The sequence below is a fragment of the Ixodes scapularis genome, unplaced genomic scaffold (assembly GCF_016920785.2).
Source record: "Ixodes scapularis isolate PalLabHiFi unplaced genomic scaffold, ASM1692078v2 ptg000925l_1__unscaffolded, whole genome shotgun sequence".
Classification (NCBI taxonomy): Eukaryota; Metazoa; Arthropoda; class Arachnida; order Ixodida; family Ixodidae; genus Ixodes; species Ixodes scapularis.
Window position 1 is genome coordinate 159,389 of NW_024610070.1, and position 72,089 is coordinate 231,477.

Consider the following 72,089-nt stretch of genomic DNA (forward strand, 5'->3'; position numbering starts at 1 on the left):
CCGACGTCGGGCTGCCCATGTAGTAGAGTTTTAGTATTGCGTATAAGAGCAAACACAGACACTGCGCGTTTGCGTTAACGTTTCGAGCTCGACGAATGCGTGTGCGCCAAATACATTAAATGCAGGGAGGTATGCGCATGTAGGCCGGCTTTCGATTTTTACGTCTGTGCGCAGCAGCACCATGACAGAACAGCACACGACATAACAGCACGTGACAAAACAGCACGGTCAAAACAGCACGCGTCAAAACAGCACAGCGCCAAAACAGCACGGCGACAAAGCAGCACGCGTCAAAATAGCACGCGACAAAACAGCACAGCGTCAAAACGGCACAGCGACAGAACAGCACGTGCCAAAACAGCACGGCGTCAAAACAGCTCGCGTCAAAATAGCACGCGACAAAACAGCACAGCGTCAAAACAGCACAGCAACAAACCAGCGCAGCGTCAAAACATGACATTGACAATATAGCTAGGGTTCGGCGTCTTCGGTTTGTATTATTTGAAATTCCGCGCACTTTTCTCGGTTTTTATTCCAAACAAATGTTTTCGGTTTATTACGGTGAATACTTGTAGACTCATAAACGTCTTAGTTATATTAGGTTTATTGACGAAAACCTGTATACTAACCGAAATGCAATAATTAAAAGCGTTTGTGTAAAATGTCTATGGAGTACCAGGTACTGGTCTTCTTATTTGTTGCCATTTTTGGAAGCCGACACGACCTCTTCTGTATGACGCACTGGAGCCTTATCGTGGTCTGACATTATCGTCGTGTGCTCGTATTTGTAGACAGACGAGCATGAGCTTCAGTACCACTTCGGTCTGAGAGGCAAATATCAAAAGGGAGAAATTAGCAAGCATTGTACTCGGTGCGTTTTCCCCCATTTTCACGATTGCGAGAGGTGACAAATTCGCGCCGACGACAGAAACGACAATAAAATACTCGTATTTATGCCCTCCTCTAGTAGACGGAAGCTAGGGGTGTTAAACAATGCGCGGCATTTACGGACGCTCTTCATTTCCGTTGTTTGATTTCACGATTAAACTCTCTTCTTTTAACAAAGAAATCGGTACAAATTCCTTTTAGGTGAAAAACCTAGATTTCGTCTTTGAAGACCCCTGCGCCCCAGGAGCTTTTGTTGAAAGTTGAACCGATCTCGCAGACAAGCTGAAAACTGCGAAAGGAAGTACTCATATGGTCAGTAATGAGTAGGGTCCCGTGTTTTCGGAGTTTACTTTTCGTCAAGTTCAGAGGGTGTCTTTCTGAGTTTATTTTTCGCCGACAATTCAGAGTTTATCGGAGTTTATTTTTGCTTGACTCCGAATTTTCCGAAATTCGGAGCTCAATTTCGCAGTGTTTTTTATTAAAAATAAACAAATAATATCCAAATGTAAACGTATGCTGGACAAAAAAGAAAAAAAAAAACGCGATTGTAACAATTAATATTTTCTTCAGTTGGATTTGGCGTTGGTGCCATTACTACTGGCAATAGCAACTTGTCCTAGAACAAGAGTGGCACACAAGTGTTATTTCGATAAATGTCGATACCTTAAAATCAATAATCTACTGGAGATAGTCGCTGCGAAGCCTGTATTCATTCCATGCTATTCCATCAACCTACCGCGCGGCCGCAAGAGGTAGAGTGGAAAAGGATGGAACAGAGAAGTTTCAACTGTCCTCTTCCCCACTTTATGTAATTTTTATGGTCCATAGCTTTCACGGTTACAAAAACACAACCTCTCCTTCCTCTCAGGCACAAATTGTATGACCCAAACCGGAAACATAAACAGTGACTTTTGTCTTGACCCGACAGTACAGTGACCTGCTGCCATGGCCGAAATTGGAAAGATATACGTGGTGGCATTTTCCTCGGACCATTTACTCTACGCGCTGATTAAACCATTAATTGTAAAATATAATTGTGTGTGCGTGTGTATGTGGGGGGGGGGGGGGGGGGGGATTGGCACATCGAAATTCAGAGTTTATCAGATAAATCCGAACAGACGAAACTTTTACCGGCGGGTGTTTTTTGAATTTATACGAAACCACGAAACCCTAATTAGAGTCACATCCCCCCCCCCCACACACAAACACACGCCACTCCAAACGCCCTCGAAAATACTGAACTTTTTCAGTTAAGACCGAATTTGAAAAAAGGAATTCGGCGTACTTTTACCGGTTAGATTCGGGCTACCCCGAAAACGCTGAACCATAAATATAGCATTTGAAGTTAAAAAATGCACGTCTCAAATAAGGCACTGTAAAGGAACTGAGATTATAGGCCAATTCGTCGAAAGCCAACTCGTCGACGGCCAATTTTTTTAATCTGTCCTTTTGGAAGCAAGTTCGGACTGGAGAGTATACTCGATGGGCGCATGACGGTTCCCTGGGCACTACCGAAGCCACCGCTGGTGCGTATTCTGGCTATTTTGTAGCGTGAGCTACACTGGCCGAGGTTGAGCAGTTTCGCGTGGCTTGCCTAATGAGCCGTGCTCCGTGCTGCGCATGCGCGAGAGGCAGTGACGTCACACGGCGCACAGCTGGGACGCCGGAGCTCACGACGCCGCGCGCTCCGCCAACGCCGCGCCCACCTCGCCGGTCTGCGCATTCCAGAGGAGTGACGTCATAGCCGCGGCAGACGCACTGGTGCCGCCGCGTGCCCAGCTGTGCGCCTCCGTTGCGCAGTAGACAAGTATGAGGCTGCACCGGAGCCGCTTGATAGCGCCTCTTATTTTGTAAGCATAAGCTCATGCTGCGCATATCCTGGCATAGCCGAGCTAAGCCACCGCAATATTTTCGAACAGTTTTGCTCATTTTGACGCGCAGGTTTGCTGGTGATATCGTCGACAATAAATAATTCAATCACACGGCAATGTACTGTCGTTAGTTGTTAAAAGAAAAAAAAAACGAAAGTGTGTGCGGCCACGGTGTGTTTAACCCATGCTGCAGTGTAAGGCTACTGCATTGAGGCTGCTGCATGTTACTGCTTCACCGGTTTCCACTCGATCAAGGCCCTTCGTCGGCAATAATCTGTGAACTTAACTCAAAACGTACAACTTCTCGCCTGCAAGCTCCAGCCGCGTGTTTCCATGAGATTTTATTCACGGCGAATGAACCCCGCAGAATCGGTGCCCATGATACACCTTGAATACGCTCCCCATTAAAGTCATCTTATCTTACCGGTTCTATCAATGCATCTGTAATCGGCGCATCTCCCGCTTTCTTTTTTTTTTTTGGAGGGGGGGGGGGGGGACGTTTTACGCTTAGGTGATAATTACCAAACGGCGAGTATTGCGGAACCTCACCGGACCGCCACAAACCAGGCAGTTCATAACTTTAACCTATGAATACCTTTTTCCCAATAACTTTTCCTCTTTCCCTGATACTTCAAAAAAGACCACACAACGCAGCCAACATCGGCGCGAAGGTATACCCTCTAACTGCCCAATCTCTTCAGAGATTAGCGTAGTTAAGTTGTAGTAACTACTGCTAACTTTATTTCTTTTTAGCAATCACACAACACCAGCAGCACTCGGGATTGGTTCTCCACTCGCTGTTAAATAATGTCATGCAATGTCCAACCCTTTTTCTTTATGTTCTATTTTGTTTTCATAAAACGCTACCTATTACAGCCTTTTTACATGCGTGCTGTTTTGACGCCGTGCTGTTTTGGCACGTGCTCTTCTGTCGCTGTGCCGTTTTGACGCCGTGCAGTTTTGTCGCGTGCTATTTTGACACCTGCTGTTTTGTCTCTGTGCTGTTTTGACGCTGTGCTGCTTTGACGCGTGCTGTTTTGACCGTGCTGTTTTGTCGCGTGCCGTTTTGTCGTGTGCTGTTCTGTCGCGTTCCCGTGCGCAGCGGCCCTCGCGTGACCTTTGTGGAAACCACGCGGATCCCCGCATGCCTGACTAGGCCTAGCGGAGGCAGGCCGTGGGGCGTCGCCATGTCGGGGCGCGTCTTGCATGCGGGGCGAGGCCGTATACCAGGCTCTCCCTGGCCCTTCTCGGATGAGTTTTCTACAGGCACACCTTTCGAGACCTTTATACTTTGACGCGTCTGCCCCTTCGGGGAGCAAACATACCTCCGACCACCCCGGGTGCATCCAATTCCGCAGCCTGCATGACTGTTTTGACCTTTCCCTCTGCAGCCCACATCACTATCTGACGATGATGTAAATAAAATTGATTGATTGATTGATTGATTGATTGATTGAGACGGCCAAATTAAGCCAACAGTCATGGGGGACTCTCGCTGGGGGAGGCTTTGCTCGAGGAGCTCTGCTTTATTGTCATAACCCTTCCCCTTCCCTGATCCTGCCATTAGAGGCAGCGGGGACTCCGAGTGGTGATACTTACAATTGAGGTAGCAACGTTATCTGGGACATTGTTGGCCTTTGGGCAAACGTGTTGGCGTATTCGTCAATGGACACATCATTATACGGATCCAAAGAATTGGCGGTCGTGTTTGCAATATTTTTGCATGTAAATCTGAGAAGTCAGTGTAACGACAATACTATTTACAGTTACATTCGAAAAATAATTACTCTGTTGCAGTTACAAGTTATTTTCACTAAGGAGTAACGAGTTACAGTTGCAAGTTAATAAAAAAGTAACTAGTTTCCGGCAACGGGTTACTAGAAACTAGTTACTGCCCAAGACTGGAGAACCGTCCGGGTGAATGGGGTGCCCACCTGAACATGGCAGGCTGGCTCGCCAAGAACCGAATGGTGTTTCGAAAACCACACACAGAAATACAAGCGAGAATGGCACGATTTTTTTATGTCTTTGACGACCACCGTGTTAGCGGTGCTTTAACACCGACCGCCGTGCGATCTCTCCCTTGACAAACTGTGTCGCCTGCTAAGGCCTCCTCTTTCCTTGGGAATTCGGATACTTTATTCCCTCAGCTTGCTACATCCGTAGGCCGCGCCTCGTTTAAAGAAGGGCTTTCGTCTCGCGGAGACCATCTCCCCGCCTAGCGCTTCAGCAATCCCCACGGAAGCAATTGCACGACCCTCGTGGTTACTCAGACCGCCAAAAAAACAACTACAAAAAACGCGCAGCCCCAAAACAACGACAAAGAAAAAACCTACAAGAAGTTTTTGAGTTTTTTGGGAGACGTCAATGCTCAAAATATAAGCAAAACGAAGCCGGCTGGTTGGGTTGACATAAACTGCGCTGCGCGTTCCCCCGCATGGCCAAACCGCGAGAGACGTATGGGAAGACCCCAGGAAAATGACCGACGACGGGAAAAGAAGAGGTCTCCCTGACTGCTATAAAAACCGAAGGCGCCGGCTTTTTTTTTCTTTTCTCCATTTTGTTTTTAGGTACCGCGTTGTTTGCGGTTTGCTGGCACTTTGTTTTACTTCGTAATTTTTGCTGGAATTTCGTGGGCGAAGGTTTAGCCGTGATTTCGTGGGCGAAGGTTTAGCCGTGATTTCGTGAATAACCAGCCATCGAAAAAAACAAAACAAAAAAACAGCCACGTGGAGCTAAGCAACAACGGGAACACAGAGGGGCAGGGGTGCAGGCATTGCTCAGTAGGCCTTGAGCCAAACGCACAGGGGCTCAGCATACTGTCCAGCACCCCTGGAAAATGTCTGCGGGTGCTCAAGCCCCCGTTGCCCCCCCGGTTCCGGGGACCCTGGCGAAGTCGCGTTGCGAGGATAGAGTATACCCGAAATATGTGCACGTGAAAGTGCAAGACAGCGAACATTGCCGGATAACAAAATAGCAATGTGTATATTTTTTTTCATCAGAATTGCTTACTTACACCTAATATGAAGATATAGCGTGTTTGCTTTTAATTGGAATTTTGTTTTCTTTTCTGGGGTTGAGAAATAGACAAGATTTGTCGTCACCAAGTATTTATCAGGCTCGGTTGACATTAGATGAGCGGATAATCGTCATGGTAAGGTGACTGATTAACTAAATTTTATCAATTAACATACTTTTTGGTTGTAGGTGTCATGCTAGATTTACAGTATTGATGGTAAATACTATCAAAGGCCAGACCAATTTAATGAATTTTAGAAAATTTAATGGTTTATGATTAATTAGTCTATGGCATTTCGCGCTTCTTTCGCCCGATTTAAACATTGGGCTCGAAAGACCGTTGTCCACAGTGAAACGTTGGAAGAGTTATGTCGTCGTTTCCCTCATTTAGTCCCTATCTCGGCGCGTGTCCTTGGAGGGTGCGCTTCAACGTACTCAGCTTAAAGCTAGGGCGCCTTAATGATAGCGCCACTTCCAAGGTAGAGACACCCGTTGACCCTCGTAATTGGGCCAATCTGACATGGAAGGGCCACATCGGGTACTCATTCTTTTAGAGTGTGTGGATATAATTTGTTGGCGGAATAGTTGTTTTAGCGTAATTTGGACTACATTCACTGAAGATACCGCCGACAAGAGCAGCTGAAACTCTCACCCAAAACGGCTGCTGCCCCCACCCTGAACTTGATGCTGGTATTTAGGCACCCTAGGTTTAATTACGCATGATGCGCTCTTTTTGGCGCGCTAGCTTTAAATCTCACGAAAAATAGCGAAAATTGATCCAGTGATATCTCAAAGACCAAAACCTTCTCGCAATATTTTCTTCTCAAATTCTTCTGGCCTCGAATAATAATTGCCTAGAATACTGCGTTTCCACTTTTTTTGCAAAACCATCAATTAAAAAGTTGATGAACAATTCTCAGTTCATTAATCAACTTATCGTAAAAATTGTCGTCCGCGTGTAAACCTCTGTCGCGCTCGGGACCCTCGCAGCGAGCCTCCACAACCACTGGAACATGATCCGAGTCCTCCGCCTTTGTGGCCTGCGCCCGAGACTCGAGTCCTCGCGGTACTTCGTCCAGTTTACGAAACGGTTTGTCCCTTGACGAGTGCACTTAGAAGTTATGCTGGCTGTGTAGGTCTGTGTGTTTGCATGCAACGGCCCTTGGATTAGGGGGAAGACTTGCGGGCAATCACCCGCCGTGGGAAAGCCACAACCTCGCTGTTGGTGGAAATAATATAGGTTCAACACGTACCGTAACACATAAACAAATTTTTAAATCAAAACATCATCTCGACGGCGCGCAAAAATGGGACCAACTCTACACTCCCGAAACGCGGAAAGAGTCACAGATGACACCACCGGTGTCTTCAGTTCTGGATTCCGGACGTTTCCGTATGACCGGATTCCGGGTTGGATTGGACAACCCTTAAAGCACTCAACTATTTTGGTTGTTGAAGCCAAGACTTACACAAATACCTTAAAATAAAGTGGTTAAAAGCCAAAAAAAAAGGTATACGGGAACAAAAATGCCAGCACGGTTGTCGTTTGACAGCATATACACCAACTCATGTTTTGAAACAAACCGGAGCGCCCCCAGCGGACGCCACCGGCGCCGCGCATGAGCGATGGGGGTGTGGGCACGAAGCTCGCCGTCGCCCATAAACAAACCATTCGCATGTGATGTTGTCGGCGTCGATGTGAGTCCCCCTGCCCTTTTTCGCCTTCGAATTGTTGATTCTACGCCTTCCTGGCAATGACTGACTACTTCAGTGGCCCCAGCAAAATTACTGAGACTAGTTACACCTCAAAACGTCGCGTGAATAAAGTGACACGCGGCGATTCATTCCGCATGGACGCCGCAGAATGTACAGTCTCCGGCAATATGAAAGACCCACTGGGAGCGCGTGGCCGAGGCGGTGGCTGGCGGGGGCGCTGCGAGCGCTCCGGGCAATTCCATTCTGCTTCGAGGAAAGGACGCTCACTCGGGCTCAGCTAAAGCGAAACGCGCTTATCAGTTTGTGCCGAGCCCCGAGTGAGCGTCCTTCCCTCGAAGCAGAATGGAATTGCCCGGAGCGCTCGCAGAGCCCCCGCCAGCCACCGCCTCGGCCACGCGTTCCCAGTGGGTCTTTCATATCGCCGGAGACTGTACGCTAAAGCCTGATTTGCATGATGAGATTACGCTCGCAATTTTCAGTCGCGACGTCGCTTGGGCTGCAAAACCATGAACCGTAGCTGAGATGGTCGGCGTCGATAATAAAAATTGCAAGCAGAATCGGACCAAGTGAATCAGGCATAACAAGTCCGTGATGGCCACTGGTAACAATGACCAACATCTCCTTCTATCGACTGTTTACGTCGAGCCTGCTTATCTACCTTCAAACTTAAGTCTTTTGAGGCCTGCACTTACTTCTTATCGCAAGTACGGGGCCAACATTTGGTTACGGGCCGGTGTCGTCTAAAAGAGCAGACGACAAGCAGAAACGTCTGAAAGAGCACACGACAATTCGAACGATCAGGCGGCCGTTCGAACTTGAAGACGCACTGAACGTAGTCCGCAGGTGGTCTGTACAACTTGACGATTTTCCGGCGTTCATGTTGGAACAAAACAAATAAATCTGATGACCACAAGTATCCGTGAATTCAACCCAAAGTGCTTCCTGCCCTAGCCATCGTGGTCCGACGGCGTCTGGTTTTAAATTTTCATGGCACATATCCACATTGTCGGACGAACCGAGCACATGAAAACTGATCTTCAAACCTTTCTCGACTTTTTTGGTACATCCCCAGTCGCGGTGTTTTGACGAGAAGGCAGGTTTTTGTCAGGTTCCTTAAAAAAAAACGCAGGAATACACGTCTCACATGGAGATTTCCGCCCACAGCCCCAAACCGGAAGTGCGCCCGAAGCGCCACCACCGCGCCTTGACGTAACAGAGATGAGTTCGTGTGTATAACTATATAACGAAAACTTACTAAATGCAATCTTAATAAGGGCAAACAAACATATATGGTTCTAAATAGAATCTGGCTGAAACATAAAGAGACTGTTAAATCAACTATTTTAGAAATGTGTAAAGTACGTACAACATTTTACGGTGTGAAAAAAAAAAACGGTCAGTTAGGGAATGGTTTGGTTTCCATTACCTATTGGAGCATGCCATGTCGTCTGTTCTCTGACCCCCCCTCCCAATATGTGGCCGAGGCAGTCAAAGCGAGCGAAACACCTTCGATAAACTTCCGTTCGTGCTACGAGAAAGGCGAGCGGTATTGCGGCTCGCCTCGGGCACATGGCGACAGGGCCGCTGGCGGAAAAATGTGCTCCGATAGGAGACCGTTCCTTATGGTGAATTCCACTGGTAGATGCGGAGCGCCTTCCAGAATCTGCGAGGGAGGCAAAATTTCGCTCCGTGGGTGCCGCTCCGAATCGACGAGCGGAAGATGGACTCGCGTTTTTTGGGCGACCCAGCGACCCGGTCGTCCGGTCAAAATGGCCGCTGCTCGAACTTGACAAGTCGACCAACGCCTCAGCCGACTGATCTTTCTGACGACCAGTGACAACTGTCACTTCTTAGCTGCACAAATAACACGCGACAAAGGCCGGGCGAAAATGTACGTACGACGGAGCCTGTGTCACAAATAACGAGGAAAACGCCTGCGTTCGCCACCGTCACATACCTTTCGGCACGGCACACCCAGCGATTGCCATCGGTGGAGTTCAAATTGCTGGTGCAGCTTTAATAAACACAAAGAGTTAACAAACCATCACTTGCACGGTCGTTGCCGAACCTGTTCTTGATTTATTGCACGAGAAAACGCTAGCAGCATGCAGTTAAAAGGTGAACAATCAATGGCGGCCAACTGAACAGGCATAACCTCGCATATGCCTTCTTCCTGTTTTCGGTCGTTTCTTTGTTTTCTCGTTCTTCCTTTTACGATAATAGATGTCAGCGCTTACGATTTACCATGTTCCAGTCCTGAGCTTGCATCCCTTATCGACGCGAGGTAGAAGCGTTCGAGCCGCTCCCAATCCCGCGTAAACAACCAACGCATCTGAACAGATCCGGCAACTCGGTGGCGCGGCCCGTCCGGCACCTCGTCGCGCATGGGCAGCACCCGAGTCAAAGGAATCGACATGGCGCGCTCTGTCAACCTCCACCAAAATCTCTGAAATCCCGCGGGTTAGTTCTGCAGGGTTAGAGGCGCTGCACGAAGCGGTTGCTGCTAGAGATCTACGAGCGGAAGATGACCAACTCCAGCCAGATCTGCGAGCGGAATATGCGCGCTTCAAATGGACCGCTTTTGAAGCGCTCAGTATCTTTGAGCGGAATTCACCATAAGAACGCGTCCTAATTTAGCGTTTTTTGAGACGCCATGGAATGCTCAATGTGTTTTATACCTTCATATATTGAGATGATTCACCTTTTTGCTTACTTCTTTTGTAATCCTCATCAAGGTTCTAAAAGGAACCTTACGTTTAGTTTCGCTAATTGAAACCTTAACGAGTAAGCCTTAGCTAATTCCACAGCTAAATAATAGTGAGGTAGGACATTTTCTACACGAGCAAACGAAAGCACTGTGCGTTTGTGTATGCTTTGCTTCTTTCGCACTGCGTCTTAAGTTTTAGTATGGCGACAACGGGCATGCGCAGGCTGGAGCACGCAAAGATGCCGCAAACGTACGTGTTTATGTTTACTCCTATACGCAATAGTAAAACTCTCTAATATATTGTTTTGCAATCACTCACCCCGGCCGTGGTCGGCAGTTGGTTGCCCAGAGGAGTTAACTTATTTATCATCAGCGCTATTCTAGGAAGTTTTGATGGTCTCCGTTGAACCTCCCCCCCCTCTCACCCTCCCCCACCCTTTTCCGGTGTATTGGAAATGGTAGCAGTGCATGCAGAGCTTTTGTCAGCAAGATAAAGACATCAAGCCAACGGTACGTCGCAGGTGTCATGAGATGGTGCTGCAATGCAAGAGGCTACTGGAAGTCTCCGAGCCCCAACACTGCCCAGTGCGTCCAGCCGTCCATACTGCAACTCAGAAGCAAGGTGAGCTCTGTTCATGTCATGTTCAGCTTGAGCAGTGAGTCTAAAGTATTAAGGTGGGCTAGTTGGCTCCAACATACTGAATAGAGTACAAAAAAGTAGCGAAAGCTCGGGCTGCAGAGCCTGCAGGGATCCTGGGTTCAATCCCCACCCCTGTCCGTTTCGATCTGGATGAGCATCGTACCGGCGTAAGGTCGTCTAGAGCTGCAGGCGATATAAAGGTGAACGCCGGACCGTAGACCGGTCCGTGCTTTTCAGCGCCATGACAAGGCTGCCGTGGCGGCTCGCTTTCTTATCGCGCGCTTCACCGAGAGTAAGTGCCTGGATTGAGCGCTGTTCTCAGCTATGCTGCTACTCCCTGCTTAAAGCGTGGAAGTTTGTTTCGATTTCGGCATCTCTTTTTATGGTCGCCGTGCCCACGTCATTGCCGGCAAATGATTTGCACATTGCACGTGAACAAGAGGGGACGTTGTTTGGCAAGGCTTATACGTGGTTCAACCGCTTTCTTTATTCATGAGCGATCGCTAATAACTGCAACAAATGTGAAAAGGGCCGATCAAGCAACGCTCAGTCACGGGCTTCTAGAAGATTCGTGTACATTCTCGCACCAGGCGCAACTTTCCCTCTAATTTTTTGTTCTCGAAAGTGCCAGGTCATCCTCGCGTCGCGAGCGCGCGACGCTCGAACTTTCTTTGCCGAACTCTCGAGAAACGGACGCACTGTAGATAAGCAACTGCTCGCGACCTTGTCAAGTCAGTCTCGCTCTCGCTCTCTGTTACACCGCCGAATCGCCACCTGCTTTTCTGCTGCCTCGACGCTCTTTCTTTACTTATTTTCTATTGGGACAAGTTCGCCTTTTAAACCTTCATTTTCCAGTTCACTGTTTGTCTTCGACCGCTTTAGCATAAATGGCGCCGCGAGTTTCAAGGAATGAGCGCGCCCAGACCGTTGTCCTTGCTCAGGAAGGACTTTCACGGCAACAAATATCGCGCAGATTTGGAAGGCCCGTCACAACCGTCCAAAGGATTATTGCAGCATTTCGGGATGACGATGGACGCTTGGACGATGCCCCCCACCGTCGCCGTCCCCGCGCAACTAAGGCAACAGAGGATTGTCACATCTTCGAGGCAGCCTTGGGCGACGCTTTCCGCGCTGCCAGGGATATCAGGGACGCATTGGAACTCGAGATCAGCGACACTACTGTTCGGAGACGCCTCTACGATGTTGGCCTACACAGCCGCGTAGCTTGCCAGTCGCCGCTGCTGACGGAAAAGCACAAGCTAGAGCACTGCACGGGCCGGAATTTCTAGGCCCGGCCCGACCCGGCCCGGTAGGGACACGGCCCGGGCCCGGCCCGAGCCCGACCGAATTTTTAATTTCTAGGCCCGGCCCGACCCGGCCCGGAAGAGACACGGCCCGGGCCCGGCCCGAGCCCGACAGAATTGTTAATTTCTAGGCCCCGCCCGACCCGGCCCAATGGCTGTAGCCCGAAACAACCTATTCCCGTTTGAACCCGTCCTGTTTGGACCCGATCCCGAAACGAGCTTCCCATTTGAACCCGTCCTGTTTCGACCCACTTTTTAAACACCCTTCCCATATGAACCCGTCCCGTTTCGACCAGTTCCCTCAACGCCCTTCTCGTTTGAATTTGTCCTGTCTCGACCCATTCCCTAAACGCGCTTCTTATTTGAACCAGTTTCCGAAACACCCTTTGCGTTTGAACGCGTCCCGTTTCAACCTACTTTTAAAAGTCCCTGCACATCGCAACCTCTTCGCAAAAAGTCTCCATCGTTCTAAGCCTGGTCTGCGCACCTTTTCTGTTTAAGAATATGTTCTGAAGTAGCTTTACATGTCAACGCGTTCTTAAAATATACAACCCTTTCAGGCAAGCTTAAGTTTAATATATTCCTACTTAACCCCTTAAAACGTTTTTTAAGATGGTTCCCAAAACGTGCAAGCGCGGAACGGACTATGTACACTGCGCGACATTGATACCGCCAACACGACGTTGGCTCTTTTTTCAAATTTTACCTCGAAATGGTGTTAGTAGGCACCAAAGTATACCGCTTAGGTCTGTGGTCCAGATGAGCACTTCCAAAGACACTAATAGTTTTGAAAACAGCGTTTTGATTCTATGAGATAAACATAAAAACACGACGATCGCTTGTTCGCGCTAATATAGTGTCACGCTCTGTGCAATAAGGGAGTCATAGAATAAAGTACTCAAGCACTTTGGGCAAGCTAAAATTAGCATCGCCATAGGTTTTACATCGCAACGCTATTTTTACGGTACCCAAAGCGCTTGCGTACGCTTTTCTAAATCTTCCTAATTGTGAACTAGATATTTTTGAGAAAGATGAATCAGACAGGTTGACAAGCATATGAGTGGGACTTTATTTTGTTTACAATTTATAACACAATCCTCGCTCACACGGTAAAAGCTTGAAGGCTTTCTAGCTTCAAGACGTCTTTTAGTTATTATTTTTAACGACGCTGTAGTGAATTTGCACTTCGCTTTTTTTGTATTCAATGAACCTAAAATATTAATGAGCAAACCTCTTGCTATCAACAACAATTTATGATTTACGGCATAAGATTGCCCACGCACGGCCCGGGCCGGCCCGGGCCGGCGCGGCCCGAGAACTTTGTTGTTTAAGCCCGAGCCCGGCCCGGGCCCGAGAAAATGCGTGCTACCCGGCCCGACCCCGGCCCGCGGGCCGGGCCGGGCTCGGGCTTTCGGGCTGGCCCGGGCCCGTGCAGTGCTCTAGCACAAGCAGCTGCGGCTTGACTTCGCCCATTTTCTTCAGAATTGGACTGTGGAGGACTGGACCCACGTCATCTTCAGCGATAACTCTATGTTCTGTACCCAGTTAGACCAGCCGAGGTGAGTTCGGAGGCCTGAGAACTTCCGGTAAGCTTTGTCAGACCTTTAAGCTAATAGAATGTATAGATTTATCTTTCCCCCTGCAACGTCCAAGGCCATTATTGACCAAGACTTTCTGAGAAATCAGCAGTGGTCGGCTATAAGCTTCCCGCCCGCCGCCAAAGTCTGAAAACTACAAACAAATATTAGCCTTACCTGAAGTAATGATAGCCAAGTTCAGCGGTGACTAAAAGAGACAACAACGCTGCCACTGCCTTGCAGATACGGCCCTCACTTTATCTAGGAAGTGACCGCCAGTGGTCGTAGGTGGCTGAATGTCTGGAGTGCCATATCCTGTCAAGGACTTGGCCCCACCTTCAGGATCGGCGGGCGCCTGACGTCGGAAGTTTACTCAGACATAATTGACCACGTCTTGATCCCCTACGTCCTAGAAGGGCCCTTTGGGAATGGGGACTTTTGGTTTCTACACGACCTGAGTCCCATCCACACCTCCCTTTTCACCAAGATGCTTATTGCTAGACGGAGCATACGGGAGCTGCCATGGCTTCCCAATGGCGCTAACGTCAATATCGTCCAAAACGTCTGGGGCATCACAAAGTCGAAACTGGCCACTCAAGAGCTTCACAAAACATCTCCAAACGAACTCTGTGAAGCCGTCCAACGAGAGTGGAACGACCTGCGCAACAACGACGACCTGGTGCTCCACCTCTATGGAAGTCTGCCGCACAGGATTCAATCTGTAATTCACGGAGAGGGAAACTTCTTAAGATACTAAGGCCCCGCTCAAATCCGACAAAGGTTGTTGGACGTCAAACCGGAACTGTCAAGAATGAAGAAAAAAGGGGACGTGGATCCTGCCTCATGTTTTGCCTAACAGGAAGTCCGAATCCCATTAAAGGAATGGTCGAAATTGCGACCTGCCCTATATTTAATGGCGTTTGCGATCGACGTGTGCTCATGTGCCATAAGCACACATGCTTTAATATCAATAAAATAATCATCGCGCCATGATGCCGCTCATTATGCAGTAACGAGAATCATATATCGCAAATGATATATAATTAATTGGGGGGGGGTGGGCTCACATGCACGTTCCAGCATAGCCCTAACTTCTGACAAATAATTTTGGCGCGCACTGCAAAGTGTTAAGCATAAAAAAAAGACTAATAATGATGCCCTCTTTCTAATGGGGCTAATATAACATCGTCGCAAGTGCGACGTGGTTGCTGACACATCACACAAATGAAACAAAATCGTGTTCTTCCTTTCAAGAAGCGGAAAGTATAAGTTACTTTTTTATTTGTCCCGCAGCATTCCGGTTTAGCACATTTCACAACAAAAAACTACTAAATCACATTATCTACCGATAGCGTCTGAAAGGCTCCTTCCCCAATCTTCCCGCTTTCTGCGGGGAGTAGCAGCTGAGGTGAGAACAGCGCTCGATCCAGGCACTTACTATCGGTGAAGCGCGCGATAGGAAAGCGAGCCGCCACGGCAACCGCGTCATGGCGCTGATAGCACGGACCGGTCAACGGTCCGGCGTTTACCTTCATATCGCCTGCTGGTGTAACACTACTGCGTGGTGAACGTTAAAGACTCCAAGCGACCGGTTGTACTGCTCTGGCTAAATTGCTCATCTACATCTGGGACACTCGTCGGCCGTCGTGGTATGAACAAACACACGATTCAATTTTTTTTTTTTACTATCGTTATAAAAGATGCATTTTTTTCTAAGACATTCAGCGGCTGGTTTTCTTTTCCCCTGAAAATAAGCCTAAAGTATTGAACTGTCACGTCCTGACACGTCATCTAGGATGGTGGAGGTATAGTCGCTACTTGTCCGACAACGACACAGAAGGCTCATGACATAGGCGTCCCCATAAATTTCGATGGTCTGCGCCTCGTAAAGTTCTTGTAAAATCTCCGGAAATAACCGAGCGCTTCCTTGTTTTTGAAGATCGGCGTGCAGTTCCAGTCACGGACATGTAAGGCGAGATGTCCCGCCAATGAGGACTTTAGAGATGATGCATGCTCTCAGTCTGTTATTTACACATTTGCCATATTCTACCAGAAACGTTTTCGCGAGCGAATATTGTCTTGTAAATATGCGGATGTGGCATAGTAAATGTTTAATATTGTGCTTCCCATTGGAGTCATTATGATGTTGTTTTTTGTTGTGCGAAGAGTTCGTCTTAGGGCACATACCCTTAAGCTTTTCTGGCGCTGAAAATGCGAGCGAAATACAGTACCTTGATGTAGCCGTTTTGATGTTATGGGGTAGCTGGAGTATGCAGAGCATAATAGCCAGGACCTGGATTACTGTACTCGCCTTTTCCTTTTTCTTCATTCTACTGATTTCAGTCATGCAATTTTTATAATCATTTAGCACTGAAATGGTCTTGATTTATCCTGTTCCATTTTGTTTTGATAGAAAGAGAAATTGCTAAGAGGGTGTCCACGGAATGTCTATGGCTGGCTACTCTGCATCGAAAGGATCAAGGGGAGAGCACAGTTGATGGAGGACGGTCAACAGTTCATAAGTTATTTCGTCACACCCATGACGCGCGGCTTTTGGTGTTTGTAGTGTTCGTCATATTAAACAAACAAATCAATTTAAAATGTCTTTAGTACAAGGACGGTGGACCACGGAACACAAAACAGACGTTGCTCAATAAAGTAGCATGCACTTAGTTATGTTGCGGATAACACACACAATACACAAATACATGTACGCGTACGACTATTTAAAAGTTATATTACAAACTAAGTATTAGAAAAAAAAGGAAAGTAATCAAGCGAATGATTGACTATTTTCAGAAATATTCGCTATGCGTCTAGTGCATTTTTTTTTTTTTTTGATGGCGTGAAATGTCCGAAGTGGCCAAGATTTAGTCCAAGCTAAATACTTTTTTCTTTAGTTTCTGAATAGCATATTTCAATATATGTCAGGAATTATCAGCAATGTGACAGCCATGAATTATATGGCAGTTGTCCTCAGGTATGCCACAATGTTGGCAGTCGGAACTGGCTTAATGTCCAAACATATGCTTCTGTTGATTAATGTAGGCGGCATTCAAGCTCAATCGAAGCAGAAGCGTTTCAAAGTTTCGTGACCGACTATTTGAAAGCGTCATATTCACCTAAAGATAGATCGCATACTGTGTTTTTAAGTGCTAGTCTGTTGATCGTCAAAACTCTTGAAATGTTTATTTCCCAAGAAGTCTAATACGCGCTCTCGCTTCAGGTTGTGTAAACGAAACATCCTCCATTGTCCCAAGCAAAAGTCTTCTTTTTGCCGCTGTATATGTTGCATAGATTTTCGATACTCGTGAATGGTCCGGTATTTATTAAAATATTACGCCATTTCCGCATTTCCCGGATGTGGCGTAGGTAGACAAAACATTATAATGCAAACATGGGTTTGACGAAATTAATGCAGAGTGCCTCAAAAATTGTAGTGCGGCATGAAAGCCCGAGATTAATCTGGTTGGATTCATTTCTGTGGTTATGTGCTGGAGTGCCGTTTTCATCTATCATCTCGGTTGTAGACAAAAATAATGTAAGAATTTTTATTAGCGGTTTTACACAAAAATTACATAAGGTTTAAACAGTCCAGAATGTATAAGTCATTTAGTCACATACTTGATGCGCGAATTCTAAAGCTTCTAGTGTTCGTCATACTAAACAAAAACAAATTTAAGAAGTGTGGCATGACAAATGCCTTTGCAATTTGAAAGCACACGATGAACAATACGTGTATACATAGATCTGATTAATATTTGTGCTATGTATGTGGTCCAATGCATGCTGCACAATTCCTAACTTACGAGTCCTGGCGCATAAAGATTGATTTGCGGAATTGTTAACTTCCAGGGGGCGGGGGGGGGGGGGGGGTAAGGGGGCATAATGATGTTTCGTAGAATATTCCGCATGATGGGGGTGTATCGCTATGTAACACTTGCACAGCTTTTACAATCCCAGAGCATGGTCGATCATGCATCAAGTTAAGCGGACGTTGATAGTTATGCTAAACTTTGTATCGCTATTGCATACGGAGTGTTTCCTGGATGCGCATGGTATTTTGAGAAAGATCTCTTGCTTCAGCGAGTATTCCGTTCAGTGGTAGGGCCCACCATGCACGCCGAGACATGCTCTAATTAATTTGTTAATTTCTATAAAATACGTTTTTTGAATGGGTCACTCAGATAGTGTGCAAAACAATAATACTCTATACGTGTAGACTATTAAATAAGCTATTTTGTAGCTGGAGCATAGAGGTATATTGCCGCGCGCGCAGCTTGCCAAGTCGGCATCGTGACCGTGGCCTAGCGGTTATCGTGGTTGCCTCGAACGCGAATAGCCAGGGTTCGATTCCTGGGAGCGGCGTGTCTTTTATTTATTCTTTCTACTTGTCATTCTCGCAAGTTCGAGAAATTTCTTGTCTCACCGAGTTACAAATGTTCTACAGGCCGAACGTTCTATGCCGAATGTTCCAGAAACCCACGCCGGTACAAAAGGTGCTCCGCGTGGCGAGCCGGTGTCAGTCTCGCCCCAGCGTTCGACTCTGCTGTCACGCCGACTTCGATGCCCGAAACGCTCTGCCTTTATCTTCTATTTCTTCTTCATTTTTGGACAGAAGTTTGCCCCATTAATCGGTTCAGTTTCCCCAGTTATTTTATGTTTCCTCGCCTGGTCGTTCGTGACAATATGACTTACCACACGTTCTTCCAGTTAAACCACAAAGAACGTTGCAGGCTGAGCCAAACTCTTAAATGTTGAATATGTTGCGTCCAAGCTAAGTTTTTGTCAATACATAACCCAAGAAATTTTGTCAAAGGTACATATGCTATGAGATTTTCCAGCAATGATCAAAGGAGAACGCCTGACTGATATTTCAGTGAAAGCCACTGTAACTGGCTTCTCGGGTGATACACACATACGACGGCTTCACAGTAAGTGACTGTTTTTAGCTAGATTTGTTTGGAGTTTCGCATCACTAACAAAACCGTTAGCATTACTTAAATGTATTCAAATATCGTTTGCGTATATAGAGATCTTAAATTACTTTGAAAAATTTTGGTTAGAAATAGTAATAGTCATATTGAAGATGGTCGGGCTTCTTAGCCTCCCCCTGGGACTTCTCGCTCAAGGGTGTGCTCATTTGTAGTTCCTTCAATAGTCGCCATATGAACAGTACGGAAATAAAAATAATCGCTTATTCAATTAAACACAGTCCCACTAGTGCTGCGTTCAGACATTGATGTCACTATAGCTTGATGTGTATGCTAACTATGCTAACGAAATCAATCACACTATCTCTTGCCGATCGTCGACTTCAGAAACCAGACATTTCGTGTGGATACAACTCTGCTTTCGAAAGATACAATGCTATTTATATAGAATTATCTGTTGCCTAATTTTCCATCCACAACTTGTGAAAACAATAGGCGGGGAATATCTGAGAAGAAGTGGTGAGCGACATGGTTCTAACATTGAGGTTCCCTTGCCTTGCTTGCACTCACTCAGAAACAGCCAATTTTTAATGACTTGTTATAGCCTTCTTGAAGCCTGAGTTTTGAATGCCCGCTTATGCATGAGAGTGCGCTATACGTTGGCGCATCTGAACTAGGCGAGTAATTTCTTTAGTTATGCGAGAGTTAATTCCTCAGGAGTTAATATAAAGTCCAAAGAAGTTTTTATGGACCTTATAGTATCAACTCGGGTGTCGTCTTGACATTGTAAGCGACATGATTCGTAGACCATAAGTCGGCAAAAGGCATCCGCAGCTTCAATATCTGATATATCATGATGTGAAGAAAAAACTGCAAAAGGAAAAAGTGGGCGAGCCGGAGTTAAAATTCTACGCACCACTCTCCAGAGCTGAGTGAGCGTCCCTTTTGCATCCAACGATGAGTAAATTTATCTGCAACGACGCAGGCTAAAAGCGTCTTATTCCTTGCACACTTTTTTTTTTTTTTTGCTGCACGTGCATTTTGAAAGTCAACACGCCTCTTCGTACGTTTGGCTCGCTCTCCGCTTGCCTTTGAGAGCTCGTAGCCTTTTATACTCCATATCAATGCCTATGCTATTAAAAGGCAGGGTAATCTTTCGCAAATCCTGTGACATGCAATGCGAAAATAAAGTTCGTATTATTGTCAGGAAGAAGTAGAGATTCGGCAAAGAAACGCGGGCAGGAGTTTAGTCTTTCTCTACATATTTGGTACCCAAAGTCACGCACTTTTGCCAGCGATGGACAACCTGGCTTAGGTAATTGTTACAGAACTCTTTGTTTTTAGTGTTCACTTATCGCTCCACTTCAGCAATCACTTGGTCATCGTCCTTGAAAGATTTTCGGGCTTGTTTGGCCACGCTGGAAGCGTCTACGCCATTTAACTACATTGTCATAAAATTGGGCGTTGTGTTCCGACACTGCCCCATCCTTACCATTGCTTCCCTTCAAATAAGAAAACAAAACACTGCTGCACGCTTCTATAGCGGCGTTCCGCGGTACTATAATACGTGATGTTTATGCCGAGCCCAAACTAGAGGGGCATGGGCTCGTGTTGTGCCTGTTTTGTGCCCCTTTTTCGATCTTTTGTACCAATATTATAAACTTTATGAACGCCCCTCGGAAATGGTACTAGTTCTTCAGTTCCCTTTACAGCTAAAATTAGGTGTTTTTTTTTTAAATTTAAAATGCTTGTTCCAGTCGGTCACCTACACCATGCGAGGTTTCTTATCGCTCTCAAAACCACGGACCAATGTTAGGACTGGTATGTGTTTATTCCCTTCTGCTTCTAGCTCAGTTAACCACAAAACAGTTTTGCGAAGCCTGCCGAAACAAATTTCAGGTCTAAAACACTACTCAGATTCTAACACCATAAAAAGTTAAAGTACCATCGGTCCTCAGGTCTACATTTAGGCTCACTTCGATATCATTGATTTTCGATCTCCGTTTAGTGTTACATGTACTATCCCAGAATTAATTGTGGACATTAAAATCACTGCATATACGTATATATGCAGAGGGGGGGGGGGGTGCTCTGTACAATATTTTCATGCCGCCGGGAATCAATCGGTATCCTTGTTTTCACGTACGCACGAATGGAAGAGAAACTACGCGGTATGTTTTTCACAATTGCTCAGACGTATTTATTTGTGGCACCGGGTATCACATCACATTCGTTGTAAGTGCTATTTTTCTTTATATTTTATATAAAACTTTAATGGCTTCAGACGTTCTGATAAAAAAGAAAAACGAGTACCTTCAAAGGTTAAGGTTCGTTTCTTCATTTATATTTGCTTCGAAAGATGCCAAGTTAGAAAAAAAGATACTTCGATACAAGTTGCCTAAACATCCGTGAGTTTTGTTAGAAGGCCATTACTGTTCCTTCGAAAGACCCATGTTTTATTCAAAGCTTCATAACAGCATGCTACATTGTTCATGAAAAGGGCAAATTGGTGTTAAAACCAAGTCCCTTCTGTACTTTTGTGTTCCAAGTCTCACTATTTGGGAAACTGCTTACCATGTCAATCACAAATTGTAGTCTTGTCTCTCCGAAAAGACTCATCTTATTGAGCATCTCAGCATTCAAATTTATTTATTTATTTATTCATAACACCTTGAAGGTCCATTTCTCGACATTACGCAAGGGGGGATTTTGTCAAAATACAGTACAGTCAACACTTCAAAGAAGACAAAAAATAACAGTACGACCAGGATAGCAATATCACAACTGAAAAACCAATACAACAAAATTATGTATTATACAAATTGTAGGATTTAAGCACATATAACACTTCATTATCTGGGCAAGAACATCACTGTAAACGAAAACTAATTAGTACTTAAAAAATCTAAAACAGCTACTCAGAATGCTGTAGGGTCCGAAAGTGCGGTTATGTGATCAGGAAGAGAATTCGAATGCATGATTGCGCGTGGTAGTGAGGAATTATTGAACGCAGATGCATGACCAAAAATGCGCTTATAACTTCGGCTGTTAGTCAAACGACGAGAAGTTTCGGTTAGGGGGCTCAAGCAGGGGGGCGATAACGTTAGGGTTAAAATAGCGTGATTAATGAATGGTGCATAAAAGGGCAGCGGTGCGACGTATTTCAAGTGGTTTTAAGAGGATAGAGCTTTTTAGAAAGAAGACACCTGCTTGGCGAGAGTAGGTTGATGTTATAAAACGAACTGCACGATTTTGGATGCTTTCGACCTGATTGATAAGGTATTTTTGGTGGGGGTTCCATACAGCGGAAGCAAATTCGAGTATAGGGCGAACGTATGTCTCGTACGCTAACTTGCTTAAATTGGGGGGAGGGGGGGGGGGGGTGCAGAGAAAAGATTGCGTCGCAAGTATCCCAGTGTTTTGGATGCAGAACTTGTAATGACGTCAATGTGGTTAGACCAGGATAGGTTGTGAGAGAGATGAGCACCAAGGTATTTGTAAGAGGATGAGAATGAGGGGGGCGAGTTATATAAAAGTTATGAATGACGCGATAGCGATTGTTTGCGACTGAAAGTTACTACATTACATTTTGAACCATTAAGAGACATAAGCCAATTGTCGCACCAAGCACTGATGGAGTTTAGGTCTTGCTGGAGAATTATGTGATCATCGGGATTAGTGATTTGCCTGTAAACAACACAGTAATCCGCAACGAGGCGTATTTTGGACGAGATGGTATTTTGAACGAGGTAAGTCGTTCACGTATATTAAAAAAAGAAGAAGCCCGAGCGCGGTTCCCTGTGGCACACCAGAAATTACATCAGACATGTTAGATTGGTGATTACCGCACACTGTGTATTGGCGTCGTAGCGTTAAGAAGTTACGTATCCAGGAAAGTGTAAGAGAGTCAATGTGAAGTGAAGAGAGTTTAGCGAGTAGTCGGCAATTAGGAACACGATCAAATGCTTCGGAAAAATCTAATCTAATTTATTCGTGTCTGTCTACCGGCATACTTGATAATGCTTTTTGGGAGATGTTTTTATTTGCACTTCTTTGTTAGTAGATGATGGAAAGCTTGAGTTATTGACATTGTCATTTAAAACAGACGTAGCCCGCGAGCTTTTTTTTATTTCAGCGAGTCACTGTGCCTATTCTTTACACTTATTTGACGTGACTGACCAGAGTCAGATTGTTTTGTTTTTTCGGTGGAACGTAGTGTAAGCTTCAGAAAACCATTAAAGTTAAGCGCTTGTGATTTGTGATAGTGCTGAGAAACATTGAGTTGGACATCGTTGTGGAATTATTGGAAACTATGTTTAGCCTTGTTTGCAAATTTCTGCTATTTCTGTGGAACCCGTTTTCGGCATGCTTGAGCTAGGGAATCGTGGGAACTGCCACCGTTAACGCCTTTTTGCTTCTCGCACATTGTTTCTCGAATTCGCGGAACAGTGCTATGGCCGCAGCAGCCACAGTTTGGGCATTTCAAGGGACGATCTTCGAACGGGACGATTCGATAAAGGACGCAAGAAAATAAGAGCATATTTCGGCGGTAGTGTGAATGTGAAATCTATTCTAACAATTGTAGGCCTGCTAAGCCTGCGAGTATCTACTAGAATTCGTGTCTGATCAGCGTTCAGTTAATTTTGAAAGTGTGTCTATGGTCTGTTGATCTATGCCCCCTATGACACCGACTGGTCTTAAGCGTGGACGGGGCTCGTAAACTAACGGCCGCTTGGCGAAGTCAAGTAACCTTGAGGCAGATTCTAGTAGCGTGGGCGTTGCTCGTATCAACAGCGATCAAGTGTAGATGTCCGATAGGCGGATCGTTAGGACACATTCCTTGCATGTTACTTCTAACGCCGAAAAAAAAAAGTTTCAGGCTGTTTATTTTTGTCAGAGAAATTTCTGGATTTGCTGGGACAGAAATGAAAGTCAAAGCGGTCCAATAATGCGAAGCTGTTAGAAGGCCAGTTTTATGTGCGGCACCGTTGTTTGCATGTTGACACTTGCACTTCCCTGCGAATATTGGGAAGTTTGCATCGTCGATGTTAGATTAATATTCCTTAACTTCGGTATTGCCTTCTGGCTTATGCCCAGCGGCAGTGATATCAGCTGATTGTCAGTCGCTGTTGGTGCTCAGATCAGGTAGCTTGTTTTCTTTGACGCTTGGTTCAGCCGAGTATGAATGTTGGATAATTTTCCCCGATGAGACTGAGGTCGCCTGGTCCTTCCGGCGGTTGTTCTCTGTTGCGGGCTGCTTCGTAAAAACTTGTAATTTGGTTAGTTGGTGAACGTTATGAAGCACGGTGCAAGACGCAAAAAAAAAAAAAAAAACCGGACATAAAAGAGAAGGCAGACACACAGGTGCCTGAGCGTGTATCTTCTTTGTTGTGTGTTGTTTTTTGCGCCTTGAACCATGCTTCATGCCGCTTCTTGAGACCTTGGTGACCAGGCCGGGAGCGGAAATTCCCTTCGTCGTTTGGGAATCATCACAATTACATGAAGAAAATCTGATTTTAAGAAAATATTAAAAGATAATATGCGATGCTTCCTCTCTTTTTATAGCATCTCTCACTTCTTTTTTTTCTTTCCCTATATTTTTTAATTAAAACATCAGCTGTGAGTATAGCGCGCTCATGTTTACTTTATGCAATCGTCTGTCCCTTTGCACTTTATATAGTCAGAGCAGTAAGACGTCTCTTATCTTGCAGATTGCAGCTGGAAAAGGCGAAAAATTGGTGAGTATTGCAAGCAGCATTCATTTCAACTAAAAAATAAAATAACGAGACTGTCACGTGGTTGAACCATCATCGCTGAATACTGCGATAACGCTGTGCTGAAGTGTAGTTGACTCCAAGCATGCAACTGGAGAGAATGAAGGGAAATCCATTTGCGGGGTCTTGTGCTTCGATACCCAGGGACCCAACCTACCCAACACCGTGGAACAAATGAACGAGTTCATGCGCCAGAGCGAACTCAAAGTGGGCGGGGACCTGCTGGCCATTGTCGACCTCCTAGACACCGCTACCAAGAGATTGGAGAGCGGCGACGTCCAAGTGGGAGACATCAACTTCGAAAATGCCGAGCGTGTTGGGAAGGAAACTGCCAAGACCGTGGATAAGCTGCTTAGTCTTGATATACCTTGGAACGAAATACCTGCGGTACGAAAACATAAATATGCAGCACCGTATTTTGTTTTCGTTTGGCAACTGAGAACAAAGCTAGGGTTTGCAACTTTTCTGAACATTGGCTCATCTAATAAAATAGAAAAAATGTAAACGTTTCTTAGCCGCACCCTGCGTATAACTTGCAGGAGCAAGTTTTGGTTGAAAAAGTAAGGTGTTTTTCTTAGATCGTCAGCACCCGGAGTATAGTCTGCATGGGCACATTCGGTTGGAAAGTAAATTTTTGTTTCTTGGATAACCACACCCGGTTTGTAGTTCGCAGGGGCACGTTTCGGTTGAAAAGGTAGCTTTTTCTTAGATAGTTCACAGCCGGTGTGTAGCCCTAGGAAGGGATACGATTCGAAAACTTAAGTTTCTTTTTTCGGATATTCCGCGCCAACTGTATATATTTCGTAGGGGAACATTTTGGTTGACAAAGTCGTTCATTTTAGGTTATCGGAACTCGGTGTATAGTCCGCAGGGAATCGGGTTGAGAGAGTTAAATTTTTGCTTAGATACAGCCCGTCCCAAGTGCATATTCTGCGCGTAAAAGGGGGTACCGCAGGATGAGTTTGTTAGCGCAACCCAGCTCGGAACACGTGGAACGAAAGCTCGCGCTGCATAACCTAGGGATCCTGGATTCAATCCCCACCCCTGCAGATTTCAGTCTTGATCAGCAACGAACCAACCGGCTTCCGGTCATGCATCACTACTTTGTCATGCACGTTAAAGACGACATGCTTGCAGTAGTACATGAAGCTGAACATTTCGGCAGACGTCTGCCTGGTTGGGTTTAACGTTATAAATATTGGTTTTAACGTTATTGCTAATTGCAGTGGTACTTCACTGGCGAAATATTTCTTTTACAGCGTAAACCAGTATCGCCGCACCTTAAGAATAGACCGACCTGCGCTGTAAAAACGCGAAAGTCAATTTTTGTTTTGTTTTGTTATTTAACCATTGACAGAGGCCTTATTTATAAGCCAAACAAGTTTACTATAAAGTAATGACTAAAATCCAGTGTCGCCGCAGCTCAGTGGCAAACCAACCTTACGCTGCTCAAACAGAAACGTTAAATTTGATTTCTAGCTTTTGTAAAGGTTTGTGCACCTTGACCAATGTCTTCTTTATTAGGGAAGACACTTATTGTGCATGAATTATTATAAACATACTAAGTCATTTCGAAAATACGTCACGTCTCATAATATCAAACAAATCTAGAAAAACAAATTCTTGTATAGTCTGCTCTTCTTGATAGTCTACACCGCGCGATATATAAAGTTCTAAAATGTATAGTTCGCGCACCACAGTGCGCAAGATAACATACTCGGCTGGATATTGCTACCGCGGACAAGCGATCACCGGTTTTTCTGATTTTTTTTTTTTAACTGAACGGCTACCATACAAATTACTAGTGTGGTCGAAAGTCCTAATTCTGCGCAGTGTCCTAAGGCGTAAAGTTTCCAGACCCTCTATGCTCTGAGTTAAAGGGAAAAAAAAAACGCCCATGTCGTCTTCGCGCTAACATTGTCGATCAGTGGAACTTTTAGCACCGAAGTATTAAGATCTAATTAATACATTGGTTAAGTAATTTAATAGTAATCCTACCCTACCGAAAAATCCGGTATAACTTTTCGCTATCCGGATTATGGGACCGGAAATCTATCTGGATTCTATCTGGATTTTATCTGGAATTTAGGTTTTCAAAAATTATTCCTTTGTCTGCAATCTGGATTTCGGGTTTCCAGAAACAAATTTCCGGTTCCATAATTCGGATAGGGAAAAGGTAACCGGATTTTTCGGTAGGGTACCCATGCCATGTCAGATTCATCGGGGGCTGCAAGCGTTAATTCTGCGTCTGCCGAATGTACGGGTTGAATATTATAACGCAATAGACTTCTCTTTAGCAAAAAGTTAAAATATTCTACTGCATGAGTTGTACTTCAAACACTTATTATTTTGCGTCTTACATGAAAATATATATTTGCTTCGAAAATAAAGAGGCACGCAGACACGTGTATAGTAAAGTAACTTTAATGTAACAGGTACGTACCTGGTTTTCATTGTCAACCCCTCCCCAAGCCCCACGTGACTGCGCTTATGCAGATAAAGCTGTTCCGGGCGAGTCCATTGACTGACCGGTCAAACCAACATGGATATTCACTACACTGTTAGGTCATATCAAAATGAAACGTAGAGCAACTGGTGCCTGAGTTGGAGCAGGCTGTTTAACATTAGTTTTAGGAAGTAATGTCATTCCGTATTATTTATTGTGGAGCTTCCTAAACCAATGGATACAAAAAGGTTAAATGTAAATGTGTATGTTAAACAAAGCTGAAGAATGCGATGTTAAAACGGAAACCACTGATTGTTACGTAAAGTAGGCTCCCTGCGCATTTTGTTTATGACACAGAATTGCAAATTGAGACATATTACATATACCTTATTTAAAAGGTTCGTAAATTTTTCGGAATAAAAAAATATTGAGCAAATATGAACAAGGAATTTGAATTTTCCATTGCAGCAAACGCGATACCGTTGTGCCACGACGCTCCTACAGACCTTGGATGTTGCCGGAATCATCCTCAGCGCCATCGATCTCAAAGACAGCAGTCTCGCCTTCAAAAATTTCAGTGAGTTCTTTGTCCTCGTGACGGTAAATATTGCGACGGTAAATATGGCGACGGTAAATATTGCTCGCGCGCTCGACAACTTCCGAAAAAAACACAAAAACTTAACCTCCTTCTTCTCATTTACTGCAATCGGCATCAATCCTATGCCGCAACATGACTTGCTGCACTTATCACCGATCGGCTCTCAAAGAGCCTTCCAATCGGTTGTCAAAGCAGATTTGCTTTGGTAATTCCATTCTGCTTGGTCATGGATCACAGAGAATGCTTCTTCCTTTAGGGTCAAATAGATGACCAATAAAAGCATACACATCCTATCAAATGTTTCACGTAAACTTTTTTTTTGTATCTGCTCTTTTTATTTTGTTCTCAACCCATCATCAATATTATTTAAGAAAAGATTTTGGTCTTTCTAAACGCCGCGATGTTCTTGTCACTTTGTACGCGTTCGTCATCGCCACTTTCTTGGAAGCTACACCTCTATAAAAGCTTTAAGGGAAGTCCGGACAGTGCAAGGGCGGTCAGGAATGAGCAAATACTACAAGTAGTTCAACAAGGCGGAAACTCTTTTACAGCTAAACGTTATATTTCTTCAAGCAAGTGAAATAATGCTAAAAAAAACAGACGTTATCTTGATTGAAAAATAGAATGTGAAGTTGAACTTTGGGGGGGGGGGGTGGTGAAGAACGTCTTGTTTCGGTTTAGGGAGAAATAAAGTTTGAGCGTGCCTGGTCATTGACCCACCCAACAGGCGGAAGCGCATAGCTGCGAAGTTACGTTTACTACCTTGGTTCAAGAATATATATGGCAGAATAAACTATAACAGGTTATTGCATAAATATAATGACCTCAATAAAACACAAGGCCGTAAATTATTTTCGAATTCAGCTGTATGAAGAACCCCCTTTTTTTTATAAATTGTGTAAATAACATATGGCTCATCGGGATCCGGTTCAACAAAAATCGTTCCAAACTCTTTTATGCTATCACTATTAGACTGAGGTCGCCGTTACATACAACAGTAGTGAACATTCCAGAGCCTTCAGCGTACTAAACATATTTGTAAATTGCGCTTCGATCACGTAAAGGGCTTTGAGATCCAACTCCGCCACGCAATTACCCGCCAACTAGGGCAAATAAGCGCTAACCTAGCGGCCCTCCTGTGAACTACTCATTTGACGGGACGTACCAAACCTCCCGCAGGAAGGAGGGGGGGAGGTGGGGAGGGGAAGAACTACTCAGGAGGCTGACTAATTGCGAGCAGTTCTGTTTAGCTGTCCTTTAATGTAGGCCGTTAATTGCGGACTCATTTCATCAGGTTGCGCGTCAGTGCCTGCGCTTAACACGTGGTCGCGTGCGTATAAACGCAACTCCTGGTTTCGACAGCAAAATTCACATGTAGGCCTTTTTTGTGTACTCTCGTCCCCAGGCACCTAATAGGCGTATCCAGTATGGGTGACGAAAAAATACTAAAACGTCTCAACCTGCAACTGGTAAAAAAATAAGGGGAGTCAAAAAGATAATGTGTGACGGTTACGCTTATATCCTAAGTGTCTTCTACTGGCGTGGCAACGGCAAAACAATGTTTTCGCCCATAATGGAAGTGACGACAATTCAAGATGGCGGCGCCCTTGAAGAAAGGGTCTGTACATCATTTTCGTAGTGGGCCCGCCGAAAAAGAAAAATACCGTACCCAAAGTCGTTATTTTTTTTTTTTTTTTGTGGCAACACAATACGCGACTCGGAATTACAGTCGATGATTTGCAACTTGTTCCTTGATTTTGGCTTGATATTGGTACATAAGCCATCAGTCAGTCGCCCGAACGATCTTAGTTCGTTCATTAATTGCACACCCGCTTGAATCCGTAGAGCCGAATCTTTGACTTAAAGAAGTGCAACACCAGGCAGAAATTTGACACGATTCCTGCGTTCGGCTGAAGTTTGTGTTCCAACTAATTGAACACGGGTCTCAGCCTAACGCCAACACAGCCCTTATATCCAACCTTTACCCTTCATTAGACATATTGAGGCGATATCGTGAATTCGGCATCACGGATTTGTTATTGATTAATAATATTTACACAATACCTGCTGCGTCGTTAGGCATTATGCAGGCTATATATTAAACAATATCTATAAAGAACCACATTTTCAAAATACATAGACAAAACAACAAGAAAAATAAATATTTAGAATCGAACGAAACTTAGTATTCTTTCGTAAAATGCAGCATCCCTTGAAATTTAAACTAACTCTTCTGGGAATGAATGCGACTCTCGAATGATCTGCACTAAAATTGCGGGAAAAAAAACGAATGTTTATGATAACGAAATTCTCTTATTTTCTGCGAGTGCGACAACCTTTGGAATTGCAAGTAGTATACACTCCGGGGAATGGGTATCGTGCCGGTAAAGCGAGCCGGTCTTGGCCGTCGTTCGCGTTAATCTTGTGGACTGTGGCTAGTTTGCGAGAAATACAAAATTATCGCTTGATACAAATCAAACGTAGAAGGAAGACACGGGTAGCAAAATGGCTTCAGACGAATTAAAACGTGAGTGAAAAATAATCTGAGCCCAGACGTGTCATGTTAACTTTTGAATTAAAAAGTGTAATAATGGAATATATTTATTTCGGGAAAAAATAAAAATAAAAAGTAGTTGATGGCAATCTTGCAGAACACACGTTAAACTCAACATAACACGATCAAAGCCATATAGATAAAAGACAATCGTCTCGCTACGTTGATTAGCTTACGTGAAGGCAACGGGCAAGATATTGAAACCTCGCCGGTGTCTGTCGTCTGGCTGTTATATACCACGGAGTGGAAGAATGTCCCCGACGCAATTATCCTTGCGGCGAGTATGTATGTACAATGTAGAGTATATTGATTGTATCTCTACGCTTATCGGAGACCATGCCGTGCGAGATCTCTTCCTCAACTTTTGAAACTTACGAGGAAGAGCCTTGCGCACAAACTTGTTGAAGTTTAATTTATTTATTTTTTTCTGAAAGCATAGTTTACATAGTTTAATAGAAAAGAACCGAAAAACTTTGTGCAAATGAAATACTTCAGTACACGGCGATGAGTTTCGTGCTAAGTTGGACAGACTAGCAGACGAGAGTCATAAATACTGGCTTTGTGAACCTGAGAAGTGTCTAGAGGGGTCACCAGTTCCTCACGTTTCACGATTGCACATCTGCCGTCAAAACCTTAAGAATGTCAAGCAGATTAATTAGTTCGCCTGTGGTCACAGGTGAACTAATTAAGACCCTGCAAATCGCTAACTGTCTTCGGTTTCGTCATATTACATGAGCGCGAGAGGCATGCCAAGTGTTCGTTTACGGCAACGTTGAAGTAGCCTCCGATGTGTGCCGTTGCAGACAACCTGATGCCCGGGATCCTTCTTACAGTATGAGGGGACAACGTAGGCCAGATGTTCGCTGCACGTTCTGGAATATCGAAAGATGCGGTGACTAGCCCTGTAGGTAGATTCCAATTGCAGGACAAACACATGTATTAGACCGTCACTCATCTGCGAACTACCTGCCGCACCTGGGTAATAATAGGGTTTCACGATGAAAACTACGGATTGACGGGAAACCACTACGCACGATGATCGCGCAGGGTGGTCTTATGCGTGTTTTAACTGAGCAAGGCGCTGTCTCTGCCAGCGTTAGTCTCAGCTTTCCGAAGTTAGCGCGCTCAGGGTCACTCTTACTTAGTTTGTTATTTTATTGTTTTATTTCGTGGCCGTTCAGGGCGCTGAGGGGCGGATTCGGTGCTTTAAGGAGAAGTTGCAGGATTGGAGTGCAGGAGCAGCGGCTCTGGCAGGCATAGTGAAACTTAGACTAGAGACTCTGTTGGAACTCTGCAGTCTACGCAAGCAAGTCGAGTGGCTGGGTGCACATTAAGAGCGACAATGACTCCACCTGTCTCCGTGGGCTTCGCGTAAAAACCTTTGCATGTTCTGGTTCTGTACGTTGGTACTCACGGAGTCATGCAGATGCTGCCATGGCATCTTGCGTGCGATATCTCGCACGTTCATCTTCGCATCGATCGAAAATATACAGCTTGTGAAGTATGGTTCACTAAAATGTTATTTTTGAAGTTGAAAAACACTAATAAAAAAAAACATGTAGGTATGAAGTCAGTTCTACTATCAACCGACATTTAATGATGCCACCCTCAATGCGTCACCCATTCCCTTCCCTGACCTCAAATTCCATCGGGAAAAGAAAACCCACTGGAAAAAGAAAAAAAACTGTTCTTCTGGAAGCTGGATACGCCTCCTGCGCCGAGGCTTTAAATAGACTGTGGCGGCCCCATTTTGGGTAGTACAAGCTCACCTGGTTGTGCCTTGCACTACTTGTGGCGCCTTCGATAGGCTTTTTACATTTGTGTAGTGGTGAAGAAGGGAAAAACAGCTTTTGACGTCCCTAATCGCTGTAGATTCAACGTCATGCGACAATCGAAAGTGCCAGATTGATGCCATCACCGCTAGGGCACACGTTTTTTCTCTCTGTTTGGTAACGTCACACTAACTTCCAGACGCTATTTTTTGGAGCGCAGCTCTTAGGCGCCCGTTTCCATGTTGAGCGTTGTCGGTGCCGCCGTCGGCGTAACCGCGCTAAATTTAGCGGGAAGATTGACGTCATGTGACCTCAACACCAATTCAATTCCTCGCTACGTGACCTCAATGCCAATTCAATTGCCCGCTAAATTTAGCGGGGAACTTCAGTTTCTCTGTTAGATTCAGCGGGAGAATTGACGTCGCGTGATATCAACACCACTCCAATTCTCCGCTAAATTTATGGGGAATTGAATTGGCGTCGAGGTCACGTGACATCAATATTGCCACTAAATCTAGCGGAGAAACTGAATTAGTTCGTAGGGGACTTTACACCAAGTCATGTGACGTCATTTTGCCCGCTAAATTTAGTGGGGAAACTGAATTGGAGAAGGAGAGGAGAGGAGGGTATGGAGGAGGAGGAGACTAGGAGGGGAGGAGGAGAGGGTACAGAGGAGGGGGAAGGAAATACCCTTCGTTCCGTCCCTACCCTCCCCTCCTCCTCCTCAAGAGCTGCGCTCTAATTTCGCATGACAGAGATTTGTAAAGGCCTCTAATTTTTTTTTTTTCATTTTATTTTGGAACGGGTGAAACGGCGTCTTTTGGCTCAAGCTCTTAGCGTCTTAGCTTTGACCTGTGCTTCAGGTGCGTTAAAATCTATTTTGATTCTTTTTATTTTCCTCGTGATCGCCTTCCATACCAGAGGAGGCACGCTTCTACATGCGCGGCAGTTTGAGGCGGCCAGGTTTCTACCACTCAAAACAAGTCCTAACAAGTCCCTTTACACAGTGCCCTCTGGCCGACGCAATCGGCCTATAGATTCGTAATAAAGCTGATGTGTTGTGCACCTGCGTCTACGAGTGGTTACAAGAGCAACGAAGAAAAACGGCACTTCTTCAGGTCACCGGAAGACGCCGAAAATAAGAACCACAAGCTTTGAACCGCGCTATGCCGCGCACGGGCACGTCATTCTCGTCAAATTACCATGTGTGTGAACTTCACTTTAACATCGGGGAGGTTCTGACAGTTTACGAAAAAAAAAAAAATAGGCGAGAGATTGTGGAGTTACCGCGAGGAAGATGGGAGTTCGTTCCATAAGCGCGGCGGAAATTCCAAAACTACGGCATCTCCTCCCTGTGCCCACGCGCCTGTAAATGTCGCAACTCCTAGGCTTAGAACATGCGTAAGGGTGAAACGCGGAGCTGACAAAACCAGAGGCGCCCTCAGCTCTCCCAGTGTCCTGCCAGCCACGCGTGGCGCTCGCGTCGCCTGTTAAATTGCAATTCGGTTAGCGCCAGACTTTGTTTTTCGCCCGGGCGCAAAGCATTATCGACATAGGAAGCTCCGCAACCGAAACATGACGTGCCTCTAGTGACGACACTCTAAGAAGCCTGATGCGTCTTCTCTCCCGTCAAGCACTTAGGAAGGCTCATTTGCTGCTGTCCACGAAGGGCGTTCGGCGAACGACGGGGCTCATTATATGTTTACACCGCAAAAACGTTCCGCGTCGCGTCACTGAGCACGGTGATACGTCATGTTCAGTGCAACAGCTCAGACAGTTCTTTTGGATCTAAACATATTACTAGCCCCGTCATTCGTCGAGCGTCCTGTGGATATTGCAGCGATTGGCTGTTCAATGAGCTTTGCGGGAGAGCAAACCCTCCAGGCTTCTTACAGATTACAAATGACAGGGTGTCCACTGCAGACATGCTGGCAGCATTATCTACTGACACGCCTGTATGCTTCAAAGACGTCTCTAGACAGATGTTATGACCAATGGAACAGGGCGGTCATACAAGGAAGGCCTCAGACAGTGTGTCCAGGCTGTCTTTTGTACGATGTGTTATTGGTGTAACCGAGGCTTAAGGACCGCAGAGTGTGGCGATAATCTCACGATGGCCATTCAGTCAATAGAATTACGGAGTCGGCCGATGGAAGCATCGAAGGAAGCGCAAGCATGTAAATATTCGCAATTCTTAAGCTGTAAATGATGTCACGTTGTGCCCGGAACGAGCTTACGGATTCAAGCTGTCACTAACTCGTATTCATCTGTGTTCCTCAATGGCAGAGATGAACATCGTGTCCGGTACGACGGCCAACATTGTGAACCAGACGGTGATGCTTCCGAGGAGGAGCACCGTGTTTAACCTGACGCAGAGCACGGCGCAAATCGGACTGGCACCCAACAGTGTCTCCAGCGATGGGGACAGCACGGCGCTCGTCATCGTTTTCACGGAGTTCCCGCGGCTGGACAAGCTCCTCTACGACGACGGGTGAGTCCGAAAAATTCAACCGGTGACGGGGCATTGCGACCGTGCCAACCACGCTCCGTGTGACAATTAAAATATAATTATCTTTCGTATTCGCCTAAAAATCGGGTAGTTATACCCCTGTCACAGGCAGGGATATGATATCTGAATGTCGTTTGCATGTAATTACATTGAGGGGTGGGCGAATCAGCTCGCGATCTTGACTGAGAGCGCTCCGCGTCGACAACGTTGTGTCAGGATTTACGCTTTTTTGCCTATATAGATAATACTATTCGATATAAATTATGTTGCATTTTAATGCGTGACAGCAGCACAGTGCCCCTTACACGCGATAAGATTTAACTTGCGTCACGCGGTAATAATACACGACCGCACTAACTAACTGAATATATTCAACTGGTCTTCCTTGATAAACTATGTAACTAGGAATTGTCTCTGCCATCCAGACGCATTGCGATGTTATATATAATGAAACAATGCCTTTAAGCGCTATTTATAAAAGACAGATATAAAATGGATAAATTTGAGCAAGAGTTCGTGTTACTGCGTCGGAGTGTCTGAATTATAAAGAGTCACTCGGTAACGCGTCGCGTCGCTAGCCTCTTCCACGTTAATGGAACTATATGCCTCGAGCTGCAATCTCAAGACGCTCAGCTGGAACTCTTCTGCTATATACATCTCCCGATGAAGCAGTAAACTATAGTGAAGCGACAGTAACCAAGCGACCGCGGTTAGCCACAGTCGACCAAGAGCGTTTTCCCGATTACGGCTTCAGGCTGTAGGAACACAAGTAGTTGTCAACCCTTGTCATCTCAGTTTTGAACATTGCACTGTTGATACTTTTAAGAATAAATGACATAGCTTGATTATCTACGTCAGTCATCCGAAAGCTCTCGAGCACAAGCTCTTCTTTCTCTTTCAAAAGAGATAAATGCTAATAAAGATAGAAACAGCGGCACTAGAAGGACGTTGCAAAACACGTGGCCATAATAAATATTAAAGAAAATATTAAAATTCTGACAGCGGCATGAGAAAACAATAAGATCATGCGCTGCGTAGACTCCACGTTCGCTCCACGTGCACACCGCGTTCAGGACACAAATTTGTTGGTCAGATGCACTGACGCAACACTACTGCAGTGATCTGGTCCACAGTCAAGTCTACGCGCCGCTTGCATGATCTCTCTCTCCAAACTTGTCCCTCATGCGTCCCACCACCTTTGTGTTGTCCAACGCAGGAGAACACCCACAATTCCTGCAGTGTATAGGTAGATGGGAACCGTGATCACTGCCGAGCGAGGCCGCGTGCTCACGCAGCCTATCGTTCAAGCAGCCACCAGTCTGTCCCAAGTAGACTCTACCACAGCTGAGAGGCATCTCGTAGACCACTTCCTTAACACAATGCACAAACTGCTTGGCATGGCTCATGTCACAGGGGCCGTTCCTAGGTTTGGTCCCAATGGCATTGCGCAGAGTTTAGATAGTTTGCAGGGGGCCGTGAAGACAACGTCAACGTTGAATTTTGCTCCTTCACGTTTCAGATTGTGAAAGTTCGTGTGAACGTAGGGCAGCTACCCTACGTTCGCAGGATCTAGGAACGGCCCCTGTGACATGAGGCATGTCAAGCAGTTTGTGCACTGTGTTAAGGAAGTCGTCTACGAGATCCCTCTCAGCTGTGGTAGAGTCTGCTTGGGACAGACTGGTCGCTGTTTGAACGATAGGCTGCGTGAGCACGCGGCCTCGCTCGGCAGTGCGCGCGGTTCCCATCTACTTATACACTGCAGGAATTGCGGGTGTTCTCCTGCGTTTGCCATCACAAAGGTGGGGGGGACGCATGAGGGGCGAGTTAAAGAGAGAGATCATGGAAGCGGCGCGTATACTTGCCTGTGGACCAGATGACTGCATTAGGAGCAGGAGAGGAGGAAGGGCATAGTCTTCTCTCCGTACCTTCCCCTCCTCCTCCTCAAGAGCTGCGTGCTAATTTGGCGTTACAGGGAGTTGTAAACTGCTTTCATTTTTCTTTTTTTAAGCTCTATAACAAATGTATTTCTTCCACCCAGAGACGAGCAAGACATAGAACAGCTAAAGAAGGAACTCAACTCCCCCGTGATCAGCATTCGGATAGGAAGTGAATCCGAAGGACTCCAACTGAGCAGAAATGTCGAGATTACGCTGCCGATGCTGAAGTCAGAGGCTGAAAATCCAATCTGCGTGTTCTGGGACACGCTCCTCAAGTGAGTTTCTTTTTGGTGAATACCATTCGGGTTTTTGTGTTTGTTTTTATGTGGAGTGTCTTTGCGCATTGTACGTAGTGCACCGTCTGCCTACCTGATCTTGAGTTGTATACTTTCAAGGGAGGAGGGAGCTTCTGAAAGCAGACCTTTCCTGGTTTTGTTTCGCGATCACATCCATGGTTTTGATGGGAAATAAATGTATTATATTTCCTCCTTTCAACAATTACCAGTGAGTTCCTTAATAAAACTTCTTACAATAGCGACGTTTTTTCTTGTCTGCGATAATAAATAAAGCTTTACATTCTTTAAAATAGCGACGTTTTTTCTTGTGTGCGATAATAAATAAAGCAACATATTTCATAAAGACTATGAAACATACATACACGAGTCAATAGCCGAGAGCAAGGTAAAGCTAAAAGAACAAACGATAGCTTGATTTCATGAAAAAGTACTAAGGGGAACACCGACAAAATAAGACACAGTTAGGACGATGGTTGACATACACTTTGTTTAATGTTTCTTCATTTTGTGAAGAAAAGAAGTAAAAATAGCATTCTTGTCCAGCTCGCTTGTGCCTTTGCATTAATTGCATTATTTTCATGAAAATAGCATGTTTTTGAAGTGAATAACTATGCAAATTTGGATTGTCAGTTTGTTTGTCAAGGTAGCAAGCAAATCTCGCATTCATGTCTCTCAACTTCGAGCGCTGAGCAGCAATCGCGAGCGATTAAATGTTGTTGTTCGTAGTTGGTGCTTATACTTAGAAAAGCGTAGCAGAAGTTCCGGCCCAACACCATAGACAGATTACTCCCGTAAAGGCCAAACCGCCGGAAATTGGGTGACCTGACTAAGTTAGGAAAGGACCTCAAGTGTCACAGGAAGCTGACAAGGGGAGTGCGTTCGTTACAAGACAACGAACAAGCTGATTGTCCACAGCAGACACACGCATGCAGATTCTTTAAGCCGTGACAGTCTGCTTTTCTCCTCGTATTCCTGCGCCCCGGCAACCTGTGACTTTTAGTTTCTTTCTCTCGTAAATGACCTATTGCGTGGGAAGTGTTTCCTAGGGCGATGACAAGGTTATTATCTGGGTAAAGCAGTTCCTCGTGAGCGAAAATGAGGATTTCTGCAATCATTGTATCCCCCAGCACATCAATTGGTGGGGTGAGCTTTGACGTTTTATCAGGAACAAATGTGGAAATGAACTAAGCTGGGCACCAACGCTCTTGATCACTGCTCTCTTGCTTCATCTAATAATAGTACAAACTTTATGAGCGCCCCTCGTAGGTCGGTATCGTGTGTTATTGTTCGCCGGGACCATTTGTTATCAGTGTTTTTAAAAAGGGAATTACTTCTGTTACTCCTAATATTAGAACGGAATAAAATGGACGGTTATTTTACAGCAAACAATTAAAAATGCTAATGACGAAGAGCATTCACGGTAGACGCCATGTGTGCAATGTCACCTACTGTGCAACAGATTCACAGTGTAATGCAAACAGAACATATTTGAATGCTGAACACGCATGAATCCGGGATTGTTTGTATTAAATATATACCTTATTCTTAAAACCGGAAGCTACTGAAATCACTAGTACTTTTCCGGCAACAGTTTATCCGTTCACGCATCCTTACAGTAACACAAATGAATTCGTAACGAGGCTGCGAGACTAATAACCATGTTACACAGAAAGATAAATACATTTTTCCAGTGAGGAAAAATCTTTTTTCCAATTAGATTCGTGAAAAAAAAGTTACATATCCCCCAAAAATTACATACGGTACCGAATGACTTCTCGGGAACTTATTGGCAGTGCTCTCAGCTGAGTAATCTCAATTTCAATTTCCTATCAAAAGGACAAAAGTGAAATTGCAATAATAAGAAACGCGAACGCAATATTATTATTTATATGTCATATTACTAATGTATTTAGTTTTAGTCATTCAAAGGTAAATGTTTAACCGAGTTTCAAAGAAGTTGTCTGCAACTTAAAAATGTAAAAAGAAATAAGATTTCCGTCAAATTCGGTATTCGATGCTCGAGGTTCTGACGACAGTCCTGTTGCCAAAGGCGCCGCTGAGTTCTGGTGATATGTGCAATTAAAAAAAACGAAAAAACAACAGCTGTAATAAAATCAACTAATGTTATTCCCAGTAAAACCATCGTACTATTATATTTAAATAGTATTGCACACGTAGTCAAAGATTAAACCAGATTTTCCTTTTCCATTTACTACGCAGATAGTTTACTTAACTTATTTAGCCTAATATTCATCATGGTTTTTAATAATTTAAAGATTTTAGGTTGCGTAGCTCAATATTATTATTTTGTCCGTAATCAAAGTTGTGTTCGCTGGAAATTACATTATTTTATCTCTACGCGTTCTATTGGAGACTTAGTAATCAGGACTCCTATAGATTGCCTACAAGCCATAAATGGGAAATTGCAGTGAAATGGTGAACTGTATGACGTACGAAAGGTCAAGGAGAGAGAAAAGGAACATGCACGACAGAAAAGCGCGTTCTCGGAACTGAATTTGTATACAAACGGAAGAGGAGAACGAACTAAAATGCATGCTGTGCCAGGGCATGACATACTCTATACAACATCATATAATTAGTATGTTTTTCCCCATTGTCCTATCTATAGTCCGTTGCAACCTAAGAACGAAGGGCGAGGGTAAGACGGGCCGGGGAGGAGGAAGCAGACGGAACGCTAAAGAGGGAAGGAGGTTTCCCCCTCTCTTCTCCAGCGTTCCGTCTGCTTCCTCCTCCCCGGCCCGTCTTACCCTCGCCCTTCGTTCTTAGGTTGCAACGGACTATAAAGCCAGGACATGGGTCACGCTTATTCGCGACTCCAGCGACCTATGGAAGACGCCACTATCGGGTAAATATGGCGGTCGAATCCAGGTCGTCTCGTGCCATGTGCCAGCTCAACGCACAACGCTGCGGCACAAGCAAGCAAGCATTCGACTCAAAATGGCTTGCCTCGCGTTTTATCTTCCATGTTTCGAACCTGCGGTGATGTGTCGGGGTAAGCGAACTTCCAGAGACTTGACGTTCTTCAAGGAAACGAGGAGAGGACTGCCCACTGTCCTTCCCCGGTGCTGATGAACATTGATAAACGCAGAATGTCTGGCTCGCGCGGTTACGTAGGTCGCGTGCAGAGCAACCTGGGTCACAAGGCGATACTACGGTTACGACACAGTCACCGGTAGAGCTGTTCTGTCGCGCAAACCTCCGACAACATGGAAACACGGAGGCCACAAGCGACGAGCAGAAATCGCAAAAGGACCTGTTCCGGCCAGCTCAGTGTTTTCCCGCTAGGTGTCATTCGTTTTGCTGGAGTCGCGAATAGCGGTGTTGCACGGGCACCCTTAACCGCAGTTAACTCACCTTAACCTGCTGTTACGCGTCACCACAGTTACCTAGCTATACTCTTGGACAGCTATTTAAAAAGAAGTAAAGAGTGCGCTTGGTCAGGTTTGATAGGTGTTCAAGGTGCTCAAGCGTGCGTGGGCCCATAGCTTTGACTGCATAGGCGAATAATGTTGTCTGCAAATGTTGTGTGTAACTGTGGCTTAGCCTAACTGCACTTAAGTGTGCCCATGTAACAAGACTAATAGATTAGCGCTGCTCTGTTCTCCGTGGGAGGCTCCAGCCTAATGCTTAGAGCAGAGCAGACACAACTGTTGATCATCACAATCAACAAATGAGACTTCCACAGATTTGAATACAGTGTTACGGAGCTCAATTTACATCGTGTGGCTCTCTTGTGAACTGTTTAAACTATTTACGAAGGGCGTAAAACCGTTTCCTCCGATTCCTGATAGATCTTCAGACAACTGATTGTTAGTGTTTTAAGCACCAAGACGACTGAAGTGTCCTTACTGTAAAGCGTAGCTTAATAATTGCCCTAGTTCTATCTAAAGCAAGATTTCTGGTTAAAGCAGTGTCACTGATGGGTGTTTAAGGCTGCGGTTCCTCACACTAATAATACAATGCGCTTCCAAAATTTCGCAAGTGGTCCTGTCTCGACACTGTCCAATTATTGTTGTACCATTGCGAATCGTAGAAGACGAGCAGGTGTTACAGTGACTGCCCGCCGTAGGTTTCAGTGAACGATCATGCTCGAGAAGACGGTCATCCAAGACACGGCTTATTTGGTCCGAATAGGTTGGACCACACGTTAGTGGGGTTCTGCACACAGCGCCAGCTGAACACAACAGATAGGGGAGGAAATGGTGTTTCAGCCACGCGGCTTTTTTTAGGTCTTCCGCTATCGAGCGAATCTTGGAGCCTATTTTCGCCATTTTATTGGGAGCCGAAAACAACATGGCCACATCGTACCGTTTGGCGATTTTTTTTATTATGCGATGTTTTTTGCATATATAAAACAATTGCCATTCGTTTCTGGCGATCTTTAGCTTTCTTTGCTGACTCCATTTCAACTCACGCACCATGGCACCCACCACCTCGTTCGAAACCAAGAGGTGACCAGATGCGAATGGAGGTTGATTTACATATGCACAAAACATTATAAAATTTTACAAGAGTAGCTAAAAGGTACAATGTTCCCATGGTGTTTTCGGCTCCCGAATGATTGCCGTAAATTTGCTCCAAGGTTCGCTCCAGAGCGAGAGACCTTCAAAAATTCACGTGCCAGAAGCGCCATAGACACCGCTACGTGTCGTGTTCAACTGGCGTTTTGTACGAAATCCCCATAGTGCGTGGTAGGAGCTAGAACCATTAAATTAGCTGCGCTTAGAGCATCGACACTCTGTTCCCTGAGATTGTTGTGGGCGCCACCATCTTGAGTCTTGTGCACAGCAGACGCAACTGCGGATCGTCATGCTTCAAAAGTGCGACTTCCTCAGCAATAGATTTGCTGTTAGGAAGCTCATTTAATATTGCTTTGCTCTGTCGCGAACTGTTTGAACATTTATGGAGGGCGAAAAAACGTTTCCTGTGATTTCAGATAAAGCTTCAGATAACTTGCAGCCATGATATTAAGCCAGAATATGGGGAAGTGTCGTTAATTAAAAGCGTAGCTAATTTAGAGGCACTAGTAGAAGCTATTTGGGTAAATCAGGCCGGATCCTGAATGACCTCCTTCTCGATCTTGATCGTTCACTAAAATCTACGGTGGGCAGTTGTCTCCCCTTAAGTTGCTATACCTGCACGTGTTCTCCAATCCTTAACGGCACAGCAATAATTGGACATTATTAAGACAAGACGACTCGCAAAATCTTGAAAGCGGATTGTAATATTAGTTTGGGAGACCGCTGCATTAGCCACGGATTGGTGACAGTGCTTCAATTGGAAACATTGTTTTTATATATGACGATGGGGAAAGACATATTAGTTAGATGGTGCTGTGTAGTGTATGTCGATCAAGCTCCGGCACAGAGTGACTTTCAGTACATTTTATCTACTGTTTGTGTATAAATTAAGTTCCGAGTCAGCGCTTGTGTGTCGTGCATCGTCTTTTTCTCTGTTCTTGTCTTTCTGTGCTCTATACTGCTCACCGTATCATTACACCAATTCGCCCAGCTTGCCACACGTCTGCAATGGCAGTTAGTTGGATTTCAAAATATACTAAGTATTTCTCGGTTGTATCTCGGTTCAAAGGTGAGACGCAAAAGCGACACTCAAAATTGTTACGGCCGAAGGAAGAATATCTATGTATTCTTCCTCAAGGGTGCCTTCCTCAAGGGTGGCGCTGCAATTTCTTTGGATATCGTAAGCGACCCTGTGAAAATAACGACAACCAATGACCTTTTCGTCAAATGTCGTGGTATGAGTATTGATACTTAAGTTATTGCACCGAGATTTACTGAACTAGAACGTATTCTAAGAATAAACATTTTGTAAGGTGTGATCAAAACCCTGCGGACGTTAATAATCTCAGGAAAAAGGGGAGGTAGGGGAAACATTTGAAAAACACAAATCTCTAAACACAACTAAATGACAGGTGCGTGCTGAAAAACCCCACTGGTCCTGGTATCGAACCAGGGACCTCTCCATTTCCAGTGAAGCGCTCTACCAACTGAGCTAACCAAGAGTAGAGCAAACGGGTTTTATCAGCTGCCACCAGTCTAACACCAACGAGGGTGAACGGGTCGACTTTAAGTGTTATGATTTAATGCAATTAATGCAAAGGTGCAGGTGAGCTGGACAGAATAAACGTTAATCACCCTTGGAAAGGGGGAAGAAAGGGAACAAGGGGACAAACACAAATCTCGACAGCCAACTAGATGACTGGTGCGCGCTGAAAAAATCCACCTAGTTTTGATAACGAACCAGGGACCGATTTGTCATCGGTTCGATAGCAGGACTAGGCGGATTTTTCTCAGCGCGCACCAGCCATCTAGACGTAGTTCTGTTTGGAGATTTGTTTTTCTCCCCTGTTCCAGGATTTGCTATCGTTTATTCTGTCCAGCTCGCCAGTACCTTTCCAATAATCACACTAGAGTCACTGCCATAAATTTGTTTTAGGATGACACGGGTTCTGCGATACTTACTGGATGTATTCGAAACGCAGTGAGTGGAGTCCAGAGGGCTGCGAGGTGGGATCTCGGAATGGCACGCACGTGATCTGCCTGTGTCGACATCTTTCCAACTTCGGAGTTCTCATGGACTTGAACGGAGTCCTCGACGAAGCGCTGACAGGCACGTCCCTCAAGATTATCACCCTGGTCGGCTGCAGCGTGTCGGTCATCTGCCTGGCCATCTGCATTGCGGTCTTCGGATGCTTCAGGTAAATACTTTAATACACGGTGGAGCTATAGGTAGTAAATGAGTCACGCTTTGCCTATGAATCGTTTTTCTTGGAATTGGTGCTTCTTGGGATGACCCAACCTCCCGCACCGTGGTGTAGGATATTGAATCATCACAGAAGGAGTTCTCTGAAACCAGGCAGATTGCGTTGTTTAAAGTCTTTTGATGAATAAGAAAAGCACGACACTCCTGCCACGAAGTCCTCCACCTCTTCAGCATTAAGAGAGTGAACTCTGAGGAGGAGGCGTGTGGAAAGAAAGAAACCGCTATTCGTGGCAAGACGCATTTTTGGGAGAGGCTTCTACTCTTTTCTTAACACGCTACAGATAATGTTTATATTATTTCGCGGCTCTGGGACCTCCTCAAGGGCTGGACGAATTTATTGTAAAACAAGCCATAGCTATGCCTGGGTCGACGCAACAATCGTTGATTCTCGCAGGATGCATTCTGCTGAATAAGGCAACGACAAGACCATAGATCTGATTACCGTGATTACGCGATCACCAATGAAACGTAATCTTCCTTAGGCGGAATTAGGATATGCCATAAGGCTGCACGGCTCCCGTGATACCTTAATGTTTTATATGGGAATTTTGTTTAGTTGTGGCGATTATTGCTGACATTATTCGTCGCAATAAATTGACGTTTATTGTTTTCTTCTATAAGGTTTAATCGACATACACTTGGCGTGGGCGCGCCTACTATATATAAAAATGTTGAACTAATGATTGTATTAGGCAACCAAATGACAGATGCCAGGAGACGCCAATTAACGATTCTAAAGAAATACGTTTGTTTATTTATTATGTAGTAGTATTTCATATTTTAAAATATTATCACTAATATGGCACGTGTGTACACGTGTTTAAATCTTAATCGGGCTTAAATATCTGTCCGGAATAAAATCATTATTAACGTCAAAGGCACGATTGACTTTTTTTATATTTTATCGAGTACTCTAAAAGTTATAAATGATATATTTTAGGCATTTTTGAATAGGCATCGGCGGCAAGACCACACATATATTAAACAGAACCATGTGTTGCTTTTTATTCTCAAACATCTACGCTGCCTTGATTGCTTTACAAGATATCATTTATTGCCGTCCTGCTCAATCAATGTCATAAAGCACTAAAATAACCCGTTAACTACTGTGGAGATGATGTTTCACTGATCGCTGTATTCTCCTTCATGAGTTATGTTAATGGGTTAAAAGCGATAAGGGGGAAAGAGGGGGGGGTGATTGGTGCACATTCAATAGTTCTTTTTTCGAAACAATTCCTTGAAAAAAAAATACAAGCTCCAACGTTGCATTGTATAGTATAATATAGTATAGTAAAATACGCTGAAAAAAGAGTGGTAATGAAATGTTCAGATGCTGAAATAAATAAGAAATATAGAGCTAGCAGTGAAGCTAAATTCTTGCACTCAAATAGTTCTAAGGGCGAGTTTGCCCCTTTCGAAGTGGTGTAACAAGACTGTCTTCCACCATCACCGGAGATGAGCTATTTGAGTTTATGCAATTAGCCTTAACAGATCTATGTCCATTGTAAATCTATATTGAGACTACTATAGCGACGGCTTTCACTCGCGGCTGCTTTCCCCAACTCTCCACTCATGCCAAATGCAACCGCTACAAAGCAAGTTGTTGCGCTGAAGGACATTTCTTTATCCTAAAGCGCACGTTTTTTTGACACCTCTAGGGTCGTTAAATAAGCACTGGTCGCTTCTCCCATTTTCTAGGTCGCTGCGAAATACCCGAACGTCCATTCATCTGAACCTGTGCATCAGCCTCTTCATAGCCGAAATCGTCCTGATGCTCGGTTTGGACCAGACGCAGGACAAGGTAGACATCACGGAAGTCTGCAAAGACTTCTGTTTTGTATTGTGCACTTTGCTCGTGCTCTGCGAATTTGGCGGCGTGACCCTGCCGGGGGCCAAGTTTCTTGGGCGGCGCGCCTTGTCCGAGAAAGAGAAGTGCCAATAAAGGACTCTGAAGGAAGCCTCGTCTCTTCTCTCACTCAGACCCTGTGCTCCGTGGTGGCCGGTCTGCTCCACTATTTCTTTCTGGCTGCGTTCTCGTGGATGCTCCTGGAGGGCTTTCACATCACTTTCCTCCTGGTCACTGTCTTCAACACGTGGAGGAAGCGATACCTTCGCTACTACGTTTTCGGATACGGCAAGTGACCTTCGTGCAGTAAGCTAAAATTCTGGAGAAGCGCTTCCTGTGAAAATACATGCTGTGAGATTGGATCGTCATCCTAGCTACCTATACGAGTAGTTCTGCGCTTTGTAATAATAATAATAATATCTTTATTAGCTTTGAAAAAATACAGGTGTAAGCGTGCTGGCCCACGAAAGCAAAGATGCTTGTATGTGGGACCAGGCAGACAACAAAATACCATGACACCATTGAACACTGGAGAAACAAAACAAACAAACAACAGCAATGTAGGCATTTGGACAACGAATACGCACCAAGTAATTATTTAATTATTATTGCGCGAGCGTGAGGCACCATTCTCTTACATTTCGTTTTACCGCACGAAAGGAGGACAAGTTCAGCAAAGATTCTGGCAAACAGTTGAACATCGAAGGGACATAGTGTCGTTTTAACTTTTTTCCATAGTTTGTTTGTATCTTAGGGACCTTGAACCTGTCTGTACGCCGCAAGTTTCTTTTTCTTACCTCTTGTTTAAATGTTCTACTATAATAATTACTTGTTATTATCACACATGTATGAAACTGATTAAATGACAATACTTCTAACGCGCGTAAGGTGTGATTTATGTGTTCATGAATATCTTGTAGAGCTCCAGACAACTGACTGTGCAAGATATAACTAAACATTTCAGTTACAGGCATAAAGGAATTGACACATACAAGGAAAAAAATGGAAAACGTCATAATGGGTAAAAAAACTTAACTATCCTCTGCCACTTGATTCTTAAGTACCAGGAGTGGCTTACGGATTTATAACAGTTCCTTTATAATTATCCATATAGACCGACACCGTGCGCTGTATACACGTTAACGGACGAATCAATTCCTCTTGTGAATACCATAAAATAATTCTAATAGAAGGGGCTGAATAGGTAGACGGTTTCTAGTTCGATGGTGTTCTAATTTTGCATAAAGCCTAACATAAAGATTCTAATCTTTGGATTTTCTAATCTCTGGAGCACATGAACGAATATCGTAAAACAGTGTTAGAAGTATTTTCCGCCTTCAATTTCAGAAAGTTTCGCTCGCTTTCGTAGTTCAAATATACTGGTGTTAAAAAGAAATATCAACATACATAAATGCTATAAATCCCTATATTACACTCCTTCCAATTATTTTTTAAGCTAACATTGCCTAAGGGGACAACACGATTGCAGCCTATTCCAGTTTGAGACATAATATAATTATGCAGGAAATCTGTTTACGCTTCCTCTACAGAAAACTTGGCGTACTCTTTGCCATAAATATGTTTTAATTCATCTGAGTGATCCCTTTTAAGTTGATGGTTTGATGAAGACCCAGATATTTATAATACGTGATGTGCGTGTCACTGGCCCCGCGAATGGAAAGGGCACCTATGTAAAATGCAACTGAAAAAATAGCTCTCTCTTTTTCAGGTTCTCCACCGCCCCTTGCACTAAATATATTTAGTGCGTTGAACCAAATATCCTACCTTAATAATATGAAACGAGCTAAGTTCATAAGAATTAATGGCCTATTTACGTGCGGATATTTTTCATTCCTATTTTAAATTTGAAATCTGTTGGGAAGACTGGAAAATTAAAACCGAAATTTTCGGCAAAAATTAAATCAAAGAATAAGCAGCCTTACAAATTTACAAAACACAAGCCTCGAAAACACGGAATGCTATCTGTAAGTCATTTTAAACCAATATATGATTGTCGACATACGATAAATGACGGCAAAAACATTTATATTTATTTATTTTGTTTTTCATAAAGAAGGATAGCGGAAGGAAAAGAGTGTATGACCATTAATATAATTGAAAAAAAAAAAAAAAATCTGTGGGCTTAGACAGATTCTTTGATACACGACTAACGATGCGCGATATCTACGTGGCACTGAGGTATTTAAGACAACTGACCTACTAATGGTGTGCCGTCGTGTGTGTGCGAAAATGCTTATTGGCCCGGAATAATATATAGGTAAATGCAGCGGAGTGATCGCCGCCCTGGTGAGAATTTTTTCCTCATCCCCAATCCTTTCTATGTTTTGTCACAGAGACCAGTGGCGTCAACGTAGTCGAGTAGCGTTTCCAGGCTTCAGGATCTTCTTTAGGAGTCACCGATGGGTCGGACCCATTTCTCGTGGGTAGAAGACGTGCCTGAACCTAAAGGCTTGTTCACACGATGCATCTTTTCAACGCGCCACAGTTTAGCAAAACTCCGATTTCGCGAAAGCAGCCTGTTCACACGTGGAGTTTTACGTGCGAAACCTGTGACGTATTGACTCACGAGAATTTCGCCAAATGCTGTACTCTGCACCGGAAATACCAAGCGTTTCGCATCAAAATGATATGAAGTACACACAGTTGAAGAGACAGTCAGTTTTATAATACCACTCAAGAGACTTCGTCAGATTCGGCTCACTGGGTTTACTAGTCTTGCCACACCAGGGAAAAACCGCAAACGTCAAAAAACAGGCGGATAATCTCGAAGCATTTCGGAAAATTTTGCACCGCTAGTAAAGAAAGTTATCGCCAGCCATCATGTTTATATCCGGTGCTTGCACTCGTCGCGACTGTTGACGAATCTGCACCGCGCCATCAACTCACACTGCTAAGGCGCCGTTCACAAACCTGCAACCGAGTAGGACCAAAATTCATCGCCCGTAAGCTATGCTTCTCCACTTGTCGCTCGCCATGCTTCTTTTTTTTTTTTGCTTTGGCTCGGATAGGAAATCGGCCAAAAATCAGACGCCTCCAAAAGCTCGCTCCTCCTCGAAGGTCAGACGTCATAGCGAAGTCGAGCGGCCATTGGCAGTGTCCGCGTTTCTCGTTCGGGTGATTGACAGGCCTCGATGAGGTTTCAGAGAAAACTTGCTCCAGAAGCGAGGAACACGCGCCACTTTTTTCAGGGCGCGCCGCTGTTTCGGTCGAGATCAGATGGGGAATTTGATTCCCGAAACCTAGTTTCGGGACCCAAGATTTCGCGACAAGACCCATCGTGTGAATAGACCTTAAGTCGACCTAGGCATCTCTTCGATATCCCGCCAAGGCGTCGCATCTCCATATTAAATACTGACGTTTCGTTAGTGTGTTTTAGCCCTTGCAGAGTTGGCATATCTTATCCGTTGGTTTGTAGTCTGGGTTCAGTTTCAGCGGAGTTCTCGTTTCAAAAGGTTGAAGTGTCTACGGCGTTTGTTGCTCCGCACGTAAGTATTTTTCGTAGTATCACTGTCTGCCTCGCTTTGAAGTGGCCCGATGGGATTGGATTGGGCTCGGGACCCTACGATTCCTTCAGGCGGTGCTTACATTCCCTCTTGTGCGGTTTCACAGCCTCAAATCGGTAGTACAGCATGGTGCTTCTGTCGTTTGTGGCAGCAACGACACTTCAACAGGAATGGCGTGCAAGGGGTGGAAATCGTTGCGCTCCCTTGTAGCCTCGTTGCCGACAATGCCCGAGTGGCTGGGTATACTCTGCAGGGAAACTTTCGTGCTATATGTTCCGCGGAGGCGTAGAGCCATGTCAAAGTATTACTCAAGGTTGGGCACACTGTAGCGCCATTTTTTTGCTTTCTAAGTAAGCGCATTAACCATATCAAGTAAAAATTGTTACTTGTTTGTTCTGTACCTTATGAGCATGACAGTCCCCTAGTGAAAAACACACCAGGCCGAGGGCTGGTGTAACTTTATGATTCACCAGACTTTTTCAGAGATGTTATTTGGGAGAATTTCAAACCAGCGATATGGTGCTCTGGTGTGACATCAGGACCGTGGTGTTTTGGTGTGACAGGGTTTTGGTGTTCTAGTGAGACATCAGGTTTTGATGTGGTGTAATAACAGAGCACCTGTTGACTGGGTGCTGCCTTTCACAAAAAAGTGTACAGTGCTAAGTTTGACAATAACGCTGCTGTCATAATTACTTTATTCAAAAAAGCAAAACAATTGTAACAGTAAAGCTTTGAAAGCTTTACTGTTGTGGAAATCGGCCGTGATCAACTGGAGCTTGTTCGGAGCCACTGCCCTGCGTCGAAGAACCGGACGCCCTGTCGTCCTGCGATTCTTGGCCTTTCAGCTTGCGGCTGACTCGTGTCTTAGTTACGCTTATCCGTTCCACGTACCCCTCCGCGCCAGTTATCTTCTCTTCTAAGGTATCCTATTTGACAGATGGCTCAATTTCCTTGTCCAGCTCTTTCAGGAAAGCCTCCCTTAAGTGGACGAATATCAAATCTTTCTTCGAGCTCAGCGATGCCGGTTGAATCCGTGGCCAGTAGGACGCCAATCTCGTTTATGATCTTTGTTGTAACGGCTCGCAGGGTGGTCCTCTTCCGCTTCAGGCGGTCGACACTCTCCTGGCCCGTAGTAGGCATGATCTTGCCGTTAATTTCCGAATTTCTGCACCAAAAACTGTATTAATTACTAGCTTTCTCTGCTGTTTTCCTACCCAGACCTTGTCGAAATATCTTTAGCTCGTCGGAAGTCAGGAAGGCGCACCAACACATCGTTTCGGCTTGGACTCACAAAGAAGACTTTTATTTTCTCAAACTTCAACAAGAATACTCGCGAAAAAGGAAAAAGAAAGCCCGAAGAGGCGAGCGCCCCACGCTGCTCAAAGCCGCCCGGGAAAGTGCTGGGGACGAGGCGTACACTTCTTCACAAAGGAGCCCGTCGCGGGGTCTCCGGCGACGATTAAGATGGGAGGAAACGAGGCACCACGTCGGGTGAAGGAGCGTTACACAAACTAATCAAAAACACGCTCGCGGACGAGGTGTCACATCAAACTGCGTGGTGTGCACACCAGGCTGCCTGGTTGGGCACATGAGCTCTTGTGGTGTGACACCAGACTCACTTGGTATGCCCAACAGGCTGGTGTGCGGCTACACCAGCATTTCTGGTGGGCACACCAGGCTGGTGTGCTCGATACATCATTATTGCTGGTGGGCACAACAGGCTGGTGTGCTCGATACACGAGCATTGCTGGTGGGCACACCAGATCTTCTGGTGTTACACCAGGATTCTATGATGTCACACCAGGACTGTCTGGTGTATTTTTCATTAAGGTTTTATTTGGTCCCATAAGGAGAGGTGGTAAGTGTCTGGCGTGGGAGTGTCTACGCTCACCTGCCGAGTCTCCGTGGCTGCCTCGACTGCCTTGTTCAAGAGCTTCGATAGGAGTTCGCGTTAGACTTGATCGATGCGTTCCTTGAAAAAAATCCTGAAGCCACTGTACGCGTGGTCCTCTTGATCCTTTCAGGTAAGTCCAGCGTCATCGATATTTCAATGGGGAGATAGTCACCACACTCTAAACAAATGGTGTAGCCAATACACCCCTTGTCACATATATGAGACCCCAAAATGCAGTACGACCTGCAGCGAGCGCACTGACGTCGAACTGACGCCCCAACTTTTACGAGAGGCTCAATTGCGGTAGAATATAGCATAATAAACAGATAAAGTACGTACGAAAGACTACAAAAAAAAACAGGTTTTGCAGTAAAACCTAAAAAACCCTGACTATTTTTTTTTATTTTGCAGTTAGTCACACGTACATTAGCTATTTTAATAAGTTGTATGACTCGGCTATCAGGCCATTCGTGAAAGTTGGTACCGTCGGTTCAAAGCCAGTGCTGTGTACGTCTAACTGACGCTCTGGGCTGTACTATATGGACAAGGGTGTTCTAGTTGAGTTTGTCTTCTGCTTTCGGTTGGGCACAGGTAAGTTCCAGCGACGAATCGTTCTGCCTGGCACTCATGCAGTACCGCGTTATGACGGTCGTATCGTTGACAAAGATTATTTCTGCCTGTTCTTCTGCGTCGTAGAGCTCCGCCCCTCTCTACGTAGATTTGTGATACCTCCACGCTTCGTGCATGGCAATGATGTCTTCACAGAACACTGTGTAGTCGCTCGGGACCTCTGAGATCCGTGACCCAGGTAAAGTCGGACCGACCTCGCCTTCCGACGGCGGGTTTGTAGTAGGCCGATCCGAGCGGCAGTTTTTTTTTTTGTCACTCTCGGTATAGATGGAAACTGCGACTACTCTGTGCTTTGGACTCAACTATTTTGTAGTGTCTTCCTGTGTATGCGACATCGTTCGTCGCACATATATTCCCGCCTAAGCTTCGGTAAGTGCATGTTTGCCGTCAGCGATGTCCTTCCTTCGACGTCCTAATTTCTGTTCGATGGTGTGTGTAAGATGCTTTATAAAACGCCAAAGCTATTGTGCTCCCAATAGCACACCGGGCTCCACAAGGATGCGGCTACGGAGCGAGCGGGAGCGTATTATCCTAGAAGAACGCCGAGCCCTAACCATAAATGACGACGGACCCTCGAGGCTGAATATTGTAAACTGCAGGTCTTGCTGGGAACGCACGAGACACCTGGAGTGCACAAGGCCCTGCAGAAGGAAAAAAAAATGTTTGCTGCGGACGGCCACTCGCCAACGTAGTGCTAGAAAGAACCTGAACAACCGCACGGTGACCTCGGGACTGCTGTACCACTTGGAAACGTATTGATAGCACAACTTTATAGTTTTCTCAGCTTGCGGGTGGCAAGGGTGTTGAATACTTAATGCCGAATAGGGGGCAGCTACAGGGGATTGTGATTCTTCCTAGAAGAAGGGGCTTGATGGGGTTGATAGAGCTAGCGAGAGCTGACGAATCAGTGTACTGAACGTTTTCTCGTTGAAGTTGGTCTTCCAGTCTTTCGGTAAAGGACCTCCGCGCCGCTATTAAAGTCGGTGGATATAGGGAGCGCTTTAAACGCACAACAGGCATTGCACCCACAGCCCGGGTTGGGCTTGTACGCGCTTTGCCACGGCGAAGCTCACATCTACGCCAATTTTACCCCCGCATAGCCGGGGTGGGACTCACGGCGGTATTGCACGGGCAGCCTCAGTTCCGCATGTGCAAAACTTGCCCCTGTGGAGCGGATCTTTTCGTCAACTCTGACCCCGAATCGTCGAGGTAAGCCCCATGTAGGCATTTCGGGGACATCGCAAGTTGGACATGCCCTCCCGTAGCTGAAATGAGACCGACAAGGTTTTTGGGTGGGCAGCCGTAGTGGGCAAGCCCACACTTTCGCCTCATTTACGCCGACTTTGCCCTCGCATAGCCGACGTGGGACCCACAGCGGTATTGTGTTTGCCGAATTTTGCATGCCGGTTCGTGGTTCCACGAGCCGCTAAAATGTGGTGAAATACAGGACTTGCGTTCTTCTGGAAGCGTGCAGCTGAGCTTAGAAAAGCTACTGTCCCCCAATAAGATTTTATGTTAGTTGTCAGCTTTATTAGCTAAAGTGCGGATAAGATTTGATTGCCCAAGGCTTTCATTGTTGTGACAATAAAATCGCTCCAATAATGCCGCTATCAAGGAGCGTAAACTTATTAGAGCGCAGCTCTTAGAGGCCTGTTTCCGGCTTGAGTGGCGTCGCAGTAACGGCGCGTTGCATTATGGGACGTTTTCCATAATAACGTCACATGTGACGTCAGATGTGGCGTCACAAAGGTCACTGGTGAAGCTCACGACCAAGGTCACGACCTTCACAAGGCCTTTACGAGTGATGTCACGAGGGAGGAGGGAGGAATGGGAGGAGTATATAGGGGGAGAGGTTAAGGGAAGAGGAGGAGGAGGGGAGGGAGAAAAGGAGGGAAGGGTACGGAGGAGGAGGAGGGGCATACCCTCCTCTCCGTACCCTTCCCTCCTCCTCCTCAAGAGCTGCGCTCTAATTTGGCATTACAGGACATTGTAAACGTCTTTCATGTTTTTTGCCAGTTCAGTGTTCCTTTCCAACTCCCGAACAATGTTTCTTTTTTTTTTTATCGCGTAGAAAAGTTTCGACGTTAAAAAAACAAAACATCCAGGGCTTCATGACGTGAAAGTAACATGAAGAAAGTATATGAAAGTAGGCTTCAGCAAGCGTCAGTCTATTCGCGCTGCAGCCAAAGCCTTCGGGATATTTAAGGATCCGCTTGAAAAGTGTGTGAGGAAACTCAATGAATGTGAAAAGTAAGTGCTTTACAATATACAGCTATCGTCAAATCGTGCCATTATTTCCGATCGGCAAAAAAGAGAACTCCTATAGCATATTGTGTATGGAGGTCTCCTTTTTGTGCTCGCGTACAAGGATGTCTAAAGGATAGTTTGTACATACCGTGAAACAAATAAACCAAGGAGACTCTCCAACTTGATGCAAATAGATTGCAGACTCTTCATTCGCTGAATAAGCCGGTAAAGTAAAACGGCGTGCACGCGCGCCTGCAAAAAGAAAAAAAAAAGAAGCAAAGAAGCTTTTTGTTTTTGTGAATCCAATGTACGACGTTCAAAGAGTGGGCTCCTGAAGGTTGCGTAGGGGCCCACGGAGTATACTTCAAATCTTCCGAGCGCAATAACTGAAATATATTTTATTTTGGACGGGATTTCTCATTTTCTTCACACCAGGTGTCTCATTTTGCAGTGGGTGTCGGAACAAAACAAACAATTTTTGACTCTTTATTCTCAATCAATATCTTATTCTTCTACTAGCTCGAACCTAATAATCTTTACTGACCGCAATGCAAAGTCGTCAAGCAAATTCATACGATTTTTCATTTCATTCGCAAAACTAAAAGTCATTGATTTGAATTTGTGTTCTCATTTTACTCTGCCTCACCCTAGTAAGTATTTACAGTCTCCTGCAATATGAAAGACCCACTGGGGGCGTGTGGCCGATACGATGACTATCTGGGACTGGGCGATCCTATTCTGCCCCGAGGGGGATCTCAAAGGGGGGGGGGGGGGGGGGGGAGCTACAGCTTGGCGGTGAAGAGCAGTTCGTCTGCGTTATGCCACGGTTATGTCCTACTAACGTCACAATTGCTGCTTGAGGGAGACAGGCCGGAGCCAAGGCGATTATTTTGCCTTAAAGTGCGAGATTCGTGCCATCTTTCCTACGATCGAATGCACTCTTCAACGCTGTTTATCTTTTAAATATACAACTCACGTATAACTGTAATATGCTTTTTTTTTAGTGTTTATTCTGACAGTTATCTGAAACAACCCATAAGAAAACGTGATTACTATGCTGATTTCGAGCCTTGGTTACCACATCTCTTGGCCTGACTAAAGGCCTGGCACGGATGAAGCGCGCTATTCCGCTAAGCCGAAGCCCAAAACTATTAAACTCGGTCCGGCTCGGTTGGGCCCCGGGTGGGTGTCCTCACCTTGAGGTACAATGGAAACGCCTGGAGCGCGTGCAGCACCCCATCCGCCGCTGTCTTGGCCAGGCGCTCCCAGTGGGTCCGTCATATTGCAAGAGATTGTACTTTAGGAGAAACATATGCTAATATTTAGTTACTTCGCCATTTGCTTCTTTGGGTATAATCGATTTTTACGTACAGGGCAATGTTACAACTTCTTTACTTAAGTATGGACTTGTAAAACGTATTCCTCCTTGATTATATTTCGAAACAACAGATCATATTTACAAACTTCCATTATGCCTTATCGTTTCAAAGAAACGCACGTTGTTATCTTATGTTTTACAATAACGTACATCGCTTGAATAAATAACTCGTTCATCGTCCCTTCAGGTCAAAGTAAACGACTGATTCAAGTTCTAAAATGCGTGAAAAGGTCTCAAACACTCGCAAAGAAAACTTGACGTGTAATGAGAAGGAAAATAAATTGAGCTCTCACAACATAAAGCTAAGAAAAGTTCTGGCTGGCTTACGAAGGGGTACCACTATTTTTCTGAGCATGACCATCATAGGATCACTGAACGCTTAGATAAATAGACAGTAATGCTATTCAGTAGAAGTTTGCTCCCCTAAAAGTTAGGTCTAAGGTTTATACAATCCTGCATACTTCTGCAAGCAACGTTATCATGCAGGACACACGAGAAGTTATTTCAGAAAGTTCCAGAAAGTAGGCTGCCGAACTTTTCTATCCTCGATCAAATACCACCGTTCTGGCGTATAAAGCTATGAGGTAAACGACAAACGTAGAAGGGACGCGCTGAAGAAATGTATTCTGATTTGCAAAGAGGGTTTCATTCAAAATTCGCACGAACACGGTATCTGCAACTAATTCCTCGAAGTAATCGGGAAATAGCTCAAGATTAGGAAAATAGGCGACGATCCGAATTTTATTAAAACCCTCGTGTGCACACTATTTTTCAACATGTTCCTATATTTTTGCTGTGTTCGCTCGTTCCTGCACACGTCAAATTCTGCATAATGTATCTTCATGTATTAGGTTTTGACTGTTGGGCTGCGTTTTAAACATCGGTGAGGCAATCCATTTTTTTTTAGACTGGACTCATAAAAGAGCTAGTATTTTTTTTCCAGTTCAACAGGGTTTTTCTTTTGACATTTCTAGTCACAACGGTCAAGAGACCCAAGGCTTACATTTTTATGCGTAATTCTCTTCAGCGCCATAGGCGTTCGGGCATTTGAGATATCGGGTGTATGAAATATCGAGGCTGGATCTAAAATAAGACGTAAAAATCGGCGCCAGCAAATAGAAATCTAAAATTTTCGTCAAAGGCGTATTTCACAGTAAGGTTCACCTTGTAACATTTCAAAGCAAAACTTCTTTTCTGTAAAAAAATAAGTAAAGAAGAAAACTTGCCAGGGTCAACGGCCCATGGCGTCATAGGTGATCGAGTCGAGGGGCGGGGCGCGTTTGGCGCACGCATTGATAAATGGCGTCGGGAGCAGTGTGAGAAGGTGTAGCCGACCAGCGAATGAAAGCAGACGACGTGTAAGCAAAATCCCTGGGCAGCAAGAGCGACGCCGTTATTCAACCGCCTTTTTACTATTGTTACCTCCAGTTTAGTTATCACTGTCCACATTTAGTTTCAATCCAAGGGTACATTGCAAAAGATTCTGTTCATTTTACCAAACTACTGTCGTTGCGAGCATCATCGATAAGGAGGTAGATTTCGCAACTTGTTTATTGAGACTGCTCTCGAACACCGTCGTCTATTAAAATTGCGTCTGTAGACGACGGTAGTGCGTGAGGCAAGCGTGAAGCCACGGTTTCTTAAAAGAGCGTGTGCATTTTTCCGCCGACCAGGAATAATTCCCGTGTTGCCGAAAGAAAACTCCGGTAAAACCGTCTTGCAGTGCTCTGGGTTTTCCTGTGTCTCTTGACCATACCACGGCCGGACTGGAAGCGCGCGCTCTCTTTCTCTTCTTACGGCTTTTGCAATAAGGGCAATCGCCACCTCCCGCCGCAATTCGCGGGGGGCGCTGTCACCTCACCCTTGGCCTACCCTTTGCCCTCTGCACAGAGCGGGTCTGGCAGTGTATCTCAGCGCTGTCGCAACTTGCGGCCGAGATTTTTATAGCCTTTGACACCTGATCCTTACGTTTGGACTCTCAGCCACTATCTAATGCGCTTCTGATGAGCCCAAAACGGTGAATATTTGCTTGTGAATGGAGCCAGCTGAACATAAAAAACATACAGAGAAAAATTCGTTTTCCGAATTGACTTGCTCAGCTGAAGCACGTAACAAGGTGAATATTTGACGCACATCTCCGAGAGATTCGGTAGTAAAAGGTTGCAAGTAGAGACAGCGAATGCAATTGCGGAAAAACTATACCTTCAGGACTACTGTTGCAACTCAAGAACAGGAGAAGACGGACCCTTTCTACGTGGAGATCTATCTATCGCCGGGGTCTGCATCCTCATTTCATAGGCCGCAGATGAAGTCGGTCAGCTGCTCTAGAGGAAGGTGTAGTAGTATGTTCAATTTTCGCAGAGTGCATATTACAGCCTAAAGTGCTTCCTCGAGGGCTTGTGCACATATCCAGCTGATTTTTCGTTTCTGTCCGTGACCGTTTTTGCATGGTTAATCAGAAGTATTCTGAGGAACTTGTGGCAAATTAAACCAGCCAAGCGCTTTGAATGACTGTTGTCAATGCCCTGTGGGCAACTTAGGATTGGCGCGTCTTCAAGATACGGTGCAATGAGTAGTTGCAGAGCTGCGTGCACATTTGTACGGAAAAGGTGCTTAACAACCTTAAAAAAAAAAAGTTGTTTAGAGGTGCGAGGAACCTATGATATAGATAATGAAGTCCACTTTATCCCGGCGTTGCAATAAGACGAAGAGAGCATAACCTCTGTTACTCGTAGTCAACAGCATGACACAGGCGTTGCACCCAAACTCACTCATGAGTTTCACCAGATAGCCACCGACGTACACCAGACCAGAGTATGTCACAGTGAAATGGAGCGCAAGGCTCTTTCAGTTTTTTCAGGTCAGTGGTAACCTACGAAGCTTGAACACCAGCGCAAAGTGGCTCAAAGGGACTCTCCGAGTGGGGTGAAGTGGGGTGAGGTGGTTGCGCCCCTTGCGGCAAGCAAGTGAACTACATACGGAGAAAAAATGCCATTGACTCCCAGGCGATTTCAAAGGCCGTAAGAAGAGAAAGATAGCGCGCGCTTCCAGTCCGGCCGTGACCATACTTACTCAAGCCACGATCGATGGTGTTGGAGGAAAACGCCAGAATCTGCACCAAACATAGGAGCGGGTTTAGTTAAGTGCGCATGACTCTGGTGCTACCTTGCTCATTGAACAGAACGTTGCGTGGGACAGGGGTCGACGCCTCTGTAGTTCAGGATGGCACTGCGGGAGGCCATCCTGACGCCACAGTGTCTTGAAAAGAGCTTGAAAATTATTCCGCCGGCCAGGAATAGAAAGAGAGAGAGCAAGAGAAAGAGAATGCCTTTATTAAAACAGATAGTCTAGTCTGGGCTTTGGGCTTAAAGGAGGGGACATGCGGCAGAAAGAGAAGGGGACATGGGACAGAAAGACGATCAAAAAAGGGTAAATGATAATGAGATGAAGTGTGAAAATATATACATGCTAAATTGTCTAGTTTCAGAATGAAAAATGGGAAAAAGGTCATAAAAATAATTATAGGACTGCCAGCAAGTCAATGTTCGAGAGGAATTGAAAGAGAGCTCTTAAAGCTGCTCGATTTTTTTTTAATGAGCCAAGGCTTGGGAAGTTTTTGGTAGATCAGAAGGCCTACAGTCAAGAGCGTCCGTAGAGTTCTTGTAGGCTTTGCGTTCATTTTCATATGCTTGACACGTGAGTAAAATGTGTCTGATTGTTTCCGGCGCACCGCATTTCTCACAATACAGAGTCGCGCGTTGTTTTATTTTAATGTGAGAGTTGTTCGTGGTACGCACAGTTGAGAAAAATTCTACGTATAACAGTTTCTCAATTTCGTGGTAGGTTGCTAGGTAGTCGTGGTATTAATAAAGGATCTATGTCATATATCTTATTTGTAGTTCGTCTCACTGGCACTTTTTGCAGTTTGTCTTGTCAAAAATAGGGAGCATTGCCTGGCGGCCATTAGCGGCGAGATGTTTTGGTGGCGCCCTCCTATGGTTCCCCCTTGTTACGTCATTACCTTGCAAACAACCAGTTCGATGGTGTTTGTAAATATCATGGTGGAAGCTTGAAATCATTGAGCTCTTAAAGGAACACTGCCAACACCGTCAAAATTAAAGTTCTTTCATTCCTCTTATTTCCGTCGATGATAAATCCCCTTTCCTACGTCATAGTCAGCGTTCGGCCAATCGTGGAAGACCGACCACAGCGACGCTTTCGGTCGTGCACGGGGCTAATAGCTGTGTGCGCGGCTGCTGAGCGCTTGCTGACGACAAGCTTGCACAGTTCACTTGCAACGTGCATTCCGCGTCATCAAGATTGCCGGTCATAGCCGCCTCTTAATGGAAGCTCACTCTGAGCATGCCCTCTAAACATCACCCTCAAATATGACGTTCAGTGAATACCCCATATAGGTCCCGTTGCCGGTAGAAACCTCCGACAAACCCTGGTTGCAATGCCATTAGCGGCGAGATGTTTCTATGGTGCCCTCCTACAATTCCCTCTCGTGACGTCATTACCTTTCGAACAGCAAGGTTGATGGTGTTTGAAATGTGCAAGGTGCAAACTCGAAATCATAGTGCTCTAAAACCAATACTGCAACACCGTCCAAATTGAAGTTCTTGCATTACTTCCACTTCTGTCGGTGAGAAAACCTTTGCTGGCGTCATAGTCAGCATTCGACCAAACGTGGAAGGCAGAACACAGTGACACTTACGATCGCACACACCGCCAATAGGCTTTCCTCGGTCGCTTGTCTATAATTGGCATTGTCATGATCGATGGGTTTGGCGGAAAACGCCCAAATTAATCTACACCAACAAGGGGAACAATTTTAGTTGAGTCCGCATGGCTCCGGTGCTGCGTTGCCAACTTACTTTACAATAGACTTATTCCCTAACTCGAAGATCCTTATTGCGCCGTAATGACACGTTATGCATTGCGGGAATCATAGAGAAGCTAAATTCATACGCGTGCCGCTGCTGGCCCACGGGTTCCCAGAAGGAGACACGCTTGGTGGCGGATTTAGCGGAGTAGTCTATTGCCCATGTTGCAACTAACGTCGGATAAACCTCTGTTGGCGTTAGATGAACAGGAAGTCCAAGCAGAAAAGAAAGAAGTCTGCTAAGATGCCCCTGCACGTGGGTACCGAAAAAACAGGGAAAGGAAAAAAAGAACGAAAACGATGAACGTGAACGAGTGAACGTTTTGGCCTTGTAAGCTTTCAACTGTCGATGTATTATTCTTAAAGTGTTGCTCGTCGTGCGGAAATGGAACGATTACTGTGACGACCCGCATAGACTGCTACAGCGCACGCTTTACAATTATTTAAGCTGGTGTGCCTGCCAATGTTTGAATACGATATTTTGGTGCTTAAGGACCTTACAGATGCCATTTCGTAGCCCTTAGTAAAACAAACAGTCCTGCTTATATGCTGTGAACTGCATGGGAACGGGGAAACCGTTAGGCCGAAATGCCTTTTATCTATGCCCTCCTCCCTGGCATTGCCTGTAAAAATACGTATAAATTAAGAAAAAAAAAAGAAAAAGGAGCTAAAACGAAAGAAAAAAAAAGCAAAAAAACAAAGATAAAAAAGATGAAAGGATTTGACACGTACACACGGATGGTTAAAGAGGTCACGCGTCCTTTGACGTGCTTCTCCATAAGGCTCCTTGATGCACATGGTGGATGTTTGAATGTCAGCTAGTGTACGGCAGCAAATTTACGTTAGATTCCTAAAAAAAAGCACGGGTGATATGTTTTGCTAATTGCTTAGCAGACGGTCCCATTTTAAGAGACGACGTCCGTGTGAACCGTGAGAGGGGGAATATAAATAAAACAAACAGAACAACGCACTGTCTCAATTCTACAAGACATCTCTTTCTTTTTTCAGCCCAAAGCGACTGTAATTTTGTCACCTGCAGCAAGTTCGAGCTGTTATACTCCACGGTGAAGCGAAACTCATCCCCTAATACACCCCACTACATCATAACAGCAGGCTTAGAAAGCTATCTTAGTTGTCCGATATCACTTCGCCGCCGTGTTCAATTAACAGCGAGGGATTCTGCTTTTTAATATTTCTTAAGCAGATGATGCGTAGGTAACCACTTGTATTTTGTCATCTGCTAATGGCTCCTCGTGTAGCAGGGAAACACCTTTATCGCTTGAGTTAGTAGACGGCCGCCCACTCATGCACTTATTGCGGGAGCGGTGAAAACGTTCGATCTGTCTTCTTTGTTTTTTTGTTTTTTTTGTCTTTCTACTTTGATACATCCGTACGATACTTGTAGGCTCTATTTGTGCGCGTCTACAAAGTCTATGACGGACAGCCAGTTAGGTGCATCGAAATTAATATCCGCACAGTGCTTAGGGTGTATTTGATTACATTTATTGTTCATAACTCGAAGTAACGGACGCAATCGATCTATGGCAATCTAAAACTGGCATGAATTCATGACAATGTCAGTTTATCACCGTTCACTTAGCTTCCTGTGGTTACTCCAATGACATTCACTATAAAAGCTATAAATAAACATATAGTATAAACGTAAACACTAAAGTACACACCTTTCAAAATTTAATTCATGTTGACATATCTGTCAAATAAAACAGACGGGTTGATACAAAAACCTTCCTTTTTGAATAACCTTCAAAATTACTTACGGGGCAATATGTTTATTTACCACACCCCCTAAATGCGTGTACGTGCTCTTTTTGCGATGTACTGTGTTGGCGGCACCCGCATTGAAGCACGCTTTTTATTGCTGTAATATTTTTGGCCCTTGTCGGGTTTTAGGGAGTCTTTACCGTGCTACTTGTCACGTGCGTACTGTCGCTTGGGCTGTTCAGTGGCACTAATACGTTTTTAATTGGGTTGTAGCGAGGAGCCCACCTGTATGTAAACTTCTTGCATACATTAATGTTAGTATTTTGTTAGATAAGCCTTCACTCTTTCATTGACATAACATTTGCACCAAAGTGCTTGGAGACAAAATTAAAAATCAAAACGATGAAGCCTTCTATTGACTCCTTTTGTTCTTTTTTCTCTTATCTGTTTACACAGGCTTGCCTTTGCTCATCGTCCTCATCACAGCAGCGATCATGCCTCAGGCGTACGGGACTCCACAGTAGTAAGCGCACCTCGTGTGTTTTAGTGCAATTAAAAGAGAACGTAATCTGTTCTTTGACAGATCAATTACTTCGTCGAATTTGATGGTCAAGTGCACCAAATTAAGCAAGGTGCCTTGTCGTTTCTATGACTAAATTTCAACACCCTAAGATTGTGGCTATAAAACTGTCATCACGACACACTTACGTGCGATTATTAAAATTTCAATATTTTTTTTTGTACTCATCCAGATTGCAGCGCAGATGATATTGGGTCATTCCATGTGAAACGTCCCAGATGGTGCGCTCGACCACCTCCGATTTCTAAGAGAATAATTATGGCCTTTTTACCGCAATGTCCGTAGCCGCGTCCTAAAATAGTTGTGACGAAAAATAAATTTGGTTGATGTAAGCGCGGTGTTAACTTTTAAAAACAGCGTGAAACTAGGCATCACTCGATAAATAAGGAAAAGTCAGCTTTTTAATGAAACAGCCAACAATATTTTTTCCTCAGATTTGCACGGCTTTCAACTTACAATGTGGTAGGGCTTGTGCAGTTTTGTTTAATATAATTCTTTTAAACGTTTTCTTTTGGCATTCGGATATCTTTGTTATTCTATAAAAAAAAAAAATCTAATTGCTCCGGAGACTTAATATAACTTTTTCACCGGCTGCCCTGCATGTATATAATCTATAAAAATGTTTAAAACCGCTCAATTAAATACCTCAGTAAACAAAAACCGTGAAGTTGCAAAAAAGTGCGTTTTGACGCAGAAACAGCCGTTTAGTTTACCCTTAGGTGGTCCAAGTAAAAATACAAAATATAGTGGGTTTAGAGGAACAATCGATAGTGTTTTGATTCTGAAAGTTTGATCAAAGAAATTTTTGTTTAAAGCGAGAAAACAATTTTTCTTTTCTTTTTTTTTAAAGTACTCTCGCACCACAACCCGGCGTCGCTTCTTAACGCCTCTTCGTCGCACAGCACGCCACCTGCGACGATAGCTGACACGATTAGCTCCAAGGAAAGAACTGAGCTTTCTGCCACTTCCCCTTGTCCGTGTTCTTGACTGCAAGGGAAGAAACGGCGGGTATCGTGTAGTAATCGGAGGTGCCGCCAGCGCATAGCCAAAGCAGGCCCGTTGTTGCCTTTGAACCCGAGGGCGGCTCGAAACGCGATGCCTAATACGGGCGGCCTCAGCTGACGTGAGCTTCTCCCAAATGGGATACACGATAATATCGCCGCGAAATCTAGCCGTCACGCATACTGCGGTAAAAAGCAGAACTATTCAGCGACGCAAGAATTTGCCCTTTCAAAGCCGATTTAAACACAAACGAGGCGTGAGCTTCCAACGGCGCGCATTCGTTAACACCACATCGCCTCGTGGTTTGAGATTGCCCCTTCACGGGGCTTTTGTGTTGCTGTTTAAATAGTGTCCTGACGTTGACAATAAAGAGTAACTATGATGTGCACGTAAGAAACAGTAAGCTCACTAGTGGATGCTCTGACCTGGCAGCGCTAAGCATTTGCTGATATCAAGACAGTGGAAGACCACAGGAGGACACCGCCGCGCAATACGGTCGAAATAGAAAAAACGGCATAAAGCAACAAGAGTAGAAAAAATGAAAGCCGTTTACAACTCCCTGTAACACCGAATTGGAGCGCAGCTCTTGAGGAGGAGGAGGGAAGGGTGCTGAGGGTTACCTGTTCCCGGGGCGGGGGGGGGGGGGGGGGGGGGGTCATGTGACCTTGGGGTCACGTGAGCCCCCAGAAATATTTTTCCGCTAGGTTTAACGGGAAAACTTTTTCCGCTAGACTTAGCGGGGAATTTTTTCCGCTAAATCAAGCGGGGAAATTTTTCCGCTAGATTTAGCGCGGAATTTTTTCCGCTAGATTTAGCGGGGAAATTTTTCCGCTAGATTTAGCGGGGAAATTTTTCCGCTAAATCTAGCGGGGAAATTTTTCCGCTAGATTTAGCGGGGAAATTTTTTCCGCTAGATTTAGCGGGGAATTTTTCCCGCTAGATTCTTTCGCTAGATTTAGCGGAGAAATTTTTCCGCTAGATTTAGCGGGGGAAATTTTTCCGCTACATTTACAGGGGAATTTTTCCCGCTAGATTTAGCGGGGAGATTTTTCCGCTAGATTTAGCGGGGAATTTTTTCCGCTAAATCTAGCGGGGAAAATTTTTACTCTAGCTTTAGCGGAGAAATTTTTCCGCTAAATCTAGCGGGGAAATTTTTCCGCTAGATTTAACGGGGAAATTTACCCATAATGCACCGCGCGGTTACGCCGACGGCGACGCCGACGCCGCTCAAGCCGGAAACGGGCCCCTAAGAGCTGCGCTCTAAAAAGTCTCTTCCCACCAAGATGTACCCGACAACTCGAGGTTCAGCTGTCTAACTGCGTGCGCGTACCGTGACACCGTCGCACGCTTTGCCGGGCTCGACAGTGGCGTGCTGTGCAGAGAAGAGGCGCAGGGAACGACGCCAGATTGCGGCGCGAGAGCTCAGCTTCAAAATGTTTTCTGTTTCCTCTTTAGAACAAAATTATTTTAATTAAACGCTTCGGAAGAAAAGTTAATAAATTCTTCTGTGAAAGTCACCATGTAACACATTTTTCTTTGGGCCACCTCAAGGCAGAACTGACGGATCTTTATTGGCAAAACGCAATTTTGCACAAATTTAGTTTGTTTGTTTTTTCTACAAGATATTTAGTTGTACGGCCTCAAACCTATTTTGTGTACAGTATACCCGTCAGGGCTGTCAATAAAAAGTTTTATAGTCGCATGCAGCAAACCGATACTTTGTAACAAAACTAAAAATATGATAAAATGATAATATATTCCTTATTCTTTTTAAACTGCTTCGAGCGTACCAAATACCATGACACTTATTACATAGCAATCCAAATACCGTATGGTATTTAGGCAAAAATATTCCAGGGCTCCGTAAAAAAATCTTACTTTGCTTCAATTATTAAATGACTCCTATGTTCCTCTCCTTTTTTACGAGTTCAAACCGCTATCACCACATGAAATTTGTTTTTCGTCAAAACATATCTTAGAGAGGCACCACAAACATTTTCCGTGAAGAGTCATTAGTTTTATTTTAGGCATCGGAGGTGGCCTTTGGACCTTTGGCATGGCATGGAGAAGTCCACGTCGCCTGATGCCGCACGTCGTTTAGGCATCGCGTTTCGACACGCCCTCGGGTTCCAAGGGCACAACGGGCCTGCTATGGCTACGCGCTGGCGGCACCTCCGATTGTTACCCGATTATCGCCGTTTCTTCCTTTGCAGCCGGAAAGACGGATAAGGGGAAGCGGCAGAAAACTCCGCTCTTTCTTCGGACCTGATCGTGTCAGCTCTCGTCGCAGGTGACGTGCTGTGTGGCGAAGAGGCGTTAAGAAGGGACGCCGGGCTGTGGTGCAAGACTTAAACTTCTAAAGTTGTTTTCTCTCTCGAAACAGAAATTACTTTGATCAAACTTCCAGACTTCAAATACATTCGATTGTCCTTCTAGACCCATTATATTTTGTAATTTTACTTGGACTACGTCAGGGTGAAATAAACGGCTGTTTATGCATCAAAACACACTCTTTTGCAACTTCACGATTTTTGTTTACTTGAGATATTTATTTGAGCGGTTTTAAAATATTTTTTGTAGATTATATACCTGCAGGGCAGCTGGTAAAAAGTTCTATGAAGTCCCCGGAGCGATTAGATATTTGTCGACATAATAAAAAAAATTTTAATTTTTAAAAATATTGTTTTTTTCTTAATATTTATATTAAAAACAGCACAAGCCCAACCATAGTGTAAGTCGAAAGTCGTGCAAAATTAAGAAAAATAATTGTTGGGTGTTGTATTAAAAAGCTGATTTTTCATCAATTATTGAGTGAAGGCTTACCCCGTTAGCAGTTTTACGCTGTTTTTAAAAGCAAAAACCGCGCTCGCGTCATCAAGAAACAAACATTTTTCTTCAAAAATATTTTAGGGCGTGGCTACGGACATTGCAACAAAAGGCCATTTCTTTTTCTTTTTAGAAATTGGAGGTAATCGAGCGCAACATCTGGGACGTTTCACATGAAATGACCCTATTGCAATAGCAAGCATATATATATTTGGAAGATGTGTTCTCTGAACGAGCTTTGTCCAACCGAGACCTCGCCATTGGAAGTAGCGTAGAACACGTGTCAAAATGTTCGCATAGCTCAACTTTAGCTTCAGGGAATAGACAGTGTTTTTGATTGCAGACAAGTCGGTTCCTGAATTACGCTACTGCAGATGCATCCTTCCTCCTAGGAATCGAGAGCAAGTTTATTATTACAGGAATGCTAAGTTAGAGCAATCGTAAAACGCGACTGCTTGTTCGTTCTTGATACTGTTGATCATATATATATGGGTGGTTTCATCTCAAATCGTGCAGGCAAAAAGGGTCGAATTTTTAATTTCGATGAAAAAAATATATGTTATGGCGCCGTTTCTAAAACCGCAGTCGACACAAACTGCAAGTTCGTCGGATTTTTTGTTCTCGACTTATGAATTTTTAAAGAGGCCGCGACGAAAAGCAGTGTTTTTCACACCCGTCGTGGGTCGGATGTTTCGCTTGATCTCCCGCCATAAATTTTCAGTCCACATTATATTATCTTTTTTGAAGCACTCTGTGGACACATTTAAAAGGCTCCAATACCATGAAATAATTTTAGGCCTTTTGCTTTTTTTCTGTAAAAATGTCAAAAACGCCTCCTCGGTCAATTGTTGACGAACTTTGACAATTAATTACTGGCGATCTACTTGGGTTACACCGATATTTTTTGTGTCCACGGAGAGCCCAAAATAAGGTCTTTATATTTATTATAAAATGCTTTGGCTGTATAAAATATCCTTTGCGGTACGTTTACGTTAATATTATGCAAAAACCAAAAAGTACCATATTTGAAATTGATTTTCTCAAAAAACCCATTTTTTATTTTTTTTATTTTTTGTTCAAATGTAGATATGATAGTTGTCTACACGAAAATCAAGCCTAGAAAGTGTATATTTTGTTTGTATGTTCTGCATTTATGCATCAATATCGTACAAAAACGTGTTTTTACGGCTTGAAGTGGACTTGCGAATTGCGCGTCTTCACAAGCTTAGAAATAGTTTTTTTCTTTTTTTCAACGTTCCCACAAAAAAATGAAATACAGTATTTCCACCCTGATATAGTTATTGATTATTTAAATTTTATTGTAGGCGGCAAGCTACATCGGAGGAGTTCCAAAAAGAGAAAGCAACACTTCTTAACAGACCAGCAGGTGTCGTAAATTTTTAACGTGTAGGAGTCGGCAGACGTCTTATTGATTCGGGGCCCTCATTGGCCTGCATGAACGTCCCGCCCTTTCGGAGCCAGCAGATGACCACGACATTTCGCGCTCGTTGTGTTAGATGGGACGGCCCGTGATAGTAAAGCGAGCAGCGCACCCTGTGTCACGAGGATGGTACGATTGTGTCGTTGACGCGGCGAACAGTGACAGCCACCCAGGAGGAGTCTGTCAGAGTATTGCACAAGGGAAAGCAAAGGAATCGTTGCCTGAAAGGATGAGGACACCACGGCCTTACAATGTCGACGGTCAACAACTGTTCTGCCAGCCAAAACAACGCCGCGTGTTCGCTAAAACCGGCGGCGCGGGACAGAAATCGCGCAGACGCACACACGAAGATGAGCCGGTTTTGTTAGGGATGTGGGGAAATTTGAAACCAGCCATCCGTGCATGCGTGAAACGATACCGCCTGCTTGCCCTAGCTTCGAGCGCCCTATCCTTACCTTGAAACGGCCGTGGAGATCCGATAGCACCGAAGGGTTATCTATTAAACTTGAGGAAGAAAACGAGAGGGGAGTGTTTAAGGGAGTGTTTAAGTTTAATTATCCTTACCAACCCGCTCGTTCTGTCCTTATAAAGGGTTATCTCTTTTGGAAACAGCAAAGCCTGGAGACTGACATTAAAACGAGCGTGTTGGTAATTATACTTGTGTTTGTATTCTGCCCGGAGACTAGTTGGGTCGAAGTCAGCCTCCTTGTCAACTATAACAGTTCGTGAAGAGTGGGCTTCCCCCGATATTAAACGTTAGCGCCGGCTGACGTGTTCTTTTGAAAAAAGGGAAGGGGAAAGAGAAAGTTTGAGTAACTGCAGAAACTACCTCGAAAGCTCCTCTCCCGATATGAAGCTTGAAGCATAGTCTCGGTTACCTTCTCGCGCATCGCCTGCTTGAATCTATTCTTCACTTTCTTTCATCCAGCCACTGTTCCGCACAGCCGTCGTGGATGTGCGTAGTAGAGGGAGGAACAGATTCGAGCATCATCTGGACGCCGTCATCATGCCAGACTTCAATGTCGTGGGCCCGACTCGTGTGTGTTTCTTCGCTCCGCTGAACTTTGTTTCTCCGGTGCGGTTTTTTCTGAACGTTTTTACTAACTGTTTCTTAGCACTGTACAGTTATTGGGTTTATTTCGTCATGGCGTAGCGGCCTGGCGGTGATGTAGAGAGCGTGTTCGCACGCATTTGGTGTCGTCCCGTTTAGGGAATGCCCGGGGGAGTTGGTTTTTGTTCTCGCCATGTGCGGCTGAGTTTTCCCGTCTTTATTAAATTATTGATTTTTTGTTTTTTTGTTTTACTTTTACGTGCCGTCGACTTCTTCGTCTGACTCTCCACCAGGCGTGGACCTATCGCCTTGCCACCGCTCGAACCTAAATACTTTATTTATTTTTTTTAACGCAATTTTTGTTAAGATCGGAGTTGGGCAATTTAATTCCTATTTATTTATTTTTATTTTTTACCCCTCTCCATGACACACTCTCTGTGTGTTTCGGACCGTTTCTGTGTCACCACTTTTGTGTATTACGGAAGTGAAAGGACATTGTCTGGTGACCTGTGCGATGTGCGGTGAACAAGCCCAGTGTTTGGTTTCGTAAAGAATTGTATATAATATATCGACGATGTGGTGACTTTCTTTGTCTTAGTAATATGACAGCTAATAGCTAGTCGTGCTAGTTTACTTTGAAAGGTTTATAAATCGAAACAATACAACATCTGTGCCTTTTGGTTATTGAAAGTCTACTAGGCCTGATGATTTGGTTAGATATGTATCTCATGGTTCCCGCTCTTATCCAAACATACATAAATATTCAATACCACAAAATCCGTTTATAATTGATTACAAAATGCAGAAGAAAATTCAAGAAAACTTTTTCACAATTCATAGAGACGCATGGGTCGCTATGTCTGACTTAAGTCTTGCAAAACAAAGACGTCTTTTTCCGATATTGAGGCCTAAATATAAAACATACAAACAATATATACACTTTTTAGGCTTGATTTTTGTGTATACAACTATCATATCTACATTTGAACAAAAAATAAAAAAAATAAAAAATGGGTTTTTTGAGAAAATCAATTTCAAAAATGGTACTTTTTGGTTTTTGCATAATATTAACGTAAACGTACCGCAAAGGATATCTTATACAGCCAAGGCATTTTATAATAAATATAAAGAGCGTGTTCTGGGCTCTCCGTGGACATAAAAAATATCGGTGTAACCCAAGTAGATCGCCAGTAATTAATTGTCAAAGTTCGTCAACAACTGACCGAGGAGGCGTTTTTGACATTTTTACAGAAAAAAAGCAAACGGCCTAAAATTATTTCATGGTATTGGAGCCTTTTAAATGTGTCCACAGAGTGCTTCAAAAAAGATAATATAATGTGGACTGAAAATCCATGGCGGGAGATCAAGCGAAACATCCGACCCACGACGGGTGTGAAAAACACTGCTTTTCGCCCCGGCCTCTTTAAAAATTCATAAGTCGAGAACAAAAAATCCGACGAACTTGCGGTTTGTGTCGACTGCGGTTTTAGAAACGGCGCCATAACATATATTTTTTTCATCGAAATTAAAAATTCGACCCTTTTTGCCTGCACGATTTGAGATGAAACTACCCATATATATATTGTAAACTAACGTTGGTTTGAAAAAGATATTTATAAAGAAGAGATGAGTAATGTCGTTATTGAAAGCATGCCCTTAGAGGATGACAGTTAAACAAGTAGCAATACTAACAAACTTCCGTAGAGCAACTTTCTCCGTTGGTAAAAATGGCGATAAACAGTCATGTCCGATGTGGTTTTCGTCGAAAAATCGTTTGATGAATCCCGCCGGTCGCATACGCGTGATTGTGTGCGCTTTTCTTTTTAGCCCATCATTTTCTAATAAATATATCTCATCAAGCGATCCACGCATACGTGAAGCCGCCATAGTGTTACTTCATAAGAGGCAGACCAGCGTCGCTAGATCATAGTCAACTATCAAGATTCTCAGAAAACCGGGTTCCTTTTCTTGGCGCGTCCGCTCGGTGGCGCTGAATACGCTGTCATCCCGGATGGACGCATAGAGTTATTACAATAAACGCTAGAGGCTCAGCTGGCACTAGTGTGCTGTTGCATTTTGAAGCAGACAGCAAGCAGTCAGAAATTGACTTCCGGTAATGCATTCTTATAGGCAAAAGCGAGTGCATTTTCTCTCTGCGCTCGATTAGAAGAGCAAATTTCACGAATAATTTGTACGTACTAGGCACTTTGGAACATTTCTCAGTCATGCAGACGAAATAATTAGTCAGTTACAGTATTTTTATTAGACATTCGGGGTATGAAAAACGGTGTTAAAACCGCTTCGTACGTGTATTTATGTGCAGGGCGGACACTGTTAGCGCGAACACGGCGTCGACGCTTTCCAGCATGGGGGATATACGTGCCAAAGGTACGAAGGACATGAGGAAAACCAAGAGAGACGGCAAGCACTACGCAGTAACACTGGATAAGTAACTCCTCGTGCATGCAGACGATCAAAATTTATTGAAAGCCACGAAATATTGCCAGATTTGCAATAAATAAGCACTGCTTTATTCTTTCTGTTCATGAATATGTGCGAAGGTGCTTGTTCTGTTTTCAAATCATCACCCGCACGCTCCAAATCTTTGCAAATAGGGGGAGCCAGAGAGCAGGTGCCCGATAAAAACTGCCCGACATAGGAAATATAAAAAAAGACACACCTTTCGTAGCTCACGTGCTTTATTTTTTTGCGTTCGAATGTTTCTTTAACCGATCTTAAAGTTGCACGACGGGGTCATTTTCATCCAATGACAGGACGCCGAAATGCTAGCAAACCTTGAGCACACTCTACATTCCTTTCGATCGTTAGTTTGCTTAAAATCGTCGCTCGTTTTCACATACCTTCCTTGAAACAGAGGTTTGGGCCTAAAATAGAGCGAAGTTTAACATCGTTAGTGGTAAAGAAAAATGCTCTAACTAAAGCAATTACACTTTCACAATACTAATAAAGGTACGTAATATGCAGTACAACCGAAATGGCAAAAGTTATTCATGTTATTTTCCGGTCAAGAGACAACATTAACGCGCGTTTTCACATAGGAATGCACAGGGAGGCTGGAAATGTAGACTGCATGCTGTCTGCTTCAATTTGCAACCGGAAGTTTCGTAGACACTAGCACCAGCTGAGCCTCTAGCGGTTATTGTAATAACTCTATGGTTGAACGGGCAGAAGCGACGGAACCGATGGAAATTTAGATGTGCACTGCCTGCGGTAGAAAGTAATTTCCTAGTGTTCTTTTTTTCTGTCTAAACATAACGTTTAAGAAAAACTTCGAATAAAATGATTGTTCGCCGTCGGTTATGGGAGGGGTGCCGCTGTTGGCGCCAATGTCGCCATCCGCCCGTACCTGCTCGCGTGCGTGCAACCAGGAAGTGCAGCTTTCGAACAACGCTCTTCTGGCCAGCTTATCAGCTGCTGGATCATAGAGCGTTGGGTGGCAATGTCCGAGATGGCTAGCGCCGGCTCATGCTCTGCACGCTGTTGTTGGTCGTTTAGAAAGGCGCACATGTTTAGAAAAGTGCACACGTTCTACGCAAGCTTCAGCGCCAGAAAGCTTCATAGAAGACACTTTACAAGACAACCGCAACTTATTATTATCCATGGCATGTCTTTGTTGCAATTCTAGCTCATATTTTACTCTTAATATTATTGTCGTGCTCTTTCAAAGTTTTATAAAAGTTCGCCTATGAGCAGAATG

At 44.6% G+C, this 72,089-nt stretch overlaps 1 protein-coding gene across 1 annotated transcript; it reads left to right on the forward strand.

Annotated features, from left to right (window-relative positions):
- Positions 1-10,726: 10,726 nt before the first annotated feature.
- LOC120842106 (adhesion G protein-coupled receptor L2-like) lies at positions 10,727-45,287 on the forward strand. Its single transcript, XM_040213131.1, has 8 exons — positions 10,727-10,822; positions 24,367-24,393; positions 24,574-24,816; positions 27,344-27,452; positions 34,086-34,290; positions 36,347-36,520; positions 43,065-43,280; positions 45,044-45,287. Exons 1-8 carry the CDS (start codon positions 10,727-10,729, stop codon positions 45,285-45,287), a joined length of 1,314 nt encoding a protein of 437 aa, XP_040069065.1.
- Positions 45,288-72,089: the final 26,802 nt, after the last annotated feature.

Coding starts and splice junctions, on each gene's coding strand:
- LOC120842106 (XM_040213131.1), top strand. CDS start 10,727: ATGAGATGGTGCTGCAATGCAAGAGGCTACTGGAAGTCTCCGAGCCCC. Junction 24,817..27,343: donor CTTGGAACGAAATACCTGCG/GTACGAAAACAT, acceptor TTTCCATTGCAG/CAAACGCGATACCGTTGTGC. Junction 27,453..34,085: donor TCTCGCCTTCAAAAATTTCA/GTGAGTTCTTTG, acceptor CCTCAATGGCAG/AGATGAACATCGTGTCCGGT.